This window comes from Dioscorea cayenensis, chromosome 9 (genome assembly GCF_009730915.1).
Source record: "Dioscorea cayenensis subsp. rotundata cultivar TDr96_F1 chromosome 9, TDr96_F1_v2_PseudoChromosome.rev07_lg8_w22 25.fasta, whole genome shotgun sequence".
In the NCBI taxonomy this organism is placed as follows: domain Eukaryota; kingdom Viridiplantae; phylum Streptophyta; class Magnoliopsida; order Dioscoreales; family Dioscoreaceae; genus Dioscorea; species Dioscorea cayenensis.
Window position 1 is genome coordinate 15,711,539 of NC_052479.1, and position 72,089 is coordinate 15,783,627.

The 72,089-nt window shown below is 43.1% G+C and overlaps 1 protein-coding gene, 2 non-coding genes and 1 pseudogene across 3 annotated transcripts; all 4 read left to right on the forward strand.

The window, feature by feature from the left end:
• The first annotated feature begins 9,790 nt into the window (after positions 1-9,790).
• LOC120268513 (protein TIC 214-like) lies at positions 9,791-32,837 on the forward strand. The gene is made up of 3 exons (XM_039275885.1): positions 9,791-9,860; positions 31,249-31,802; positions 32,670-32,837. Exons 1-3 carry the CDS (start codon positions 9,791-9,793, stop codon positions 32,835-32,837), a joined length of 792 nt encoding a protein of 263 aa, XP_039131819.1.
• A 3,297-nt stretch (positions 32,838-36,134) lies between these two features.
• TRNAW-CCA lies at positions 36,135-36,208 on the forward strand. The gene has a single exon. It is a non-coding gene; the product is annotated as a tRNA-Trp (tRNA).
• A 12,413-nt stretch (positions 36,209-48,621) lies between these two features.
• Positions 48,622-48,728, forward strand: LOC120269861. The gene has a single exon (XR_005539492.1). It is a non-coding gene; the product is annotated as a small nucleolar RNA R71 (small nucleolar RNA).
• Positions 48,729-52,583: 3,855 nt separating this feature from the next.
• LOC120268514 lies at positions 52,584-53,778 on the forward strand (annotated as a pseudogene).
• The last annotated feature ends 18,311 nt before the right edge of the window (positions 53,779-72,089 follow it).

Sequence of the window (72,089 nt, forward strand, 5' to 3'; positions counted from 1 at the left end):
GTGAAACTCTTGGTCTATGTGAATAAGTCGGAATGCTCGAGTGTGACTGCCTTTGTGCCCCTCCAAATGGATGTGCCAACTCGAATACGAGGAGGTTGGTACACTCTCTAGCATCTCACATCGACCTATGTCTTCTCATTTCAACCTTAACAAGATTTCCTCCAAAATCGGTGCATTGTGATCCACATTGGCCTATTTCCTTCATACTCGGCCTCACAACCCTACTTGCATAAAAGTAACATAAAAAACACACATATTAGTGTAAAAGACCGAGAAAAGTAATGCTCAACATAAGGAATGAACGCTTCGCATTCCTATCGCACAAGCACTTATCAAACTCACCCACACTTAAGCTTTTGCTTGTCCTCAAGAAAAAAATAAAAACGTTATGTGCATCAATGAAGAAAATATTGGAAGTGCTTGGCCTTATGTTCACCAAAGTATACTAAGAGAGCATTCTACAAGTAAGGGAAATTTCAACACTAAATACGAAAAATCAATGCTCTAGCTAAAAACATGATTCAAAAAGGAAACAAAACCCGAAATCGTGTACGTGTGTGAACTCACTCAAAAGCAACCCAAGGTATACTACTCAAAGTTCTAAGTATAAGGGACTTATTTATCTACAAAAGTGACAACAATTTCAAAGATGGTAGTAGCTTCACACATCCTCTAAGGTGGCCCTTTCCAAAGCGGCCGCTAAGGTGGCTTTCACACTTTCGAGGTGGTAGCTCTTTATACCGGAGTGTTAGCTTTCACTCATCCTATGAGATAGCTCTTTCTCTCATTAGGGCATAGCTAGTATCCGACTTATGAGAGTAGCTTCATACTACATAGGTGGTAGCTCTTTCCACCCTAACAAGCACAAATAAACAATAAAACTTGAGAATTTAGCACAAGAAAATAAACCTAACTAGTCCCTTTAACATTGAACATGAGTTTCCAATAGAGTTCAAAGAGTGAGTAGTGCACTAAGTATAAATCAGGCAAAAATTCCTAGAAATTCAAGCAAGAACTAGAGCATGAAAACATTCAATGTTAGAAATTCAACTAAACTCGAGAATACAATCATTGCAACTAAGGTGAACCGCCATTGGCTATGTGAGCATATAACAATCAAGAGCAATAGAAAAGATGTGTGCACTATGAAACTCCCCCCCACACTTAAGTTGTACATTGTCCCTAATGTACACATGCAAGCTCACTCAAAATATAAATCATTCAAAAGCAAATGTGGGAGAAGCAATCAAAACACTACTCCCCTATCTCCTAGTGTGGTGTTTGATGAAGCTAGTTCGTTGGGAGTAGTGTTCCAATGGGTTGTGAAGCTCACACGGCCAAATACCGCAGTACCTTGGCCATGCCCATGACTAAGTCTCAATTCCCAAGAAGACAAGACCATCTGCACGCATACACGAGGAGGTTCAGTGAAGCTCAATAAAGACAAAATAAATCGAGTGTATATAAAAGATAAAACAATGGATACAACTCGATGATGCAAAATGAAAATAAACTCAGAAGGAGAATCCTTTCTGATTGAAAAAGTCTAAAAACAGGAAAAAAAATAAAATAAGATGCAAGAAAGTAAAGGAAGGGAAAATCAAGTGTCAGTGTCACTCTCAGGCGCTGGTGCTACTGCAGCTGCTGGTGAAGCACATAGTGTGTCTACCGGTGCCGGGGTAGAGGATGGAGGTGCTAGAGGAACTGAGGGGGCCGGAGGAGTCCTCGGCCGCAATACAAATAATGAGGCGACGTCTCACTCTAAAATCTGTTGTAACATGTCGAAAAGCGCCATGAACTCTATATACTGAGTGGCCTGCATAGCCCTAATCTCGACAACCTCAGCTCGGACCACTCCTATAGCATTCTCGAGCCTCTCAAAGCGATCATTGGCTCGAGATGGTGAAAACATACGCACTAGTGGTGGCTCCTCTGCCACTGGAGGTGCCTCGGTCTCCATCTTTGCTGGCTGAGGCTCGGGAGCGGGCTGAGATGCTCCAGCTTCATCACCCTCATCCTCAACTATTTCTGGAGTTGGTAGTACTAAAGCAAAAATCCCTGTCCGAACCCTGCGGACCATGCCCATCATCCGCATCGTCTCCAGACTCAGGGGAATAGGTACACTCGTCTTCTAGGCCCCGAGAATCGAATCCAAGAGACCCATACCTAACACTAATCTCATAATGTAGGGGCCCGAGAAGATCGCTCCCAGTCTAGAATAGTGTCCTTGATGTTGATGTACTTTGCCAGGATGTGCCCTAAATGAATCGGTACGCGCTGTACCATCGAGTACAAGTACAATAGCTCCTGACGGCTCAGGACACCAGTGCTATCACCACGGCCATTCACCGACCTACTCATAATGGCATGCAAGTATCTTTATGCAGGTCGAGAAAGGCACGTGGCCTTGGACACCCCTGGCTCGTACTGACCTTGACCACATAACACTCTGTAAGCTCTCTGCGGGGTCAAGGTTCCGTGGTAATCGACCGGTAACTCACGCTGCACTCCTCAGATCTGCTAATGCCTCCTCGTACAAGCCAAGTAGTACTCGAAAAGCTGCGTGATGCTCGAAGCTATGGTGGTGTCCAAATACTCGAACCGAATGGTGTCCACACTGTCGAAGCTCGCATACGATCTATCAAACTCGAATGATGAAAGCACCTCCAGTGCAAACTCTCGGATGTCTGGCTCTCTAATCATCAGCAACTGCCACCAACCACCTTCCGAACGAGATCCTTGATCTCATCAAGCAAAACTCATCTCCCTCGCCGCAGATCTCGCAATATAGTCGTGTCTAAAAAATCGAGTTCCGCCCTAAAATGGAGCCTCGACAGCGCTCATAGTGAACCCGATGCTCGGAATTGCAAACCGCATGCCCTCGGGCTCGGGGAGATGACTCACGTGGTCTCTTATCAGCTTGCTTCTTTGACCTAGGTGCCATAATCTGCAAGATTTAAATGAAATGGATTAAACAAGTTGATAAACCAATGCTGCAGAAATCCACACGGTCGTGTGGAATTTCCGCACACCCGTGTGGATCCACAGGGCGTGAGAAACGCACGGCCACGCTTCAACAATCCAAAAATACAACTTAATCGTCATTCTAACTTCGTTCTAAACATAAATCATCTTTCCTATTGAAGGAACGAAGCATTATTAACCAGATTCATCGCTAGAAACCATGAATTTGCAAGGAAGATGATAAAAACAAAACTTACAGACGAGATGGAGTGAGAAAATGAAGAATCGGCCAGAAAATTTCACTAAAATCCAACCAAATTAGCACTCTGAACTCAGAGAATACTGTGAGAGTGTTTTCAGGCAAATAGAAGTCGTGAAGAGGGAGAGGAATTATCCTCTTTTAAACAGAACTCATGACTTTTGGCGTTCTGTGCACCCACACGGGCGTGTGGAAATTCCCCACACCCGTGCGCCTCACTTTAAAAACACTACAGGTGCGCACGCACGCCCCTGTGCTCTTTCGGAAAAAACGCTCCTTTGACTCTAACTGCTATCGCACAGGCGTGCAGAAAACATCCATGCCCATGTTCCCGAATCACAAGGGCAGCCACACTCCCCTATGGCTTCTCTGGACATCCGAGAAAAATACTAAGTGTTACACACGCCCGTGCGGAAATTCCCCATGGGCGTGGACATTCACATGCCAAACTCACAGGGGCAGCCACATGCCCCTGTGTCTTCTTGGGATAGAGAGAACTCCTCTGCAGAGTTTCGCACGGGCGTGTGGAAATTACCCACGCCCGTGCGTAGTTCACAAGGTCGCTCACAGGGGCGAGTCCAAGCCCCTTTGTGCTCTTGGGAAATTCTGCCCAACTCTGCAGGAATTCACATGCCCGTGCAGAAATTACCCACGTCCATGTGACAGTTGCATGGTCGTTCACAGGGGCAGCCGTACGCCCCTGTGCCTTCTCTGGATGAGCTCGCAGTAAATACCCACGGGCATGTGGAAATTCCACACGCCCGTGTGTTTTCTCTGGATGACTTAGAAAAATCTGCAGGCTCTGCAGAATATTTTTGAACATGTTTGCACACTCAGAGCCTGTCCTATTATGCAAATTTTACCAGTGAAAAACACGAAATAGAACCCAAATGACCAAACTTTCGCCAATTCCTCAAAAAGCACACGATGACTTTAAAAACCCACAATAAAATTGCAGCACAAGCATCTAAAAATTCAGACATCAACACTTAACGATTTATTTATGCAAACGAGCTAAACTAAAAGATAAGAAAACAGTAAAAACTTGGGTTGCCTCCCAAGAAGTGCTTGTTTAACGTCACTAAGCTTGACGTACCTTTTCTTTACCTTATGGAGGCTTGAAAATAGTATGTTCCTCCCGACTAGACATTGCATAGCTACTTCCCTTAAACCAAAAATTTGCTTGCCGGGGTGGAATATTTGTTGGAGAGTCGTATCTTACCTTTGGCCTCCAAGGAAACAATTTGGGTTGGGAATTGTCCAAGCTTAGCATAGGTGGGTCATTATATGGTTTCAATCTCATACCCACATCTTCTCCCAAACCCAAAATCTTTTTCTTGCAATTTATGAATTGATCAATCCCAAAGAGTGGTGCTTGTTCCATTACCTTAGGATTTACTTCTTCTTGTGTATTTTCAGCTTGAAAGGAACATGACACTAGCAAATCCCCTTGAAAATTTTCTCGCTCACAAGCACAATCTTCATTCACACTGTCCAAAATCTCAAAATGGTATTCAGCTTCTCCCTTTCCATTTTCTACACCAATGTACTCAATTTGCCCAACTTCTTCATTGTCGTTCACTACCACATCATCTCTACAAGGAACTTGAATTGCTTGCTCAAATGATTGTTGTTCCTTGGAGAGTGTGTCAAGTATCCCTCCTAATTGATGCTCAAGGTTTTTATAGGAGGCTTCATGACATCTTAGTGTGGTCTCCATATTTTGGACGCAGACATCGGATGCTTCAATGAAGTTAGCTAATACTCTTTACAACTGAAGCGCATCCTCTGCGAGTATCTCACCCTTTTGACTTTCCTCTTGAGGTGCCTGCCAATGTTGTTCACCATTATCGCATAATACATTTGGGTAGCCCACTTCAATTCGATGATATGCGTTATAACAGGGAATGTTTTGTTGTCGTGAAGTAACAATTCTATCAACTTTTTTACTGAGAGCTTCGACCTGCAAATATAGAGAAACGACTGGGTCAATTATCATTTAAAATCCTTGCAAAAAAAAAGTAAGACATGACAAAATAAACCAAATGAGAATGTGGAAGAATAAGAAAGTTTGAAATAATTTTTTTTTTTTTAGAACAAATCAGAACGGTGATAGAGAAGAGATGTGAAATAGAATGAACGGTAAATAGCTAAGAAAACAAAGTACAAAGTATCTCTAAACGCCTACTCCCAGGCAACGGCGCCAAAAACTTGACAAGGTCCCCTTGCGTATATCCCACAAGTGCACAGGTTTGTCGAAGTAATAATCCCGGGTGAGCGGGTATCGAATCCACAGGGAGTAGGGAATAAAAATACTTAATTCGATTCTTAGCTATGTAAAAGATCAATGATAATGAGTGTGATAATGATTCAATTCTCAATAATAAAACAACAAGAAAGGGAGCAAAAGTAAAGAAGGGGGTAAGGCAATCGATAAAGATGAGGTACCCAGATAATGCTCCACCTAGGATAATTGTTTCAAGTGCAAGAACCCTCTATTATGCTTCCTAATCAATGCAATGGTGAGTCGTGGAAATCCTTAATTACATAGTCCTAAATCTAAGGTCAACTATGCCTAACTCTATACATGTCCCGGAGTAGAAATCGAACAATCTCAACACCTCGCACTCGCATAGAGTTGCAATGAGCTCTAGGTATTCCAAGTGATAAATCTCTTCCTAATTATAGAACTAACCCTTTGGTCCAGGTGGAAGGTCCCTAACCACAATTAAGGCCTAGATACTAAGATCACCTCAACGCTTCACTCCGTTGCACGCACAACTAAGCCCCAGCGGAAGTTCATCCCTTAGACCACTCACTCTATTATAGCCGCAAAGAACTCGAGGAATGGAGGTAGAATCTATCACACCAGAGGGGAAAGGGGACGCTCCTGTACCTCTCGACTCACCCTCTCAACCCTCTCCAACCTAGCTTTGTCTAACGCTCGTGGTGTGTCACTCACTCACAAGGTTACCAACACGAACTCTCAACCTAGTGTCACTCTAGGGGAAATATTCATACAACCAAACATTCAAGGTTGGAACTCACAATAAACATCAATTTATTGAAAGCATAATAAAGAGGTTCAAAGAAACAAATACATCCTAGGGTTCACAATACCCGAGTACCCACTAGGGGTTCAGCTCTCCATGGAGCTAAGTATAATCAAAGAAATAGAATGTAAAAGCAATAAATCCATAAGGAAACCCCCTCGATAGTCGTGTCGATAGTCTTGTGGAAAGTCCTCTACTCGTCATCCAAGGATTCCCTCGTCCGGTACAGGATACGCCTCGACGGAAGCTTCCCTACCAACCTTCTTCCTAAGGAATGATGATGTCGGAGCCATAGAACCTCTCCAAAACCTTGGCCAATACTCCTCAAAACCCTAGCCGAAGCCCTCTCTCAAGTTGGGGAAAATATGGAGAAAAGAATACCAAAATCGGAGCTGAATCGGCTTTAAATAGGTCTGGAATCAGGCGACTACACGGGCGTGGATGATGCACACGCCCGTGCGGAATTTCCACACGGGCGTGGATAATTTCCACACGCCCGTATGGATTCTCTATTTCTCTGGTTTCTCGTCTGGCTGTGAACAGTGCTGCTACAGTACATACTACAATGTTGCTACGGTGCTCTGCTACAGTATTCGACCTGAATAGCGTCCGAATTCCATACTTTTATCGGGGTAACGCAAACGGGAATTCATTCACGTCGTGGATCACTTGCTTCTTCAATGGTGTACACGTTGGTGAAACTCTTGTTCTATGTGAATAAGTCGGAATGCTCGAGTGTGATTGCCTTTGTGCCCCTCCAAATGCATGTGCCAACTCGAATACGAGGAGGTTGGCACACACTCTAGCATCTCACATCGACCTATGTCTTCTCGTTTCAACCTTAACAAGATTTCCTCCAAAATCGGTGCATTGTGATCCACATTGGCCTATTTCCTTCATACTCGGCCTCACAACCCTACCTGCATAAAAGTAACATAAAAAACACACATATTAGTGTAAAAGCCCGAGAAAAGTAATGCTCAACATAAGGAATGAACACTTCGCATTCCTATCGCATAAGCACTTATCACTCACCACCACCACACCAAACCGAAGCTAGAAGTAAGGTTTTGAGTGCATTTCCACGGAGGATTCGACGAGGAGAGCCCGATTTTGGGTGAGATCTACTCCTAGGGCTTGTGTAGAGGAGGTTGAAGATAAGGGAAGCCACCTCTTGTGTGCTATCATTGGAAGCTTCTTCAGCCTTCATTCTTTGAGAGAGTGTTTCTTATGTTTTGTTTGGTTGTTTGCATGGATTTCTTGTTGTATTTGATGACTATGAACAACTAAACCCCAAGGTCACAGGATGTAGGTGAACCTTGGGGGTGAACTTTTGCTTGTATGGATGCTTGGTTCATTCTATTGTATTTTGGCTTGTTTGTGATCCTTGTTTGGTGTAATTGAATGCTTTGGTATGCATGAGAACTCAGTGTATCAATTCTTAGGTAATGCTAGGTTGCATGACCATTGCCCTAGTGTTAGACTCACCAAGCTTGGAAGGGAAACACGTATAAATATGCCATGACCATCGGGTATTTATACCCCTCCAATTCTAGGGTTAAGTATTAGCTTGTATTCTAAACCTAACTTGAGAAAACCACCTTTCCCATTGCAATCGTAGGAGGATTTGGATTTGGGTGGAAGAGATTCCGTATCCAATACTCGTACCAGATTAGGGGTCAATTGCCGTGACCATCGGGTTGACCTAATCTAGGGTTTTCTCGATCCAACTAGCCATTTGCATGTTAGTTCTGGCATCCTGCACACTTTAGTAGCCCCTGAGAGGATCCTCATCCCCGACCGCTTTTTTACCTTGATTATCCTCCGTATCTTGCCTTCATTGTTAGCATTTTATTTGCATTTTACTTGTTTATTTGTTTTATCACTATCAGATTCAAACTTGGAGGTTAAACAACATAGCGAAGAGGAAGTAAGAGTAGCTTCTCGGCCCTTGGGAATACGACCCCTCGTGCTCGCACGAGGGGTATTACTTTCCGATCCCGTACACTTGCGGGGAGCAATCAGACACCTATTTCATGAAGAAAAGGAATACCAAAATGGAATAAAGTAAAGTCATCCATCCGCTGTATCAGAGGACAATGCTTTGTATGTGGTCCTCCATTTACCTCTGATTCCAGGCTTGGTCCATCTTCCTTCCTCGCCCTAGCTATGCTTGAGCCTTTCTTGTTGACTCTTCTCCATTCCATCTAGAGGAAAAAGAAGGATTCTCAGTCGATCTGATTTGCTTCCTACTATCTCGCTGTCACTAGAAAAGCCTAAGAGGACTGCCCCATTATATAGTAAGGGCTCAAATCCATGAACTTCGTACAGAGCATCTCAGAGGAAGATGAGCAATGTTCACAAAAAAAGAACACAGATTTGAAACTGCCTGCACCCATAAGCCCAAGCCTATCAGTCTCGACCCTTGCAAGGACAATAAGACAATATGTCTCATGGGCCAAGCCAGCTATCAGGCAGTGAGTGGGAATCAATCTAGAAAGAGAGAAGGTCTAGTGCTCTCAGCAAAGTACTATATTTCTTCGCTTCAAAATGGGCTTTCGAAGTTCTTACCTTCTTTTGTTCTGCTTTAGTTCTGCTGAGTGGATTGGGTAGAAGGTCTAATGGATGAATCCTACAAGATGGGGGAAGAGCTATCATGCTGTAGTGGATAAACTCGGTTTGTAGGGACTGAAGTGCTAGAGGCTCGAATGTGGCTCAGTCTATTATCCGGATGATGTGGAACTCCTGGGTTCTTGAGGAAAGCTCTTCAAGTCGCTAGTTATTCTACTCTTGAGACAAGTGCTCCTAGCTTCCGATTGTTAGTTTACTCATTCTTTCCTTAGTCCAAAGAATTCCAAGGCTTTGCTTGACTCGCATTCATTCTCTACAGAGTACACTTTTTGAGTTTTTAATCTCTTGCTTGAACTTTCGAATGAAAAACAAAGAAAAACAAGTAGAAGAAGAACAAGGACAGCCTTTCCAAAGAAGTAGTTGTAGCAAAGGTCGTGAGACCCAAAGAATGAAAGCTTAAGTCGAGTAAGTACCCTTGGTGGGGATGTACTTTACAAGCGATACCAAGCTTTGGTGGAGAACTCGGCAGGCCAATGATGCTCAGGCTGGTCGGACTACCTTCGACTTATGGGATGAGTTTCTGAAGGTGTTGCGGGATTGCCCAAAGAGGAAAAAGCTGGCTGCATTGGTTATTGAGGGCGACAGTAACTCGGAGCCGGATCAATCCTCTGCAATTGTTAGGGACTCAACGGGCAGTGAAAGGTATCCCTTCTCATTCTCTTCTTTATGTTCCACTGACCTTGAATGGCAGGGAAGCCCAGGACATAGTGGACACTGGAGCCACTCATAATTTCATTTGATAGGCAACCATTGCACGGTTTGGGTTGAGCGTTGGCGCGCACACCAGCCGTGTCAAGGCAATCAACCCTCGAGCCCAGAGCGGTAGCAGGCGAGTGCCTTGAGAATGAAGGCATTGTTATCTCGGCATAATTATTGGCCCGATATGGGCGAGGACATTGAAGCTTATGTGAAGTTGTGCCAGCAAGACAAGTCTGAGAAAAGACGTGAAGCTGGTCTTCTTCGGCCTTTGCCTATCCCGGAAAGGCCTTGCCTATCTCCGTCATGATGTGTCTGCTTCGCAGAGGAACTGGTTAAGTTAACTTGATGTGGCCCAGTTCTCGTATGGGTAGCCCCCAATTGTCATCATCGCGTAAGGGGTTCGTGGAAGGGTTCAAATCTCACCGCCAAGAGAGGAAGAAAGAAGAGGTGCTTTCAAAATGCTTCTCACAGGATGAAATGAAGAAGTGTGCTTACCAAGGAAGGAGGCCCTTGGAGTTCAAGGTTGGTGACAGGGTTTGGCTGAAGCTAACTCCTCAAGTCAAGTTTGGAAGAAGTTTGACCGTCGGGATGTGGACAATCGTATTCTTAAAGCATTGCGCTATTTTCTTTCTGAATGAACACTACTCTATTGTTCTTTCTTCATTCTTCAGATTGCGCACATTTCTTTCTTAGAACTTCTTTCTTTAATAATATTGTATATTATACTGACTTAAGAGAACTATCTCTTCAAATCATCCTACTCTACTCAATCCTTTACACCGATGTATCTAAAATACTATCCAGAAATTCAGATGCATGGAATACGTGACACCGTTTATTTAACAAGCAAAGCAGACAACGGGGGTAGTTGCTTGGAAAGCCTGCGTCAGCTAAAGAGAAAAATAGAAATAGAAGATAAGGAATAGAGAATAGCAACCAAGAAAATAAAAGATGTAGAAAGTCTCACAGCACAGCACAGAAACAAAGAAGAGGGGGCATAGACAGACAAACCAAGAGCACTACTATAAATGTAACCAAAAGCAGTTAAAATTCTATAACAGATTTTTACCGGGATGGATCAAACTGTCATTGAATATCTTTCTTTCCGCTCAGATGTTTTCTCTTCCATTCGACAATAGTGTCTAGGCTTCATCCGCGAAAGATCAACTCTCTCAGGATAAGCACACTCGTCGGCAATCAAGATAGGAACCATCAGAGAGGAAGGAAAGCCCTGGTCTTTGAGATTCAAAAAAAAAGTCTTCGGGATCGGTTGATAGCAAACAAAGATAAAATAGAGAATAAAGAGAAGGCTATTGTAGAAGGTACGGTGATCGTAGAGGTAGGAGAGAGCAGTAGGCAGGGTGAACTTAAGAAGAAAGACAAAGAGGTGGCAATGCCATAGGCGAGGCCGGCGCTGGAGAAGACAGATGCGGCATCTTTGATGAGAAAGGAGACAGAGAATAAGCCGATTGGTGCTCAGCGCACGAGTTTGTGCGGACCATGGATGGTCATGGAAAACCCTAACAGGAGAAGGAGGATGAAGTTCGGTGGAGGAGGATGTGAGTTCCCTAAATCCACTAGTAGAAAGCCAGTTGCCAGTTAGAGTGAGAGTTGCCAGCCTATCTAATCTATCAAAGCCTAGATAATCGGTGCCTAAAGAGCTAGTTGCAGAAAAAAGGTAATCTATCTACTTGAAGAATTCATTTTATCCCTTGGATGTGGGTCAAATAATGTCCCTTGCCATACAGTAAACAAGAAAGGGCAGGTGACACGTCCGAATATACGTGTAAACTGCAAGTGCAAGGGTGTCGAAGTAATAATTACCCCGGTGAGTGGGTAGTCAAATCCACAGGGAACAGGGCTACTAGTACTAGCTTCTTCTCTACTTTCTAGCCTTATGATAAATGGAGAGGTGTGGTGATCTAATGTGCGAAGAAATGAATACCAAAGACGAATATGCAAGGGTGAAATGGATGGAGATCTCAATCAGTAAAAATGGGGTATTTGGGTAATGCTCCATCGAGGATTCAGGTATTAGGTACCGTATAAGCAAAGTGTTTCTATGAAGAGTAAGTTAAGTCGTGGAAATCCAAATATAATCGGATCCGGCCTCCCGATCACTGATACTAGTCCCCTACGAGGTCCCGGTGGAGAAATCACTCAATCTCAACACCTCACACCACATATGACCGTAAAGCACTCTAGGGATTCCAAGAGGTGTATCCGATTCCTAAAGATGGATCCAACCCTAATTCCCGGCGAAGGATCCTAACCCCCTACAAGGTCCCAGCGGAGAAATCTCTTAATCTCACGCCTCACACCAAATATGGTTGCATAGAGCTTAGGGAACGGAGATAGAATACACCAATCGGAGGAGAAAAGAGATGCTCACTATCTCATTACTTGCCTCTCAACCCTCTTCAATCTTGAGGTTCTAATCCTAATGGAGACCTCTCTCTCACCAAGGTAACAGATCATACAAACCAAATAACCAAAAGATCAATAAGGCAAGCAAGCATTAGACAATCAAGATTAAAACTTAATCAAACTCGGATTAAATAGAAACACTAAGCAAATCCACAAAAGAAGAAGAGAATCGTAGGGTTCACAAGCCCAAATACCCTCTAGGGTTTTATCTCTCCATGGAGCAACATACAAAACACACCATCAATGAATTGATGGCCTTGATGGAGAGCTTCGACGTCTTGAAGGACCGACTCTAAAGCTAGGTTCACCGGTGGCTCCTTGATGCTATGACGGAGGAGGAATCGATCAAAGTTGGTGACGAAGCGTCTCCAAAGCCGTAAAGACCTCCTCTCCAAACCCTAGCCGTCTCACACATCAAGTGCCGTAAAAAAGATGAGAAAGAATAGGGCAAAATGGCTATTTATAGGCCTTAGATCGCGCATGTCATGTGCCCTCACGCGCTCGTGTGGATTTTCCACGTGGCCATGTGGGCTGCAGGAATTGCTACAGTACTACTACAGTGAAATTGCTACAGTATACTATAGTGAAAATGCTACAAAACTTTTCACAAAAACGCGGTCCAAACACGCTTCTCTTGAAGCCACATGTCCGGGCACACGTCCATGTGGTAGGCTATAAAACTTTTCTTCATTGACGTATCTTTAAGAGGTCTTGCAATCTTCACAAGGAGAAGGAACATGAATATGTGACTGCCTTTTTGCCATTCCAACTAGTGAATTAACTTGAATCTTCTTGGAAGTTGGCAGACATCTCCACGTTTATGAACTCCTCTCATGTCTTGGTCTTTGTATTGAACAAGAACTCCCAACATTGTGTCTTTATAGCCTATCTTTGCTTCCTTTTTACTCTTCAAGGCATTCACAACCTATATGAATAAAAGAACACCAAATACACAATATGAGACATAAACCATGGTAAAAATAATGCTCAATGCATGTAAAACATATATAAAAATATGCTTACTCAAGCACTTATCAGCATGGCAACTCTTTGAAAGTCATGAAGTTATGGACTGATTAGAAGGGCATCAAAGCAAGAATCATCTTGAGCAAAAGGCGCTCAGGCCGTTGCTATTATGCATCCGTTTTGAAGTTGGCTAGACCTCAAGTAGTGGTGGTCAATATCTATGCCCTCTCTTCTTCTGAGTCATATACTTACTATTTTAGAATAACTTACCCATCTCGGAGAGAGTCTGTCTCTACTCTAGGCTCATTCCACACCCTCCCTGTCTTATTTCAATGCTTTGAAAGGAAGAGTGCTACTGTCGTCTGTTTTGTTCTCGTGCCTAAGAATGCTAAGACCAGTTACAATAAGTCGAGGGAAGATAGTGATGAGTGTTACCAGTCAAATCGATAAGAGATACCCCTATTCTATTAATGACCAAGAAACCTTTACGGTCTACTATCTTATCTACGACAAGCCTGCATCAATCATCAGTTACCACAGCTTCTATTCGACATTCGAACTAAACTACTGAAAAATGGTGAGATTCTTAGTGAAAGAAGGACCAACGATGATCCTATCGTAAAGGATAAGGATAAGGAGTAAGAGGAGCTTTCATTGAAGTAGGCCTTCTTTGAAGATCGAGGAAAAAAGAAATATGACAACTACGCCATTCAGAAGAAGTCTTCCGTAGAGGGAAACCCTGTTACGAGCTACCTCCTGACGAAAGCAAAGACCTATCTTCGGTCCTGGTCAGCCTTCTTTTGGATCGATTGAACGAAGAAATTTATGCCCCTATCAATCTTCTTCCTATAGGGGAATGTTCCAATGAAAAAAGGCTTTTCCATGGATGTCCTAAGCTAAGCACATCTATCCAAAAGCATGAAAGCATTTCCGGCAGATATAGTGCCATTGCCCGTCTGAGTCCTTCTTTCCTTTAAGTGTGACATTTCGAACAAGAATAGACAAGCTTTGCTCTAATGTAAATCTAGTAGTTTGCTTCCTACCTTACTTCTCAAATCTTGAAGAACGGGAAAAAACCTACTACCCTTTTCAAGCTCGGGCACGGTCCTTCAGTGTACAACCAACATGGTGAATGGTAATTCTATCAGCCCCATAAGCTTCAAAGCCTTGTCCCTAGTTCGGAGAAGATCTTCCTCTTTCACCGATATTCTCCAAAAATCGCTTTTACAACGAGTTGAGAGTCACCTAAAGAGGGATAAGAAGCGAGATTGGCCAAAAGCAAGTCTAGTAGCAGTTCCATCGGCTAGGTTAGGTATACGTAAGTGGGAGGCTAGATCGATTGAGACTGTAGGCATCCCACTTTTATTTTGATAATCTGTCTGTGCCTTTTTAGCCCTTTTCATGTGAAGAGGGATTTGACAATAAGACCAATTGTTTAGCCTAGATTCGCTTACTCCTTTTGGTTAGCAGAATGAGAGAAGATAAGCTCTTTTATTGTTGGCGCATAGCCGAAGATTGTGAATCTGTGCTGGAAAAGTACCTTCCTTATATATATAGATGCGGTCATAGTCTTGGTAACCTAATGGAAAAAGCAAAGCGGGTGAGGCGATCTTGGTATAGTGCGAGATCTTCGCTATACATTGCAAAACTACTTATATTAGAACACGAAAGGTATAGCCAAAAACTTATTATGCAGTGGTGGCGTTACGCGTGTAGAACTCTAGCCCTATGATTACCCTTTTTTTCATTCAATCAACCCGACGATCTTCGATCTTTCTTTGATATATGAGCCTTGCCGTCCGAGCTTCTTTCATCTGGATAGATAGAGAGATTGCTCCCGCCGCTAGAAGAGGTATCGATCGCTCTTTTCTTGTTTCGAGCTCTTCTTTCGACCTTTGCTTCATCCCGGCGCCGACTATCTAGGGGGAGTCCCTTTAGGCCAAGAGGAATAGTCACTAAGGTTTCGACTCTCCCTCCGGTAAGGTAAACACACCTTTGTTGGTTTATAGAACTTTGTCCGAATCAATCAAAAGGCAGCGCCTTGATTGATCAATTGCTACGAGCATGAGCGAGGCGCGAGGAGGAAGGGTCAAGTCAACTTCCTTCCCACCGGTGAGCGAGAAGGGGGTCGAGGAGAAAATCTGATTGCCCAGCGGGTGGTTCAGTCGGATTCGGCGAGTGGAGGGTTTCCTCCCAGGAGGAGGTTTCACGCTTTCCCTTGCTTTACGCCCAACCCTATGAAAGAGTGGTCGATCGATCGGTTAGAGTCTACTAGTAATTAGGGGCTCAATCGATTGATTAATGTTCTATTGTTACGAAACCGATGAGAAGCCCCACTTACAGATGAGGAAGAGTTACGAAGGGGAAGTTGAAGGCGTCGGTTCTTTGGAAGGGCTCTCACGAGAATGAAGAGGTTGGGCGAAGTCTAATCACGGAATCTCGACTTGATCGCGATCGAGATAGAATGGGGCCGTTGACACGTCCGAATATGCGTGAGTGAATCGCAGAGTGTGACAGTGTCGAGTAATAATTACCCGGTGAGTCGGGTGAGTCGAGATCCACGAGGAGCGGAAGTACTAGTAATAACCACTTCTCAATTATCTAGTCGGGAATCGGTTAATATAATGGAGTGAACTAATTGCAAGCAAAAGCAAACAAGTATGCAAGAAATAAAGTAGAAGAGTCTCAATCACTAAGGATGAGGTATTCGGGCAATGATCCCCTAAGATCTTCTTTAAAGCTCAAGATTCACTAAATGCTCTAGAATCGAGTCTAATGAGTCGAGAGTAGTCCAGCGATAACCAATCCTTGTCTCCAAGCAAAAGGCACTAGTCCCCTACGAGGTCCGAGTGGAGAAATCGACCAATCTCAACACTTCACACCCCATATGACCGCAATATGCTCTAAGGAAACCTAAGAGTGAAACCGATTCCTAAATGTAGATCAACCCTAATTCCGGCGAAGGATCCTAACCCTACAAGGTCGGCGGAGAAATCGAGCAATCTCACGCCTCACACCAAATATGGTTGCAAAGAGAATATGGAATACGGAGATAGGAAACACTCAATCGAAAGGGAAAGGGGACATTCCTCCATCTCAAGGCTCACCCTCTCAACCCTCTTTTAATCTTGGAAATCTAACTCTAATGGAGACCTACACATTAAAGTATTAAATCATGCAATGTAAAATCAACCACAAGGATTAACAACACTAGCAAGCAATTAAATCACAAGATTAAAAACTCAAGACAACTCGGATTAACTAGAAACATTAAGAGAATCAATCCAAAAATATAAATCTTAGGGGTTCACATGCCCAAATACCTACTAGGGTTTAGCCCTTCATGGGCCTAGTTACAAAACAATAATGAATACAATGAAAAGCAATAAAACCCATAGAAAACCCCCTCGAATTCGGCGGATTGGCCTTGATTGGTAGTTCTCGTCTTGAAGGATTCCTCTCCGAAGCTAGGTTGCCAATGGCTCCCCCAAAAATGCTATGACGTCGAAGGAATCTATCAAAAGTTGGTGAAGAACTCCCTATCAATCGTGAAGACCTTCTCCTCAAACCCTAGCCGTCTTTCTCTCAATGTCTATGCTCAAAGCTCCGCCAAAAAGTAATTCCGCTTCATGATGAATTTCCGCTTACTGATATTCTGCTTTGCACTGCGATAAACATTCTCCTCTTAAAGGCCACCCGATCGGGCTACATCGATCATATGGTAAGCTATCCGGCTTTTCCTTCATCAATGCGTCTTGAAAGGTCTTGAAATCTTTACAAAGAGGGAGGGATGTGGAGACATGGCTGCCTTTTGTGCCCTTCCATTAATAACAGCTTGCAAAACTATGGAAGTTGGCACACATCTCCTCATAAACGAACTCCTCTTGTGTCTTCCAACTTGATTTGTACAAGAACTCCCAATATTATGCCATAATAGCCTATTTTCGCTCCCTTTTGAATTCCCAATGCCTTCACAACCTACATGCATAAAAGAACACCCAATACACGAAATGAGACATAAACCGTATAAAATATGATGCTCAATGTATGTAAAACATGCATAAAAAAACATATTCACTCAAGCACTTATCAGCCGTATAGGTTGGTGTTGGTATGGCTTTCCCTACCTCTCTCTTTCTTGGATGCAGCACCAAGCCGTCCTTATCCAGTCCCTCCCAATTTCCTCTCCTTAGTGGTCCCCTTAACACTCAATTTTTTTTCTCTACCCAGCTCCGACTATTGGTTGGGAGGGATACATGTTCCTATCCCCATGGAGTGGAATCGAATATATTCGGTTGGGTCGACCTTATATATTACCTAGTTGCACATCTTTCGTCCTTATCCCTCGTCTGGAGCCACTATCCAAAATTAATAGTTGTTCCACTCCCGGTCCGGCTAGAGCAATGAGGGGAGTTAGAGTGGGGTCTTCCCTTGCGCCCAACGCGTATTACTACCATGAGTATGAGGCGGCAGCTAGCGATGACCGAGAAGAACATGTTTTATCCTACCCATCACAACCATATTCATTAGTCGATCCCATCCCGAATCCAGCTGACCCGACTCTCCTCTTTTCATTCCCATCTAAAAACCCCATTCTTTTGAGAATCGGACAGATTCCTAGCCTCGAATGACTGGAATGAAAACTAAGAACAACAAGGTCTGCCGTTCCAAAGAAGTTTAAGGTCCGAAGAAAGAAAGCTTAAGCGACCGGTAGAAAGCATATAAAGCTGAGAATCCGCTAAACAAACAAAGAAATCCCCCTTTAGGAATCCTCCATTCATGCCTAACGGTAGCTTTTATAAAGTACTCTTCACCGATTGGGTGTCGATTCAAAACAAAACCTAGATAAGAAACGGGCCATTAAAGCATTGCTTATTATCTCTCATTTCCGTGTTTGAGGATTCTTACTATGGATTGTTAACCTCGCATAGATAGATTATCTCGTTATACTTTATGTCTTCCAGTTTGAAGTGAAGCCTTGGTGATCTCATTTCACAAGTGTGCTCACGTGGGAATAAGAGTATGGGTAAAGGAAAAATCCCCTACTATTGATGTGAAGCTTGGTGGCTGCCCTTAAGCTGGTGAGCGATCAGAGTATATTAGGGCTCTCACTTCACACTATGACAAGGAGAACCTAAACCTATTTCCAAACTTGCTCGACACACGAAGAAGGGAAGACGATAGTCGGCTCTAGGAAGTCATTTCCCTTTCCTCAGCTGGGTCAACTCAAGAAGTGGAAGGGATATAAGGTTCGTCTTTTTTTAGTAGTTAGAATGAAAAAGGTATCTCAAAGGCAATGCATCAATTCTTTTTTTGCCACCATTGAAATGAAAAAAGAAAAGGAAAGGTGCAAACTCATTTACATTAGGAGAGATAGATTGAAGCCAAATAGCTCTAATTGGAGCACTGTGGTTTACTAGAGCCATCAACATCTTCTTCTATTCTAGCTCGGCGTAAATAATTTCATTGCCTCAGAATTCGGCGAGTAGAAATAGGGAACGAAGTAAGCAGACAGATTGGGTAGAATCCCACTCTTCTAGAGGGATCATAACGAAAGCGAGTTGCTTTGGATGCATTTAGACAGAAAAGGCGGACATTATTATAGATGAGATATAAACCTACCAGCTTCATGGTGGTGCCCCTGGATGACTTCTAGGTCATTCTCAGAATGGAGTTTCTGAATGCAGCACGGGCCCTTGCCATTCTTTTTGACACTATGCATCCAGGTAAATAAATGAAATTTCCTAGCGGTCAATGCGGGCGCGGAGAAGACGGAGACCATCTCAACGCAATAATTCAAGCTTGGACGCGTTATACGCAGACGACATACTAATGCTATCAAGTCTGCCAATCTAGCTGAAAGATTGATAGCAGAAATCCCATGAAATTGTTTGCTCTGAGGGAAGCCCTTTCTCACTCATATGTTAGAGACAGATGATTATTACATATTTAATATGTAGTATATACTACCTTCTTTTTAGTAGGTCTCATAGTCTTAGCGAAATTCTCTTTCTTTTCTACACGATATGTTTTGGGTATATATATGGCCAATAGCGACTGTTACTCCTTAGCTTGAGGGGCCAGATCTGTCTTAACTGAGATGGGGTCCGGGGATCACATTCATTCTATTCGATGAGTATAGCTACTAGTGGGTGAAAGGCAAGTAGGCGATTAAAGACTTGTGGTTGGTGATTGAAGTTAGGGGTCCGGAACGATATGCGGAGGCCTCCGCGGCGATTGAGTAAAGCGATTCTTCATTTCCATTGAAAACAAAGTATGGTGAGTCAAGTTGAGATCTTTCGTCGCAGCAAGGCAGGGGAATGTGATCTTTCTTTCGTGTGCCATGCCATTGATATGCCGCGTTTTACGATTTTAGCTTTGTAGCTAGCCGTGTTGATATGCCGTGTTGTTTGCAGTCCAGTCAGTCTTTGAGGTAGTAGTAGCTACTGAGTACGTTAACAAAGGAGTTGGGTAGTGAATGAATGGTTTCTTCGCTAGCTTTTGTTTACTTTTCCTAGTAATGCCATCCCGTTTTATAGTGTAATGACATGAGCTTGACTTCCTTCTTGTGTTTATGTTGTGCTGTTTTTCCTTGCTTTCTAAGCTATCGACCTGCCGGGCTGACTTGCTGAGCTGTAGAGAAGGTAGAATTGCTGCTCCCTCCCCTACTCCCGACGAACTTGATGCCCGTTACTCCTCCGTAAGCCGAGAGCTAGCCTCCCTCAAGGCCCTTTTTTAATTTTTAAGAAAGGCACTGAGCTGAGTCTTCTAAACTCTTCATCCTCCATTGTCTTGAACAATGGGGAAAAAGGCTAGATTTTCCCTGCAAAGTTGGAGATGAACCGCCAGGGAAATTGATCTGTCTGATCAAGCGCTGCAACTCCTTTTTGCTGATTTAGGTTTTAAATCCTTGATTGCCCTGGGTTTCTTCTTGTCAATTTCAACACCTCTATTGTGCACTAAGAACTTCAGGAAGTTTCCCGCTATTACGCGCACATTTTTATGTGTTCATCAAACACTGTCTTGAAATTAGACAAATGACCCTCTACAGGGAAAGACTTAACAACTACACGTAGCGCTGATCTTCTCGCAAGCCTTTTTTTTTAAGTGGACTTAGAAACTTTATCTAACTGTCTTTACTAGCTGGGAAGAATTACCTATACAGGCCAATGAATTTCACTTTTTGTTTTATACTAAAGAACCTATGGCTCATGGATGGTAACAATGTTCTAGCTTTTTATGTGACTATTCACTATTTTTTCACCTATTGCTGGGTTTGTTTACTAGTTGGTGTTCAAGTGGTGTTATATGAGGCATTTTTCATTATGATTGCCTAGTTTAGTTCCGGGTGACCGAGTGTGCTACATAATTTATTCTGACCCGTTAGTCACGGAGACCTTCCTTCTGTGACCCCGATATCAGATATGGTACAGTCGATGGTCCAATACTGGCTGCTATCCTTGATCCCGGACTGGTGCTCTGGCCATGATATCTTTCTTAACGGTTACCTTATTGATTATCGCTCTTCTCTTCCCATCTCCATCGGTCAGATCTTCAAGTTCTAGTGGTCAAAGAAAATCTCAAGTCGGTAGAAGAATTCCATCAATTTTTCCTCGTAGCCCGAGCGGTATAAAAAGCAGTCAGCAAAGAAAGAGGAAGCGGTTAGCAGTGAACGGGGTAGTGAATCAGCAATAACCGAAGAGCGGCAGTGAGACCAGCTAGCAACGGGCTGAAGCGGTACGGATGGTGACAGTTGTTGTCAGTAAGCTGTAAGGCTGTGAGTATTTGTAAGTCTCTACAAAGCGAGCCTTCACTCGGGAGATAGCAACCTCTTCAACTCAATTACAACTACTACTACCTGTACTCAATTACAAGTAATAAAATACACTATAAATACAAGAAATGAGGTATTTTATTATTTGAAGCGAAGCGACCTAGTCGAGCTATTGTCAAGTTAAGTAGTTCCTCTTGTCGAGCTAAACAAGACTCTACTCGTGCTATAGTCAGCGAAAGCTCGTACGCTATTCATGTTAAGCTATCGAGTTAACTAGACTCGATGAACTAATCCTTTAGGCAACTCCTCCTCTCTGAGAATAGGACACAACCTTAGTTCAGTGCAACAACAAAAGAAAGGACCCTTATCCCCCTATATCCCTTTTTGCGGAAGATCCAACTCTTTAACTCAATCTACTACTACCGTTCTCACTCATTGACATAAGTAACAGCTACCAGTTCCTTACTAAAATAACTCATACTGGTACTCTTTAGTTCACAACTCCCTTAGATTAGGGTAGCAACTCGATCCTACTAATTACGTAGAACCATCGATCGAGCGAGTGGTAATCTCCGCTTGCAGTTCAAAGTGTCTAAGTTGCCATACTAGTGTGTTCCAATTCCGATGCTGGCTAAGCCAGGTGCATAATGGAAGTCATGGGTAAATGATTCGGGTAGCTCGCCCGAAGTCAAACGAGAAATGAGCAGCGCTCGACCAATGTGAATGAAAAGGGCTTTCACAAGAGTCTCCTAAATACTTGGAAATTTGGTTCACGTGAAGGGGTCGAAGTAAGTGAAGCTAACCCACGTACCTATCTATTACCTCAAAACAAAACCGAATGAATTGATCAGTTGGTAGGTGGTCTCAAAGTTGATCAGTTCAAGGAACTAGGGGGACCTGGTCGCAGCACTGAATCATCTTTAATTGCCTTCGCGTGCCTATGCTTGGTCTTCTATTCTGCGTGAGCGAGTATTAAAGGAAATGGATGGAAGTTCCTCCACATTTGATGATCGTATACATTCACACGCTAATTGCTTTTGATATATGTGCTGTGCGATCCCGTTGTTCGCTTACGTATTGAAACCTACGAGGGCTAGATCTTCCGACTCTCGCTTAAAGATGGATTAGCGGGTTTCGAAGAAGACTGGCTTTCTAGGCTAAGGAAGGAACTTCCCTTCATGCAAGAGTACCTTGAAATCTTCGCTTAGACAATGGAAGGTAATGTATGTACAGCTGATGAGAGTGAGGGGACTTCCTACTGGACGTGGAAATTCTTGCTTTCGTTGTTGCCTGACGGCTTTAGGGAAAAGGTGAATCAAGTCCATTCTCTCTGTCCCGATTATCGCGTGAGCTGAGGGGGGGAACTAGGCAGAAGATCGATCTGCAAGAAAGGCCTTCTTATCCACTCCATAGGTTCATTTGCTTAAGACGGCTGTACAGGGCAATCGGGTGCAGTAAGTACCACCTCTCAAGCTGTTTAGCTCTTCTCTTCTTTTTCCGATTGGTTCTGTATCAGGTGAGCGGCAGAACTTCTTCCTGTCAGGCACAGCAATGCCAAGGCGTATTTTCCTACATGTGATCGGTCCGGAGTGAAACAAGGGATCAAAGCTTGATGTGTGAAGTCTGACAGATCGGATGTAATTCTGAATCTAGTACATGCTGGACTGGTCCATATTCCTGACAGGCCTAGCATCCCTTTGCATATTTTATACAATCGGACAAAATGATTAGCAAGTAATGGCCATGCCTTCTGATCAGCCAACGCATTTTATGCACTGCTTGATTTTATCCACATACTCCAGCATGGACTTGAAACAACATTTTTTATGCTTCTTGCTCACTCACACACATGAGGATCAGTCCGTCCAAGGCTGGTCTCCCTAATGAGAAAGACAATAAAGAAAAAGGTCTTAAAAGTATCAAAACATGTATTTGACGGGCCTACAGATGGCTTCGTGAACCTTATACGAGTGATCGCATGCTGAGGACCTAGCTTAAAGAGAGTAATGAATGCCTGATGATCCGAACTACTAATCGCCTTCACGGGCTCTTTCTTAATGACCGAACTTCGCCGATGAGAAGCTTAGCGCCCTTTCCTAGCCCGGTCCTGGGGTTGGGTAGAACCTCTATGCCATTTTGCTTCTTGAGTCTTTTCCTTTTCCCATATCAAGACAAGAGGGGATTATCTAGCCCACTATGGGATTGATTGTCCACTAGGGGATTCTAGGGAGGAATTGACCGATAGCTCACCGAGCATCCACTATGGATTTCTAGGGTCGATACGAATCATCCCATTGCCGAAGTTTGAGACTTGTGGCAAATCGCGATCTTTTCAGCACATTTGAACTAAGGGGCAGATTTTTCCAGATTTATGTATGTCGACATCGGGATATTGACGATTATGGATATTGTTTTCCTCTTTGTCTAAGTTTGGGAAGATAATTGCCACTTTGATGTGGACGTGGACCTCTTGATAGCGATGAAGTGATCGCGAGACCTGGAATCTGGTACAGAAGGGCGCTAAGCATAGGCGGTATGCCTAAAGTTCCTAACTCAATCCTTTTTTATAGACTTTTGAATGAACCGCCCATGCTAATGAATTCAAAGTCCTTCGGGCCAATCTTTCTAATTCAAAACGATCAGTAACGTCCCCCCATCTGGCCCGTTGAAGATCCAAAGGTGAGAGGTGCTCAAATATGCCATTGATTACCTTGATTTATGAGCTTGAGCATTACAACAATTGATAAGCTACTTTGGCGCTGTAATCTCATTGAAGGATTCCAACATGAGAATAACTAGCTTGTTGGCCTTCCATGTGCAATGCTATGAAGAACTTCTGTCTTATAGATATTGAATTGAAAGCCTTCCTCCTATTCCGCCTAAGCCTGTTAATCGAGCAATTGAAAGAGATGCTCTATTCAAGATCGCAAGGAGTTGTAAAAAGGTGCTCAATGAATAGGTGCAGGGTTATCTTTGCTGGAACAGAAAGTCACAATCCACTAAAAGGGAGGGTCCTTCCTTCCAATCCATGTCCGGAGGAGCGGTCATTTCCTGTCCCTATTGTTCTTCGTCGCCTTCTGTGAGACTTTTTGGTTCTTTAGTGGAGGAGATTCATTCACATCCGATTAAGGCCACAGAATGGAATGGACCTACGATCAACAGTACTGGTTCACCAGGCCAAGCGGGAGCTCTGTTCTGTTACGTAAGCGATATCCCCTAGAATCACCTAGTTGGAATCCGTCTTGATAAAAAAAGAGTAAAACCAACGGAACATGGTAGGGCAGTCATCCGCTAGATTCATCCGAAAGAGAGGCTTCTTCATTTGGCTTCTCCTTCCTTGATACAGTACAGCTAATAGCAATTTCAAAAAAAGTCAAGACATACCTTATATAATGAATGGCATGCTTGGAAGTCCATCTAATTGCCAAGCGTATCCGATATGCCTTTCTTGCCATTACCAGCCTTGGTTGAATAGATGACCAATACTGCCTACTCGACCAAGCCTAGCCAAAGACGTTGCCTAGCTAAGGACCTTTCGGATGGTGTTGGCAAAGCAGCTGCCTATTGTTTGTTATTGGTAAATGTAGATGACCCAAAAGAAGAGCTATCATCGTGGACAGATAGACAACTTACAATAAGAAAAATAGAATTCTTATGATAAAAATCATAGGGAAATCACCAATAGGCGTACCAAAAGACGAATAATAGCACTTAAAATTGCTCTCTCGATAGAAAGAAGGATTTCGGAAGAAGGCATTTGGATCATTATCAGTAGGCGCCTTACCAATGAACAACTTGCCTAGACTACAGGGAGACTAAAGACATCTTTCTTACTTTAAGAGAATATGTAGGATGCTTTTTCCACCTTTCCCGAAGCAAGTAATTCATCTTGGGTAGCTCTCTCAGTTGGTTAGCTAGTGTCATTGGCCTTCGGCTTCTACCTTTCAGACAAGTAGCTAAGTCATCTTAATCCAGTGATGAAAAATCCTGAACTGCGCTAGGAGAAGCGCTCAATCCCGTTGCTTCATCGCTCAGTTCGTTGCTTCTTCCCTAGGAACCTGTTTTGGCTTGAGCTTAAGATTCGGCTACTTTAAATGCCCCTCTTTCCCTTGCTTTGGAATTGAATCATCAGTCCTTCCCCGCAATTGAGAAGGGGGTTATCTTCGTGGAGTATGCAAGCTCTTATTAATTACGCTTTTGTTCATCCTTACGAATGAACCGATCAACCTATGAATAACGTCAACCATAGCGGAGGAGAAATGGTTAGCCTATCCCTCGGTATTAGGTCAAGATGCGAAACTTGGAAGAGTAGTGGTCAACCTTAGTTTAATGCTCAGAGTGGAACCTTATATACAACTAACTGAATCAATCTAAAGTGAAATCCTCACCTTCCGAGCGAGAGAGCTTCGAATCAGCCTTAGTTTAGTAGAGAGCAATGGCAGAGATATAGTAGAAGTTCAGACTTAGACATTTGTTGGTATGAAAATCTTCATCGTACCCAGCTGGGCTCACAGGTCTTTCGCTAAACTACCTAAGGCAGCGACGAGGACGCAACAGTTGGTCGCCTGATGAGCCTCACTCTCTTTGAGAAATGATGTGCACTATAACGCTAGCCTTATTCCATACATCCATTGGAATATCTGCTTACCAATTCAAATGCCCCTTTCTTCTTTTAAGTTTAATAACATTCGGGATTTTGAACTAAAGCGGAGACTTCAGAACTTTGGATTTTAATAAAAAACTATGTCCCCATCGTCTTTATGCCTTAGCTCCAAGATCTCAGTTTGCATCATGATTTCAGTTCTCACCAGGATCTACTTATTTAGCCTCATACCACATCAAAATATGGTGTGATAAAGAGAAGAGAGTGGTGGCTTTACCGCTTTCTACAACTAGCCATTGGTCTACTATAAGCTCTTTACATGAACTACTGAGGAAGGACCACCCTTTCCATATGGATTCTACCGTTGGACTTCTTCCATAGGTTCACGGTCGACAATAGCCTATTATCTTTGACGGTGATCAAAGATCATTATGGACCCAGGCATGTCCAGCACGGACCTGCCCGCTAACCTACTTCTCATATAGGGTTCCAAGGTTAACAAGATAAGGAGATAGATCATCGGAAGAGGGAAAAGAAAGATGTCAATGATAAATGGATTCATTCATTCGTAGGCGGGATCTACATGAATCGAATCTTTTTACATAATAAATGATGTTCTTTGATAAACGCCTAAATGTATGTATTTTATATGTATTAATCGTGTATTATTTGTGAACATGTTAACGAATTGATGCCCGCTTTTTATGTCTAAATTGGTTATTTCGGTGTTGCGGTCTTAAATGAGTCAAACAATGCTCAAAAAAATGCAAATCGGATGAATTCGACATCAAAAACGGCATTTTTGGGGTCCCGCATCGTATGGCAGACTCGTAGCGGGAACTCGTAGCGTGTCATTATTCTTCTTTGCGCCATTTGGTCGGGAGTTTTCACGGGTTCCATGCGCCCGCATGGATGCCCGTGAGGTTTGCTGGGAATTCTCATGACTCGATTCTGTAGCTAAAAAACACTGTAGCAAAAACACCGTAGTCGAGCATCGTAGCACCGGCGTGTTTTTGGGCATTTGGTCCGTGAGCTTCACGGGCTCCATGCGCCCGCATGGAGCCCGCATGGACCCGACGGGGTATAAAAAAGCTGATTTCTTCTAGGGCAAGGGGGAGGAGTTTTGGAGCAGTTCTTCAAGCCGATTTTCACCAGTCTTTGAGAGGCAAGTTTACACGTTTTGGAGAAGGGGAAATCTAAGGGAGAAGCTCGGATTTGGCTAGATCTTCATCGATCTCTTCTTTGGGAGTTTGTAGAGCGACGAGGGAAGCCGCCCCCATTGCGGGCGTCCGTGGAAGCCTTTCCACCCTAGCTTGGCTTGTCTTCCTTCTTCCATTGTTTGAGGGAGTTTTTATTATGTCATTTGTAGTTGTTTGCATGGATTTGTTGTTTGGATTTGTTTGTATGGGATGAGTAGACCCCAAAGGTCACCGGATCTGCGGTGAACCTTGGGGTGAACTTGTGTATTTGGATGATTTAAGTTTGTTTATTGCAATTGTTGAGTTTTGAGATTCATTCTTGGTGCATTTGATGTGTTGCTTACATGAGAACTCTGTAAAACCAACCGCTAGGTTGTACTTGGTAGCGTGACCATCGCCCTTGTACTAGACACACCAAGTTTGGAAGGGATTCATGTATGCGAATCGCCCGTGACCATCGGGTATTCATGCACCCCTCCACCATTAGGGCTAGACCAAGTCGTGTTCCGGCTCTAATCGGGGATTTCCCCACTTGTTAATGCAATCGTATGAGGATTTGATCGGAAGAAATTTCCGTGTCAATACTTATACCGGATTAGGGGTCAATGGCCGTGACCATCGGGTTGACCTAATCTAGGAAATCTCTAGGGTCCAAACCTTCAATTGCATGACATTCTTAGCATCCTGTGCACTTTAGTAGCCCCTAGGGAATCCGCATCCGTGACCGTTCCTTTCCCCGATTTTTATACCCCTCTCCGTATTTTTAGTCTCCACTTGTAGTTATCTTATTTAAATTAATAGATTAGAGAAACCTTTCGAATCGTCGTCTAGACAATAAGCGAAGAGGAAGTAAGGGTAGATCCTTGGGCCCTGGGGAATCTGACCCTCTCGTGCTCGCGACGAGAGGTATTACTTGACGACTCCGTGCACTTGCGGATCTCTCATCATTCTTCGATGCGCAGCAAGTATACATAGACCCAGTCTCTTTTCGGGTCTCTCTTTCATGGTATGCTCTTAGAGTAGGATAATTTTTTGCTCTATTTATTTATAGGATTATCTGTAACAAAGCCTGACTTATTTTTCTATTATGCTATTCGATCGATTTTGGCTGCTGGATGTCTGTAGATGGGCAAGTCTTTTGGATTCAGTTCTTACTTATTGGGTTAGAATCTTCCTGATAGCATGCCTTTCTACCAGGGTGTTGGATTCATTTCAGGGTCAGCTAAAATAGTAGTCTATGATAGTAGTGATCGTCTCGAGCCAATTCTTTAATTGGATGAGAGTGCGTGTAAACTCCGGATTCAAAGCAGCTTCTGGTCCCTCAATCTGAGCAGCATCTCTTTATCGTCAAAGGGTAAAATAGCTTTGAATCCCAAGTGAGATATAGTTATCTATCTTACCGCAATTGGTAAATGTTGAAAAAGAAAATCAAGAAGACCTTCAGCCTACCTCAAAAGGATGCTTCTTTTGAGCGAGCTTGTTCTTGGTCCCAAGGGGTGATGAAAAGGAGCAGCTGTTGCTTCACCACCTTGCGTGGGTTAGTCTTATAGTGCTAGCTCCTGCTCCTTAGCTAATATCTAGAAGTGGAGATCCCTCCCATGCAAACAACGAGGTAGTTTCTTTTTTGTCACACCATAGGAGTGTAGATTAGCAGTGCAATAAGTTCTAGTTGAGGTATTCTAGCATTCGCGAGACAAAGAATTGGTTGAATTTTATCTAATCATTCACTTGGGAATCTCTTCGGCCCCAAAGGAAAAATGAGATCAAAGAACTACTGCTTCTTCACGCTTGGGATGGGCTCTTCGAATGGTCAATAATGTCGAATAACAGTTGTGGTAACTGATGATTGATGCTGGCTTGTCATAGATAAGAGAGTAGAATAGGGGTATCTCTTATCGATTTGACTGGTAACACTCATCACTACCTTCCCTCGACTTGCTTGTAACTGGGCTTAGCATTCTTAGGCACGAGAACAAAATAGACGACAGTAGCTCTCTTCCTTACCCATTCACAGCTCATGGTTTTAAAGCATTGAAATAAGACAGGGAGGGTGTGGAGCGAGCCTAGAGTAGAGACAGACTCTCTCCAAGATGGGTAAGTTATTCTGAAATATTAAGTATATGACTCTGCAGAAGAGAGGGCCTAGATATTGACCACCACTACTTGAGGTCTGGCAAGCTTCAAAACGGATGCATAATAGCAATGGCTTGAGCACCCTTTGCTCAAGATAATTCTTGCTTTGATGCCGTAGATTGCTCGTTCAATTCCAGTTCTAGTTATCCAATGGCAGCTCTTTCCATCTATCGTCTGGCTCTCCTCTATTTAGAACCCCGATTCAAGAGCAGGACTCTATCAAGTATCAAACGTGATTAGGAGGGGACAGGATTCGAACCTGTAGTCTTCAGGTCATGAGGCTGATGAGTCGACCATTTCTTCTACCCCGCTTCTTCCCCTGATCTTTCTTTCCCTCTTCCCACTGGGGTTCCCCGGCTTTGCTTGGCTGGGATAAAACAAGCGTTTAGGTTACAGCTAGGCGCGGAGCTTGGAGCTCTGATCTTCCCCTCTCCTGTCCTTCCTGCATGAGCAAAGCCGCCCTCTTCGAGGCCGCTTGGAAAAAAAAATGCAAGGAAGAGTAGCGCGCCAAAGCAACTAAGTATACGAGCGCCCCACCCTAGTGTTCGGACTTCTGAAGAAAGTACTTTTATTTCAGCACAACCTAACTTCATGAATTTTTTCCTGGTTTTATTTGACTGAGCTCACTTTTTCATTAGTGTACTTAATTTCCATTCTTCGACACTTTCCTCCCTGTTTTTTTGCTTGATCCTACCCTCATTCTTCTTTTGCCTTTGAAGTTAGAGCTGTCTTAGGCAGTCTGTCTTCTTTCTCTATTCTATTAGACAAACGAAATTTCAAATGAGCGTGTGAGTAGCAAAACTATATTGCTTGTGGGATTTTAGGTTTTTTGAATGAGAATACTATCTCTTTGGGACTAGGAAAGATTTCCTGTGAGTCCTATATGAACCGGTCCGTCTGTAAGGCCTCCTTTCTCTTTTCTTGACTTTCATGTACGTTCCTCGGGAGTAACAACGTAGACGGGGAAGGTGACCAAACCTCCTCTAGTTCTCAAAAGAAGTCTCTCCGCCACCGAAAAAATAGAAATCGCGCCGATCAATCTCACCGCAAGTAATGACGGTTGAAGAATATTATGACTCGAATCCTCACTATGAACGAGGATATTCCTCAAGGGAGTCGCCCTCATCACAAGTCGATTGAGATCTGATTGTGCCCATCCAAGCGCACTTCCTCGAGGGGGAAGGAAAAGTTGCATGTCTGTGAGGCATGTGACGATTCTAACCCGATCGACGCCTCAGAAGATTGGTCAAAGCAAGCCATTATGCATCGACATCAAGCCATCCAAAGAGCATATTCGAGAAGTTGAGTACATCGACCGTTGCTTCGCGAGTCACCCGAAGCGAGCCATTAGCAGAAGAAGTTACAAAAGACCCCTCATCTTCCAAAAAAAGGGTGATTGAGGTCACCGACGCACCTACAGAGAAGACTAGGCCGACCGAGGTTCTAGCTACTCGAACAGGAAAAGACTATGCAAGGGCTTCTCAACTTGAGAGCTAAGAAGAAGCTACTCCAGATCAAAGCAATAAGGTAGTTCCACAGTCTGAATATGACCTCCTTGGTCATCTCAGCAAGCTACCAGCTCAGATCTCTATTTTTTAGTTGTTGAACACTTCTCCAAAACATAACATAAGGAGTTGTTCTTCAATTTCAACCAAACAAAAAAAGCACAGGTTCCCGCAATCCTGACGCCAGAAGAGCTGCAAGATGTGGTCGAACAGATTATGACTATGTTTGTGCTACCCTTTAGAGGATATACCAAAGGGAATGGATATATCACAATAAGCGGCCTACGTATCCAGGCGAGACACAGGTCAGCAAGCAAGCATAGCTAGATCTAATGTATCTGGATCAGAAGTTATATCCTATTCCCAACCCACCATCCTTCTTTCTCGGAAGAAAATGGTACCATCGATCATCCCATTCCGTTCTTTGGTTCTTCCCTCCGCGTGTGCCAGCAAATCATATAAGAAAGAAGCTCGTGTGGTGCATTCCCCATAGGGGGCCCGGGGCAGGTTCACTCATCATCAAATGACCAGTTCATCTACTTTGTTGATAATTACATGCATACTCGCTGAACATTCCCTTCGTGGATGACAAACAAGATCTATGAGCAAATAGATGAATTCAAGCGATAGAAATAAGGCATTCAAGCTCTTCTCTGTGAACCGATCATAAGGTGGATTTACTATGATGAATTGTGATCCGCGTTAACCAACTGCCCTGCGATCTCAATTTTCAGTCTTCTTATTGTCATTACACATTTTGACTAGACGTGTGTATACAGTGAAGGAAGCAAACCGATATCGGATGTGTGAATAAGAGCCTTGTCTACACTTTATTGCATGCTCATTGAGACAATGCCTCTTCTTTGGTTATGCGACTAGGAAAAGTGATCCATAAAGAGATTGATGTGATGTTGTTGTTTCGCTTGGCCCAACTCAGCGACACCCCACCGCCGATGCTCTTCTCTGTGAACCTTTCCTTTATATCTCGCATCGAATTCGATTTCTATTAAGCTATTCTTTCTGGCTTGATCACAGACATTGGTAATCTATTATCCTTATGCATAAAGATAATAAATTCGGTCGTTGTGGTCGGACTCTATTATGGATTTCTGACCACATTCTCCATAGGGCCCTCTTATCTCTTCCTTCTCCGAGCTCGGGTTATGGAAGAAGGAACCGAGAAGGAGGTATCAGCAACAACTGGTTTTATTACGGGACAGCTCATGATGTTCATATCGATCTATTATGCGCCTCTGCATCTAGCATTGGGTAGACCTCATACAATGACTGTCTTAGTTCTACCATATCTTTTGTTTCATTTCTTCTGGAAAAATCAAAAAAGCTTTAACAGTATTAGAAATACCAGTACCAGAAACTCAATGCGTAATCTCCGCAATCTCAACATTCAATGTGTATTCTTGAATAATCTAATCTTTCAATTATTGAACCATTTTATTTTACCAAGTTCAACGTTAATCAGATTAGTCAACATTTATATGTTTCGATGCAACAACAAGATCTTATTTGTAACAAGTAGTTTTGTTGGTTGGTTAATTGGTCACTTTTTATTCATGAAATGGCTTGGATTGGTATTTATTATTCGGATCCGGACAAAATAGATGAATCGGAAGAGATCCGAGCAAATGGAAAAAGAAAAAAACGAAAGGGACTAATTCGACTTTTCACTTTATAAAAGACATGCTAGAATGATAGCCCTGGTTACGATCTTATCTCCCTAATTGGCAATTGGGAAGACTTAACAAAGATAAAAACGAAAAGACTTAAGAGTTCCGTGCAGCGAGCCACTCCCCGAGGCCAAGGACGGGGTCGAACCGTCATTCCAAGATTTGCAGTCCGATACATTTCCATTATGTTACCTAGCCTCATGGCCGAACCTTCCACTTGGACCAAAGGGTTAGGTCTATAATTAGGAAGAGATTTATCACTTGGAATCCCTAGAGCTCATTGCAACTCTATTCCAGTGCGAGGTGGAGAGGTTATCTAATCTCTCCTCCGGGACATGTATAGAGTTAGGCATAGTTGACCTTAGATTTGGGACTATGTATTTAAGGATTTTCATGACTCACCATTGCATTGATTAGGAAGCATAATAGAGGGTTCTTGCACTTGAAATGATTGTCCTAGGCGGAGCATTATCCGAGTACCTCATCTTTATCGATTGCCTTACCTCCTCCTTTACTCGTGCTTTCTTACTTGTTGTTTTTACTTTTGAGAATTAAATCATTGTCACACTTATCACTACTGATCTTTTACATAGCTAAGAAGTGGATTAAGTGTTTTTATTCCCTGCTCCCTGTGGATTCGATACCCGCTCATCCGGGATTATTACTTCGACAAACCCGTGCACTTGCGGGATATACGCAAGGGGACCTTTTCAATCCCCTAACCTAAGGAAAGCCCCTGTGCTATTTCTCAATCTTCCTCCTTCCCCGCAGGTCCTGGGTTCCCCCTTTAAGAGAAGAGCCATCGGACAAACATCCAACTGGGGCCACTGGAGTTTTCTTTCTGGTCTTCTAGACTTGGTTTCATCAACGATGTTGGTGTTGGGGCGAAGGGGAATGCTAAGAATGGAATTGCCAGATTTTCGAGAAGAAGAACTCTAGTCTAGCTGCTCTGGAGTCTTTCTTTTTTTCATAAATTAATTTTTCCTTCCTTATCAGAGAGGGGCCCTTTGTGAGCGGGTCTTAAAAACACAAAAACAGAATGAGGGCTCTAAAAAAAAAAACTAACTATCCAATCTTTCTTGACGTGGTTTCAAAACATAACGCTTCCTGAACAATTTTCTTTTCCCATCTACAAAGGGAAAGTGCTAGGTTGATCAACTGAAGCATGAAAGGGGATGCCAAGAACAGAGACAAGCTTAGAAAGAGAGGTCCTCTGAAGTTCATAAGGCTCTTCTACCATACTCATATCGAAAGCCGTAAGTCAATTAAAAGTCACTCTGACTTACAGCTCCACTTTACACTTTTTGATCCTTGTTTTATGGTCCACCTGTTGAAGTAGCTTGGCTGGCTTGAACACAACGCTTGGATAATTTGGCTTGTTAGCTTGGATAGACTAACTGCTCGATTGGATTGGCTTAGCTTGCCGATCGTGTAGTGTTGGACTTCAACAACTGGAATTTCAAGCTTGACTTGTTAGCTAGTAGCCCGAATGCTTAGTAGCTTACTTTCAGATCATTCCGGTACGAGCTACTGTCGCTCATGGAGACTTGTTCTTGTACACTAAGAAAGGAAGGCGAGATTGCCGGGACTTACTCTGATCCATCCAAATAGCGCGGGCTAGCTAGGTTGGATTGAGTAGTTCATTTCTTACTCTACATTGTGTATTGGATGGCGCACAAAAGGTTAAGGCAAAGTGTGATTGCTCACTTCTCTGCGCTAAGAGAGTTTAGCCTATGAGAAAGACTGCCTAAGTGAATGAGAGCAGAGGTAATGAAAAGCGTTAATCGTCATATCCGAAATCACCTATGCTCATCTCCTGGACATGGCCTTTTCTGGTAACCTCTGAATGAATGTAGTCCTATTGGGCTAGTCTGATCCTATCCCAATCCTTTGGCTTAGTCTATCTTAGGCCATCCACCACCTTAGCTCGAGAAGCCTACGCTCCAGAAAGGGGAGTCAATCTTCGAAATAAGATGAATAGCTATTCATTGGGATGCTGAGTTCTAAGCTTGTCGTCTCTTGTCTTCCAACTTCCTTGTGCGGTTGGTAACCATTCGTTAGCTTTCTTTATTTACCCAGGGCCGACATTTGCTAACCTAGCTGGACAGTCGGTCTTTAGCTTAGTTATGAGATGGCCATTGACGACCTCTCTGAGATATACAGTTTATGCCAGAAAGGTATGAAGTTGGACTAATTTGTTTGGAAAAGAAAGGAAGTTGCTTTGTTGGAAAGATTAGACCATTGACTTTACGCTTTTTGTATCAAATCAATGGTAGGGTAGGTCAGTCGTAGGGGACCCCGATGGTTAGAGTAACTCACCGAGAATGTGAGCGAGGTTCCTACTTTTGTGAAATGATAGGTATGTTTAAACAAAGTAGGAGAGGGCACGTGGAGGCGAGCGGAGCAAAAGCAAAACAAGCTCTTAGTGGTGGGGTACCTTCCTTCCTAGTCCCACTTTAGTCTTTTTCATCGACATAGTGTCTATATCAATGAATCTTGCAAAAGCACAAGCGAAGGACCTTAGTCAGCAGAAGTCAAGTAGTACATATAACAAGTTTTTGGTTAAACGAGCTGAGTTTTCTCTAAAACTTCTTTCTTAGTACCTTGGTCTAAGGTATGCAAGCGTAGGCTTGGGTACTCAAGATGGAAGTAATAATATACATATATTATTGCTTTTTTGATGTTCATTATTACATACAGCATAACGCAAGGATGTGATCCTAGTCTAATGAAAGAAAGATCTATCCTAACTCTCATTCAACCATCTATCTAATGACATGAGGGTTGCCGGTTTCACAGAGAGAATCAGTCCCAGTCTTCTCCACTGTGAAAGACAACGGATCCTCAGCCATTCGCACAAAGTCATACAACTTTCATAACACACCGTATAGAAAGATCATTATTTTCTTTCAAGAACGGCTATACACAAGGGTACGACTGGTGGTTTCAGTAAAGACTCATCTGTGACTATAATCAAACTGCATAGAATCTACACTGGCATACCCGCCAAAAAGCCCATTGCAAGAAGTACGAAGGGGCACAAAAGCAATCGACACTCGCGAGTATAGTTATAGGAGTGAGCATGAGCTCTTGAGTTGGCTTGGCTTTCGAAGGCAAGGCTCAGGAGAGGAGGTTAGGCATTAAAATAAGAAATAGAAGGTGCAGGAGATGGAAATGGAAGCTCAAAAAAGAAATAAACAAATGGTAAGGATGTAAATAATCCAAGACTCATCGGTCGGGAAAAAGATCGACGTAATTCAGCGACTTAGCGCTCCGCAAAATAAGATAATGCCATGATAACTATCGCCAAGATACCAACCCTTGATCCTAACCCATATATTCGCAAAGGAATTGGGTTTGGGACATCAGCAGGAGATGATCTAGCGCATTAGCTTGGGGGAATAAATGAATTAGGTTATCAATTCCTATGCTTGCAAGCTACCTATGATTTTCTTCGTCACCAACCATTTCCGGTGACTCAAGCATAGCATCTTTACCCAAGCCCTTGTCATTTCCAGGATCGGTGTTCCATCCCCTACATCTGGTTCTTCTTCGTATCCCATCGATACATCAGGCAGGCATAGGAGAGCAATCGATTAGCCCAATCATCAGAGCGGGAGCAAACATAGCTGGGTCGGATTACTCCTATCTCTCCCTGTATATATAACGAATAAAGTAATTATTAAACACTCGGATCAGGACCTTCTTGAATGGGTGAAAACTGGCGGCAGGGCTTGCTTAACTGGATACATGGAATTGGGATCTCTCTCGCAAGCAAATCTTTCTATCGGGAAACCCTCGAAACTTCTATCTTCCTTGGTAGGAGCGGTGGGATCGGGATGATGAGTGTTCATTGATTATAGAATATGAATATAAAAAAAATATATATATATTGATACAATAAAGAAAAAATAGCAAGAAAATTATATATAATATAGATGGAGGATAAAATAACGATGTGGAAAACAAGACAGGGATTTTGTACAATGACACTGTACAATAATTTTTTTTAAAAAGGAATGTAGCGCAGCTTGGTAGCTCCTTTGATTGGGGTCAAAAATAGAACTAAGGTTAAAATCATGTCATCCCTACCCATTACTTATCCTATGGGTAGTAACGAGGGATCAATTAAGATCGATTCAAATTGGACAAAATTTCTTGTTTTCTTATACAACAATATGCATGCCGTACAAAAATCATCCTTTTCTTTACAGTTTGATCTCCTATTGTAAGAAAGTGCTCTTAGTTCAGTTCGGTAGAATGTGGGTCTCCAAACCCCGATGTCGTAGGTTCAAATCCTACAGAGCATGATTCCGTTTATGTTATGTCGAATCACAATAAAAAAAACTTAACTTAACAAAGTTAAATTACAATTAAAATTTTACCTACGATACGAGGTCAATTCAATAAAAAAATGAAAGATTACTCAATAAAATAAAAAGGTCCAACTCGATCACCGCGTCTCAGTATTGTAAATATGCGATACTGAATAATCCTACCAAAGTAATAGGAATTAGACCTAAGACGATTCAAAAATATAAAAAAACTCAAATTTTTTTACTTTTTTTAATACTGAACTACTTGACTTTAGTATTATATTATAGTATGACCAACCAATTACTTGAATTGAAATAAAAGGATTCAAACAAAAAACTTTTAACCCTAAATTAAAGGGCTTTTATTATTTAACATTATATAGTTATTTATAATAAAAATAATTATTTGCGTATAATATATAATGAATTATTTTTCCCATTGATTCACACTTCACCATAATCTTTTTTTTTCTATTACGAAGCCAATAATGGAACCCTTTTGAGGTTTGGAATTTTCTATTGGTCTATTGAATAATATTGACAAGGTCCCCTTGCGTATATCCCGCAAGTGCACGGGTTTGTCGAAGTAATAATCCCGGATGAGCGGGTATCGAATCCACAGGGAATAGGGAATAAAAACACTTAATCCACTTCTTAGCTATGTGAAAGATCAGTAGTGATAAGTGTGACAATGATTTAATTCTCAAAAGTAAAAACAACAAGTAAGAAAGTACGAGTAAAGAGTGAGGAAAGGCAATTGATAAAAATGGGGTACTCGGATAATGCTCCACCTAGGACAATCGTTTCAAGTGCAAGAACCCTCTATTATGCTTCCTAATCAATGCAATGGTGAGTCGTGGAAATCCTTAAATACATAGTCCCAAATCTAAGGTCAACTATGCCTAACTCTATAATTAGGAGGAGAGATTAGATAACCTCTCAACCTCGCACTCGCATAGAGTTGCAATGAGCTCTAGGGATTCCAAGTGATAAATCTCCTCCTAATTATAGATCTAACCCTTTGGTCCAGGTGGAAGGTCCCTAACCACAATTAAGCCCTAGATACTAAGATCATCTCAACACTTCACTCTCGTTGCACGCGCAACTAAGCCCCAGCGGAGGGTCATTTCTTAGACCATTCACTCTATTATAGCCCCAAAGAACTCGAGGAACGGAGGTAGAATCTATCATGTCGGATGGGAAAGGGGACGCTCCTGTACCTCTCGACTCACCCTCTCAACAATCTCCAACCTAGCTTTGTCTAACGCTCGTTGTGTGTCACTCACTCACAAGGTTACCATCAAGAACTCTCAACCCTAGTGTCACTCTAAGGGAAATGTTCATACAATCAAGCATTCAAGGTTGGAACTCACAATAAACATCAATTAATTGAAAGCATAATAAAGAGATTCAATGAAACAAATACATCCTAGGGTTCACAAATACCTAAGTACCCACTAGGGGTTTAGCTCTCCATGGACCTAAGTACACTCAAAGAAATAGAATGTAAAAGCAATGAATCCGTAGAGAAACCACCTCGATAGTCATGTTGATGGTCTTGCGGAAAGTTCTCTACTTGTCGTCCAAAGATTCCTGATGAGAGATCCGTAAGTGCACGGAGTCGTCAAGTAATACCTCTCGTGCGAGCACGAGAGGGTCGTATTCCCTGGGCCCAAGGAGCTACTATTACTTCCCTTTCGCTCTATTTCCTAGCCTAACACTCCGAAAGATGAATAGTAATTATAAAAAGAGAAAGAATTAACTACAATGAAACCGAGGGTACTACTACACACAATACGAACTCAAGGGAGAATCAAACAGTTAAAGGGAGTGATTTGGACAACGAATCCCCCTAGGGTTGTCATTAGGTCCCTGAATTTAGGATGAAATGCGAGATGGTAGTTGGGGCCAAGAGAATCCTAAATTAGCTCAACCCGATGGTCACGGCAATTGAACCCTAATCCCATACAAGTATTGGGTCGAATCGCCTCGCCCAAATCCTCGTATGATTGCATTACACTCGTGGAAATCTCTAATCGTGGTCGATACTCAAACTAGGTCCAACCCTAATTGCTCGGAGGGGTACAAAAATACCCGATGGTCACGGTGTATTTGTACATGGATCCCTTCCAAGCCAAGTGTGTCTAGTACAAGGGCGATGGTCACGCAACCAAGTACAACCTAGAAGTTGAAATACGTAGTTCTCATGCAAATCAACACATCAAAGTACACAAGACTTGAACCACAAACTACAAGATTTCCATAAAAAGAAATACAACATCCAACAATACATCAATAAAGATGATCATCCAAATTACAAAACAATCAACCCTAGAGTTCATCATATCCAAATCACAAATAAGTTAGTGCCTCATGAAAGAGGACCACTCATACAAATCCAAGGAACAAATAAAGAAGAAAAAGAAGTAAGAACTACTCCCTCTAGCTTTAGATCCCCTTAGATGGTGAAGATCTTGAAGATTTGAAGAGATCTCCCTCAAATGATGCCTTGATGCCAAGGATCTTCACCCAATCTTCTCCTCCAAAGCTTGCCTCCCTCTTGGTGATGTTTTGCGTAGTAGATCGCCGGCGGGAAGAGTGGTGCGGCGGCCTAAGAGGCCCAAGAGAAAACTGCACACCAAAAGCTCTCCAAAAACATCCCTCTTTTGCCCTAGAAAAATCGGTTTTATTTATATCCCGTCAGTCCATGCGGGCGCATGGAGCCCGTGAAGCTCACAGCCAAATGCCCAGAAAACATGCCGGTGCTACAGTATTCAGCTACAGTGCTTTTCGCTACAGTGTTTGCGCTACAGTAGCCGAGTGTTGTGAAATTCCAGCAAACCTCACGGGCACCCATGCGGGCGCATGGAGCCCGTGAAGCTCACAACCAAATGACGCAGCATGAATAGTGATCGGCTACAGTACGCTACAGTGCTAGGACCCCAAAAATGCCGTTTTCGGTGTCGAATTCATCCAATTTGCATTTTTGAGCTACATTCGGCACATTTATGATCTGCAACACCAAAAGAACAAATTTATACTCAAACGGGCATCAATTCATCAAGATATACACAAATAATACAAGATCAATACGTATAAAATACGTACATTTAGGCGTTTATCAATTCCCTTGTCCGGTATAGGATAAGCCTCGACAGAAGCTGCCCTACTAACCTTCTTCCTAAGGAATGACGATGTCGGAGCCATAGAACCTCTCCAAAACCATAGCCAATACCTCTCAAAATCCTAGCCGAAACCCTCTCTCAAGTTGGGGAAAAGATGGAGAAAAGAATGCTGAAATCAGGGTTGAATCGGCTTTAAATAGAGCTGGAATCGGGCGACCACACGGGGCTGTGGATTTTACACATGCCCATGTGAAATTTCCACACGGCCGTGTATAATTTCCACACGCCCCTGTGGATTCTCTGAATTCCTTTTTTCTCGGCCGGCTGTGAACAGTGCTGCTACACTACTTTCGCTATAGTGTTCTGCTACAGTAGCTGGCCTAAAATACTTCCTGAGTCCATACTTTCATCGAGGTGACACAAACAGGCACACGTTCACGTCGTTGATCAGTTTGCTTCTTTAATGACAGACAAGTTGGTGGAGATCTTGTTCTATGTGCATAAGTCGGAATGCTTCAGTGTGACTGCCCTTATGCCCCTCCAAATGGTTGTGCTAACTCAAATACGAGGAGGTTGGCACACACTCTAGCATCTCGCAGCCGACCTATGTCTTCGCGTTTGAACCTTAGCAAGATTTCCTCCAAAAATCGGTGCATTATGATCCACATTGGCTTCTTTCTTTCGTACTCGGCCTCACAACCCTATCTGCACAAAAGTAACATAAAAAAACACATATTTGTGTAAAAACCCGAGAAGAGTAATGCTCAACATAAGAAAAGAATGTTTCGCATTAATATCACACAAGCACTTATCAAACATACAGCTATGCATAGACAAGAAAGAAAAAAAAAAGAGTATAAAGGAATTATATAGCGTTTCGGGATACTACCTTGCTGTGCCGGAGGAAAGATAGCTATACTGATTCAGTATACTCTAAATACACCCCTTTAGTATAGTAAGAAATTTTTTATCTCACAAACAAAGATGAAATATCAGTAGTTTTCTATTTACTGATCCCATCTTTCACTTAATCGATTCTGCTTTTTTTACTGTAAAAGAATTTTTTGAGCTCAGCATGTCTGGAAGCATGGGAGAACGTTCTTTTGCTGATATTATCACCAGTATTCGATACTGGGTCATTCCGGCATTCAATCTTTCATCCTCCGCTCTAGGTGGCAAAAAAAATGTCTTCCAAAATACATACCATACTCTCTGATTTGCTCTATGCCCCAGATTCCCTCCAGTGCATCTTTGCTCTTGGCTATGATTTCCTTCATTTATGAATGTTTAGCGTATCATATTAGGGTATTTTTGCATATTTCCTAGTGAGGTTACTAGATAGCTTATTGCTTAAATATCATTTGTACCAAGAAGATTTTTCTATGGCGGTCCATACAAGGCGAGGGCTCTCTTTGTTTATGGCAAAGGAAATATGTTTCCATAAAGCCTTTTTAAGTTAAGAAAGTTTTTCATATGAAAGGGAATTTAAAAGCCATCTCTTAAAAGAGAGTTCGTTTTAACACCTTTCTTTACAGTAGAAACGGGAAAGCAAGCGAGGAATAAAGTAGAGATACAGCTTTTCAAAGGCTAAATAAAGCTTTCGATGGCATGCCTGTGATGTGTGCTAAGTTTATGTCAGTGCATAGTATAGAATACAACATTGGAGGCCTTTTTCCTTTGAGTGTGAGCAATCAAAATTTACTATTTCAATTTAAGTAGGTAGTGGGGAATAGGGCACAATCTATCCTGTGAGAAAGCCTTTGATTTGAAGAAAGCCAGTTAGATATGTATTTATAGTTAGCTCTTATCAAGCTTTTTAAAATACCTATAGCAAGCCTAGTTTGAAGAAGTCTTTCAAAGGGGCAGGAGTATCTCCAGCTCTATCGAATAAAGTAGTAGTAGGGAGAGCAGGTTCTAGGTCAACAGATTATAGGGCTAGTCCGTGAGTAAGCAATTTTGAGCCTGTTCCCATGGATCCAATTTCTTTACCAGTTATTATCCATTCAGTTGGTAGCATTGAGACTCTCAGTGCCCCTACAGCCTATTCAGTTCCAGAAACAATATGTATCAAAACCTGTTGAAAGCTCGACGTTAAAACAAAACCAATCGCCTACTACTTCAAAAAATCTATAAACGGCCTTAGTGTCGCACTCATCCACTTTTCTCCTCCAGATTAATTTTTTTCATAACTTGCACCGTGTCAGAATTTCAGCCTTCGAATCGCAAGCTAGTACGACTGATCACTCTATCGAACTCTGAATTTTCATGCGATAGAAGTAGCAAGTTGCTTCAACCTCGGTGACCGGCCTAAGAAGGCGCTACTGGGCGAGATCTACTTTGTTATCTTGGCTACCTTATTCGCATGGCCGAGAAAGTGAAGCAACTTGGGATCATAAATGGATTCGGGTACCATTCTAATCATTTCTTTCATGATCTTATCTACACGACGTGTAAACACTCATGATTGGTGTGGAGGGGAGGATCTGCTTATGAAATAGTTCAAGAGAGAGCCGTATCATTTCCTTAGTTCTTCGTTCTTTCAAATTCATTCACTTCAAACGGTTGGTTCTGAACGCCTCGTAACGTCATCTTCTTCAACCAACTTCCACCACCATTTACACTCGAGGGGCTGCCTGCGGCCACTAAAGAATTGCTTATACACTAAACAGCTGCTTATATATGCTTACTTGCTCCCCGTGATGTGACTTTCAATTTCGAGTGACTAAACGGACCATAGAAGAGACGAGAGAGCAATGATTTCAGTTCCTTAATAGTATGAATCGGGAATGCAATTCATTTCTCTCCTACTGCCCTTGCTATTTTTCTGCCAGCTTTCTGCTTTGCCTATGTGTTGCCGAATGAGAAGAGAAGTGTGGACTTTGCGCTGCTTAATAATATGGACTTTAGCTTTTGCTGAAAAATCTTTCAATGGACAGTTGAAGCACTCATTGGAACCTATTGACCTATCCTTCCCTTTCCAACCAGTAGTAAGCCATTTCTGTTATCTTTACTATAATATTAAATATTCTAGTTTAGGCCCTCACTGATGAGCACCATACACACCGGCGTCTACCTCTTCCATGACTTACGAGCTTCTTTATGTTTATGCGAGAGGCAGATTAGGAAGAGCTGATCAATGGATCTCTGGTAGAGGGTATTGCTGATGTAAGCATATCGAACAGTACGCCTCTTTATCTCTACCCTATTGGGAGCTTCATTGGGAAACCTCCCGTTTCCAAGATATTCTATAATATAAAAGGCTCTCGCCAGTACGCATCTTTTTCAGGATCGTGTGGACCCTCAATTTCATTTACCGCCTCGACGGGGTTCATCGAGTAAACACGGGTCCCTCAGCTCGGAAACAAAATCTAACATTATTATCTTAAAAAATGGACAGAGGCGACCAGCTTCGTAGACGAGAAAGAAAAGAATCAAGGGCATGCCCGACCCGAGCTACTAGGCCAGGGCCAGAGGAGAGGAACTCTTTCAAGCAAGGATGCCATGACCTGAGACCTTAGACCGATTGAAAGATATAGGAATGAATGAATCCAATGTAATCTATACCTTGTTTTTGGCTGTAATAATGTGACAGTTTCGACTTCCATCGGTTGACTTCTATCATTTCTGTCTATTCCGTAAGGGAATGGACTATTTCATTCTGATTTCTGTAAATATTTTTTTTGTAAACCCCCATCCTCGGTCTAAAAAGCTCCTACCCTTCTTGCCGGCTCTCAGTGATCAAATCTAGTTTTTTGAGTTGCCATTGCGAATATCTTTTCTTTGCTTTGTTGAATAATTAGCTCATGCCTTGTTTCTTGCTGTGCCCGCTGCGAATCCTGTTCCTTCCTCCAAGATGGAAGTTTCGCTCCGAAAAGGGATTTGATCTTTAGGAAAACCCATTGGAACCATCTTTTTGGCCATAATAATAGGACCAAGAGTGTCTCTTTCTCGGAGTGGTCTCATCACTCTCTTCATAAGGTGTGGTGATCGACATGAAATGTGTATACCCGCAAGCGCACGGGGTCGTCAAGTAATAAACCACTCGCGCACGCGCGAATGGGTCGTATTCCCAAGGGGCCTGAGGAGCTACCATACTCACTTCTTAACTTGTTTAGCTCACCGATTCCATGATAAGAGAAAAGAAGAAAAGAAAGAAAAACGGAAAAAGAAATGAAATCTTAAGAAGTACGAAAAAAGTAAAATACGGGAGATGCCCAAGGTTGGAAAACGGTCACGGATGCGGATTCCCAAGGGGGCTACTATATTGAGTAGGAAATTGAGTAATAAGCACGTGGCTAGTTGGACCGAGAAAACCAAGACCTAGGTCAACCCGATGGTCACGGCAATTGACCCCTAACCCGGTGCAAGTATTGAGCGCAGAATCTCTTCCGCCTAACTTCCCACACGGTTGCAAGGAGAATGTCAGTTTTCACAAGTTAGGGTGGAAACACAAGTAGTTTTCAACCCTAGGATTGGAGGGGTACAAATACCCGATGGTCACGGCATATTTATACAATGAACCCTTCCTAGTTTGGTGGAGTCTAGCACTAAGGCAATGGTCATGCTACAAAGTGCTACCAAGAATTTGATACATCACTCAATCAAATATGCCAAAACAAGCAAGAACATAAAACAAGGATCACAACAAGCCAAACATGCATAAACTACTCAAACAATCCAAAAACATCACAAGTTCGCCCCTCTAGGTTCACCTACATCCGGTGACCTAGGGGATTAGTTGTTCATGTTCAACAAGAAAACAAAATAATCCATACAAACAACTAAATTAAACATGAGGAACACTCCCTCAAATGATGAAGGTCGAATGACGCAAGAATTCCCGGAGAAAGCCTTCCGAAGATGGCACTCGAAGGGGTGGCTTCCCGTTGTCTTCAACCTCCAAGCAATGATGCCCTAAAAGTAGATCCTCCTCGTTATTGCTCTCCCCGCCGAGAAAATGCTCGGATTTCCTGCCTTTTTTCCCTCCTAAAGCTTGGGTTCAAGTGATGTAGAAGTGTTCTCCAAACCCTAGCTGGCCTTGTCCCCAAAGAAGAAGAAAAATCAAGAAGAAGATGCCCAAAAAATGCCCTTCAAGACCTTATAAGTGCCCAGATCCCGACCGGTAAACGGGTTAGTATACCGGCCGTATACCGATCCCTCTGGAATTTCAGTTTTCTGCTGAGAAGCCCGTGATGAGCTACAGTGGCAGCTACAATGAAACTGCTACAGTAACCCACTTACTCAATTACAGTCTACATAGACGCATTCATGCTTATAAATTTATAAAGCAGAGGAATACTGACATAGACCCTTTTTAACCTCTCATGATCCCCGATAAACAACCCTGCTACAAACAAGTTCGAGTGGAGGAACTCGGAAGCTTTTAAAAGTGCATTGAAGACCGAATTTAACAAATTAATGCTAATGTCATCATGATGGGTTGGTTAGAGCGTACAAGGTGGAAGTGATCGTGAACATGTATACATGTGCACTAAAGATGAAACAGAGCTACATTCAAGCACATGCAATGTACAGCTCACACCTATCATTCTACCAAGCCAGGAAGTCCCTAACTAAACAATCATAGCTATCATAGGTAGTAAGCATGCAAAAAGGATAAAATACTCCAAGCAAGAAAAACATCCCCACAACTAAAGTCGTACATTGCCCTCAATGTACCTAAGTCAGCAGAGAAAAATGGGGAATGAAAAACAATAAGCACAGAAATGGAGTAAAGAAACTTCCTTGATTCCCTGGTGTGATTCCAAATTGCTCCACATGGATCAGGGGCATACCACATAATAAGGGCGATAAGTACAAGCTTCGAAAAATTAATGATCCTAAAAAGAACAAGAAGCCTAACATCATTCATAATTTTTTTTAAAGGGGGAAATGGAAATAAAATACGGGGCAGAGAGTGCCAACATAAACAAAATAGGAGCATAGTAGGGGAAAGGCCCTAGCTAGCTCAAAAGTACAAGTCTGAACAACACACAACAAACAAAGATAGAATAGAAGAACAAATACAGAATACACAAAAGTATGTCATGGGACTATGAAGCCGGAGGAAATCCTCAATGGAAAATAATTTATCCCAACCATCATGTGAAATGAGCTCCAACACCTTGCCATCTAAACCCAAGGTGCTCAAAGCTTCCCAATCGATTTTTCTCACCGTGTCGAACACCTTGCGTGATAAGAGTGCATAACGTGTTTTGTGTTCTTCTTTAGAAAACCTTGGTTCTTGCACGGGAGGAGTAGGTTCCCTCCTAGCCCTCTTGGAAGAAAATCTCTTGATGGGCATGCTGCACAAGCAAAGTGGAGATCATTCAACCAACTTACAAGCAAAGAAAGCACCAAAAGAATGAAAAAATTCAAGACAATGCCAGTGCTACAGTAAATTCGAAAAAAATTCATGAACTTTGCTTGTGAAAGTAGCCAAAAATTCTACAAATCAAGGAAAAATTCTTGATAATCATTAAGCATTCATTAAACAACAAAAATCCAAGAAACTTCACCCACAAAAGCATGAAAAGCTCAAAGTTTTGAGTGAAAGAACAAACCATCAACCAAGAGTAAGATGAGCAAATATAATGGTTGTATCCGTCCAAAAGCTTGCTCAAACTCCAATTTTATGTCACTAAAATGGAGAAGAGGGGGAGAAGAGCAAACTAGAGCAAAAAAAATGAAGGAAAACGGTGTAGAAATGAGGCAGAAAAGGGTAGAAGAGTGGAGAAGATGAATGAATAGCGTGCTGCCCTAAGTCCTTAAGTATACCCTTCACTCGGGTGGTCTTGCCGACCATCCTTGCGGCCGCAAGGATGGTCCTCAAGACTCACTGGATGAGTCCCGAGGGGCATCCTTGCGGCCGCAAGGATGGTCCTCGGGATTTTCCTGACGCACGTCGATTCTCCACGAGTTGCAAACTTTGTTTATGATTAAAACCATGAAAAATAAAGCTGGTAACATCGACAAAACACTCAAAATATCATCAAGATTACATCAAAAACAAGAATTACTCAAAGACCACATGACAAATATGAGAATATGAAGGCTATTAGCTAAGAAAAAAGATGAAAACACATATACAACCAAACCACACTAAAAGTACAAGTTAAACACACGAACACAAATGAGAAAAATAATACGAGGAATGAAATGAACTTGGGTTGCCTCCCAAGAAGTGCTTGTTTAACGTCGTTAGCTTGACGTGCATTACCTCAAACGATCATGGTGGAACAAATGGATGGAAGTTACCTCGAGCCCTTGGAGTTGTGTTGCCACTTGGAAAATTCAATGAAAGGCATGAGAAAACTTTAAATTTACCCTGGTTTCCAAAGAATAAATGATCAACTTCATCCGGGTGTAATGTGGACAACTTTTTCTCCACCTTTTGTTTCTCGTTCGATTTTCTCCAAATCTTCTTAACACCCTTAATTTTCTTGCCATTGAGTGGTGAATTACCCTCGACTTGATTAATTTGTTGTGTTGGTAGAGGGGGAAGTTCTTCCTCGGCATCTTGGCACGGGAACTCATCCAAGTACTCATCCAAAGGGTTTAAGTCAAGCACCTCCTCCACACAATCAGAAATAATCTCATCAGTAGTATCAGTGAAGTACAGTTTGTCATCATGATCAAGTGTGTGCTTCATTGGTTCAGGGAGAGTGAAGACCACTTGCTCATCTCCGACCCTCAAGGTCATCTTGCCCTCTTTAACATCAATTAGAGCACCTGAAGTGTTAAGGAGTGGACGTCCAAGGATCAGGGGAACCTCAACATCATCATCCACATCTAGAATCATGAAATCTACAGGAATGATGAGTTTGTCAACTCTAACAAGGACATCTTTGACTACCCCTCGAGGCCTTCGCACTGATCTATCAGCAAGCTGCAATGTCATTCTTGTAGAACTTAGGTCTTCTAATCCTAGTTTCAAGAACAAGTTGTATGGCATTACATTTATGCTAGCCCCAGAATCGGGTAGAGCATGCTCCGTCATTCCTTCACCAAGTACATAAGGAATTACAAAACTACCCGGATCCTTTAACTTTTGTGGCAGCTTTTTATCTAGAATAGCCGAGCAGTTCCCAGTAAGTGCAACTGTGCCTTGATCCTCTAACTTTCAATTATTAGTGAGCAGCTCCTTCAAAAACTTGGCATACTTTGGCGTTTGAGCTAGTGCCTCAATGATTGGAATATTTATGTGAAGTTGTTTGAAGATATTGAGGAATTTCTTGAATTGGGCCTCATCCTTATCTTGTTTGAGTCTCGAGGGGCACGGTATCACTGGCTTGTATTCGTACCCCCTTGAAATGTTAGGATTGGGGGAGTCTTCAACAAGTTTCCTCCCGTTGTCCTTGCTTGCATGTTCATCCAAATTAGGGTCTTCCCGGACGGTTACCCCATCATTGGGAGCACTTGGGATCTCTTTTTCCTTTGCTTCCAACTGCCTCCCACTTCTCAAAGTAACAGCTTGTAATTGTTCCCTTGGGTTGCATTCGGTGTTGCTCGGCAAACTCCCCGAGGATTGTTCAGCTTGTCCACGAGCAAGCTGTCCCACTTGGTTCTCTAGATATTGGATGGACTCTTGAACATTTTTCAGTATGGCACTGAATTCATCAAGTTTCTTTTTATTCTGCGCGAAACGTGCCTCCGTACCAAGCATGAATCTTGCCAATATATCCTCCGTGGAGAGTTTCTTCTCTTGTGGAGGAGGGGCATGGTATTGGTTTCCTTGAAATGGTGGAGGCTTGTACTGAGATTGGCCTTGATTCCAAGAGGGATTTGACGAGCCTCTCCAACCATAATTGTAAGTGTTACCAAATTGGTTCCCTGGTCCTCGTGGTCCATCCCCAACATAATCAATTGTTTCTACAAGAGGTGATGGGGCAACAAAAATAGGACATTGTGATGTTGCATGCCCAGCCCCACAAGTGTCACATAACAAAACGGCCTTGGAACCCGAACTGGACCCCAACCTGAGCTGGTCAACTATTCATGCTAGGGCATCATGCTTTGAATTCTGCTCAGTGATATGCTTTGTCAAGTCATCAATCTTCGCAGCCAATGCTGTGGATTCGTTCACCTCATACAGCCCTACAGCCCTTGGAGGCTTCTGTCAAGTGCTCCAATGACACTCGTTGCTGGACATATTCTCAATTAATTCCTCGGCCTCTTCAGGAAGCTTGTTGCTTAAAGAACCACCTGCCGTTGCATCAATAAGCTGCCTAGTAGTATAGTTTCAACCCGTTACATAACATCTGTACTCTCATCCATGCAGGGAAGCCGTGATGAGGACAGTTACAAAGAAGGTCCTTAAATCATTCATGGGCTTCAAATAGTGTCTCACTATCACCTTGCCTGAAAGACGATATCTCCTGTCTCAATCTTGTAGCCTTGCTTGGAGGAAAATATCGGGCTAGGAACTTCTCGACCATTTCCTTCCAAGTGGTGATGGACCCCAGAGCTAAGGATGTGAGCCATCTGTATGTTGTACCTCTCAAGCTGAACGGGAACAACCTAAGTGTGATGGCATCATCTGACACTGAATTGATCTTGAAAGTGGAGCAAATTTGAAGGAACTGAGCAAGATGGGCATGGGGATCCTCATCCGCTAGACCATCAAATTGTACTGAATTTTGAATCATCCCTATGGTACTCGCCTTGATTTCAAAGTTATTAGCCGGAACGGTTGGTACTTGGACACTAAATTCTTCTCCCGTGAACTATGGCCTTTCATATTCTGATAGGGTCTTCCTAGGCTCCTCCATGACAGACGGTTCACTTGACACAACCCGAACCTCTTGTTGTGTAGAACTTTCTGCTGCTTCTCTCAATCTTTGATGCAAAGTTCTTTCTATCTCGTTATCGGGTTCAGTCAAGTTTGCTTGACTTACTTGTGTCATAAGATGTGCACCTACACGAATTGAGGAGTCAAGATGTTAGTTAATATTAAAAACACAAAGATAGGAAATTACAAAAGATCATCAACCAAAAACACAAAAGACAAACAAAACAAAAGTGCAAAAACAAATGAAAAAGAAAAGGCTAAATCAACAAGTGTAAAGCTTTCCAAATATTCCTCAGTGATTGGTCCCTGGCAACGGCGCCAAAAACTTGATCGACACGAAGTGTATACACCCGCAAGCGCACGGGGTCGTCAAGTAATAAACCACTCATGCACGCACGAATGGGTCATATTCCCAAGGGGCCTGAGGAGCTATCCCTACTCACTTCTTACCTGTTGTTTAGCTCACCGATTCCAAGATAAGAGAAAAGAAGAAAAGAAAGAAAAACAAAAAAAGAAATGAAATCTTAAGAAGTACGAAAAAAGTAAAATACGGGAGATGCCCAAGGTTGGAAAACGGTCACGGATGCGGATTCCCAAGGGGGCTACTATATTGAGTAGGAAATTGAGTAATAAGCACGTGGCTAGTTGGACCGAGAAAACCAAGACCTAGGTCAACCCGATGGTCACGGCAATTGACCCCTAACCCGGTGCAAGTATTGAGCGCAGAATCTCTTCCGCCCAACTTCCCACACGGTTGCAAGGAGAATGTCAGTTTTCACAAGTTAGGGTGGAAACACAAGTAGTTTTCAACCCTAGGATTGGAGGGGTACAAATACCCGATGGTCACGGCATATTTATACAATGAACCCTTCCTAGTTTGGTGGAGTCTAGCACTAAGGCAATGGTCATGCTACAAAGTGCTACCAAGAATTTGATACATCACTCAATCAAATATGCCAAAACAAGCAAGAACATAAAACAAGGATCACAACAAGCCAAACATGCATAAACTACTCAAACAATCCAAAACATCACAAGTTCGCCCCCTAGGTTCACCTACATCCGGTGACCTAGGGGATTAGTTGTTCATGTTCAACAAGAAAACAAAATAATCCATACAAACAACTAAATTAAACATGAGGAACACTCCCTCAAATGATGAAGGTCGAATGACGCAAGAATTCCCGGAGAAAGCCTTCCGAAGATGGCACTCGAAGGGGTGGCTTCCCGTTGTCTTCAACCTCCAAGCAATGATGCCCTAAAAGTAGATCCTCCTCGTTCTTGCTCTCCCCGCCGAGAAAATGCTCAGATTTCCTGCCTTTTTTCCCTCCTAAAGCTTGTGTTCAAGTGATGTAGAAGTGTTCTCCAAACCCTAGCTGGCCTTGTCCCCAAAGAAGAAGAAAAATCAAGAAGAAGATGCCCAAAAAATGCCCTTCAAGATCTTATAAGTGCCCAGATCCCGACAGGTAAACGGGTTAGTATACCAGCCGTATAGCGACCCCTCGGGAATTTCAGTTTTCTGGCGAGAAGCCCACAATGAGCTACAGTGACTGCTACAGTAAAACTACTACAGTACACCACTACATCACTGGGCTACAGTAATCCCAGCCCCCTGGAAACGCCATTTTGATGTCGAATTCATCCCCAATCGCGTCGCCGAGCTACTAGGGCTTCTAAAGGGCCTGAAATGCAAAAATACTACAATTTAGACCAAAAAGGCATCGATTCAACAAATAAATATAAAGAATAATACAGAACAAATACATGCAAAATACATACTTTTAGACGTTTATCATGTGGTTCTCTCCCCTTAATCTTCTTTAAGAGAATGATAGGCCCACTAGCATGGTTTAGTCAATTCGATGTCCAGTGACATCAGATCTCAATCACTAAACCCCATGGATGCACAAGCCTTACACATACAATTCACCTATACTATCTAAGATGGCACCTATACGATCATCAACATGATAGCCCAAAAGAGGTAGAGTATTTTTCTTTAGATTTCTTTCTTTATAAGTCTTTGAGGATTAAACTTCCTTTTCCAGTTCTATACTATTTTCTACTTGAGGAATTTCCCATTGCTGTAGTAGTATGCTCTGGCTAGTGTCAAAATGTTTGATTGTGAATGAGCGAGTCATTCTGGTACTATGATTCTCCTACTTCATATGTGGGCTTACCGGGCTAAGCTTATCATTGGATGCTCCAAACTAAGCCACTTTTTCGTTATCGGGAAATCGACACACATTGATATAGGATGTTGAGCTTGCCTATCCCTGGACGATACCTATTTGTATCATCCTTTGTTTAACCAACTATGCAACATTCTCACTTCTGATATCTCCAGGTGTTGTCACCAAAAACCTTCCCCGATTGACAGAAAGTCCCGCTAATGACACTTGAAAAAGCAGCTTTCAATGTCTTGTCGCTTCGGTGAATCACTTGAGCCCTAAGACAATTTCGGTGCCATGGAGCTAGACCAGTGAGCTATTACGCTTTCTTCAAAGGATTGCTGCTTCCAAGCCCACCTCCTGGTTGTCATCACTCGATCACTTTCTTTTCTACTAAGTTCTTACTTAGGGACCTTAGCGTACGATCTGGGCTGTTTCACTCTTGACTTTGGATCTTAGCACCCAATCAGTCTGTCTATACAAACAAAGATGGCCTGTATTCAGAGTATCCTTGGGGTTGGTCAAGCGAAATGGGGGCCACCCTTGTCCATTGAGTGCTCTACCTCGGGCCATCAACATCATACGCTCTACTGAAATTGATTTCATGGAAAACAAGCTATATCCGAGCTTGGTTGCCCTTTCACCCCGAGCCACAAGTCATCCCCGTATTTTGCCACATACGTGGGTTCGGTCCTCCAAGGCCTGTTAGAGCTCTCTTCAACATGCTCATGGCTAGATTGATCGGTTTTGTGTCAAATAGGAAGAACTAGAATCTTCCACCTCTGGAAAGCTCCTACAGCTAATGGCTTAAGCTGCTGTTCCCATTTCCTCGCTAACCCATCATGCGAAAGGTACATAATTAGAGTGAGTGCGCCTGTGCTCTGCTCCTTCGACTAATTGTTCACATCAGATCTCAGGATCTCTATTTTACTCCCCGATGGGGGTTCTTTTCACCTTTCCCTCACGGTACTACTTCGCTATCGGTCATTGAGAAATTCTTAGGCTTAGAGGGTGGTCCCCCTTTCTCACGTAAAAGCGATCATCATTCGAACACGCCGTGTTTTGAGGGAAGGATCGAACCATGGGAACGAATTCACAGGGCTATCACCTTCTTTGGTCTTGATAAAGATGTTTACGATAAGTCATACGCCTTGGGTCATAGAGGTGCTGAATGTTGAAAGAGAGATCCTCCTTCTGCCCCTTCTTCCATATCATAACCTAATTCATGTACATGATTTTGGTTCTGGATAAGCCATGGTAGTTCTTCATAACCTTCCTCTTCAATGGGATATTCATCTTGCTTCATTGGAGCCCTCTACGCCTTTGCCGGCTTGAGTCTTAGATCGTGTCTCTCTGACCTGATAACTAGTATCGCCTCCTCGCCCAGCTCTATCTGCGGGCCCCTTCTTTTGCAATATTTAATAAGGTCTCTCCTGGCCAAATTCTTATTAAAGCCTTCTTTACCATAGAATTCGGCCTTCGGGGTCAACCCGGCGGCTTCTATGAGCAAGGCGGCGGAAAGGAGGCTCGAGGGCTTGTTAAGGAAAACGGTAAGGGCCGCTGAAGGGGGGAAAACAAAAGGCCTTTTCTGGTTCTCCCTTCGCGCGGGGTGGTGCTTGTGGGGGTGTGTGCCGTAAAGCTTCTCATAGAAATACAAAAATGTATCACCCACTTCCAAACAATCCGGCCTGAACCTTTGGGTAGGCTCTGTAAAATCAACAACCATAGCTGCACGGAGTACGGTAGAATTCCCCGGTATGGTCATTCGGGAAGCCCTTCTGGGGACGACCCCCATACAATTCTTGTGAGAGCTGGAGAAGCATCTACGGGTAAAGCACCATATCCATATAACTGCTTGCCATCTACTCTCCGCCATCCATTCCAAGTTTAGGCACCCAGGTTATAGTATCCCGATAAAAGAGCTGACAAAGGGGATGAGCGGAAGAGGTCGTCTACTGGACGCTGTTCAACTAGCGGAGACTCTTGGAACATCTGGAGTAAGAAATCCCCAAGTTAGCGTATTATGGGGGTCCGTCAAGCACATCCGGCAAGAAACAAAGGGGATCTCATTCTTGCATAGCTCAGGTCGGAGCAACGTCCCATTGGACGTTCAACAGGCAATCTCACGGTCTGGCATGAGCAAGGTTTCATTGTATAATCCCGTGGGTCAGAAGGTGACGGGGGAAGGAGGCGGACATCGCGATAAGTCCTCTGTCATACTACAGGTGCCGCGACAACCTTTGCCAAGTCCGAATGATTGTCGACCACCAGATTCGCTGGTCTGCTATATTCACCCCATCCCACAAGCACAAATCTTCAGCGTTGAATATAATCCCAAAGTACCCCAAAGACTCAAATTCAAATATAGTAAATCAAGAAGGTGGTAAGACCCTTGCGGAGTTCCCAAATAGCATAGAGCATGGGAAGCTCGGACCCGGTCAAGACCCGAACAAGGACGGAGCACTCAACTACATTTAATTTCATAAGTAGTTGTCTTTTTCTATTAGTTTAGTTGCGAACAGGCATTTATATGAGATTATTTGAGTGGGCTTGCATTAGTTGTTTGCTATAGGATAGCTAGTTGTAGGGCTTTCAAAAACTGAAGGCTTGGCTTTGCTATCGCTCATTACTTGTATTGTAGTCCTAGTCTTGTAGTCGGCCTTCCATGCCTCTTTAGTATTTTTAATCTGGAGGCCTTCTTCCTTCATTCATTTTGCGGTAGCTTCCACGCCAGAAAAAAGGCCTTCTTCCTGGCCCGAAAGATCGCTTCGCTTCTGGCGACTAGCTTCTACCGCTTCAATTAATGGCTAAAGCTACCTTGAATCAATGAATTCATTCATTCTTTTTAGGTTTGAGGACCCGTTGGTCAAAGGAAAGGGGGGTCTAGATTCCGGGACGGAGTCGTATGATGCGAGAGTCTCACGTACGGTTCCTTTGAGAAGGGTGTGACACCACCAACTATCGAGCCCGACGAGCGGTCCACAGAGCTGCATCCCTACTCACCCGTTCAATACACATCGCTATCTCTAGGAGGTTGGCCGCTTATCCTAGATCTTGCCATTTCCAAGAAGATCCCAAGCTCTATCAGGTTTAGTATCAAGGTGATTCCTTTTCTATTCCTATATATATGGGTCTGTGCAGCATTTCCACGATATCGTTATGATCAATTAATGGGACCTGGCCGGAAAGTGTTCTTGCATCTATCATTAGCTCGGGCTAGTCCCCTGTTTCTGGTGTTTCAGTCACCTTTCGATGGCTCCCTTTAATCTATGTGTCAGGAAGTTTCTGAAGAAGCGAGCTACTCCCCGAAAAATGGCCCCGCCCCTTTGTCGTTGGGGATTCATTGCTAGTTCTGCGGTTATTAGTAAGATGGCTAGCCTAATTTAATTTTTTTAATTTAATTGAAATTTCTAATTTATAGAAGAGGGCTTTGTTTATGCAATCTTTGCTCGCAAGACCCTCTCCTCTGGCGAACCCTGCGATCGCCGTCTCTAACTGAATGCTCAACTGAGGTCGTGTACAACAACCTTAAGCGCACAAGCCTGGGCTGGGCCTACCCCCATCCCTAGAGGACCCGTATGAGGCGGAAGCTCCACGTACGGTTTTTAAGCCGAGCCTTTCCAGCAATGGGGCCTAGGGACCGATATGATGATTGCTTTAGGTAGGGCGGCCGGCCTACTATGGGCACCTATAGCCATTAGTGCGCGAGACCGATATCCATAGCAAACTGACGCATGGGACTCACCCTTGACATGGGAATGGAGAAGGGAAACATAGTATGTCACAAGAGCGAGGCGAGGGGGAGATTCCCTACAGCGAGAGGGACACCTCGCGAGCCGGGCTTTGGAGATGAGGCCTTTTGGCGAAGCCAAGTCAATTTCGGGCTACCAAACCCTGCAACTGATGAGAAGATCGGGGAAGCGTGTACATTGTCACACTCCCTGCCTTCCAAAGGTGCCTAAAGGACGGGCCAGACGCAGCAGAGCGATGACCCGGGAGCGGATTACCCACCAGCAGGGGGACAGGAGACGGCCATCTCGAGGCACATCACGACCTACAGGCAAGACCGGTGAGACCTGGGAAGGCAACCCGATTGGGAGTTGGAGCATCCATAGTACCTGCAGCCTCATATTCATCATTTTTTTAAGCGGGGGTAAGGGATCTCTTTTCTACAACGGAAAAATATAAGCGGAGCAGATTTGACTCGGCACAACCTAACAATACATCCAATACCAATGATCTGTGCCTACCGATACTCGACTCCTTTCAGATATCATACTCTTACTAGATAAAGAGCTAGTATAAACAGGCTAATTACAAAAAAGAGTGAATCTCATTTCCCCCTAGAAGGAAGTATGTATATATATGGTTCCCTTTCAACCATTTTAGGAAAGGAAAGACCTAAAGAATGAACATCCAAAGGCAAGATCAAAAAAATCTTAATTAGGGCTCGAGCCTCTATCAAGGAGGTCTTATACCAGACATCTAGTCTATGGCCTGAGTCAGTGATTCGAAAACTTCCTTCACTTAATCTTGATTCATGTAGAAATAAATGAATTCTTATACCGGCGAAACTGGAGAGACCCGAATTCCCACGGCACGGATATCACCTAATATAGTTTATTAGTTTAGATACCGTATGAGTAGGCCCGACAAAACCCCTATACGGTTCTAGATAAAAGAAATATGACCAATGGTGGTTCGAATGTATGGCCTTCTGTTTCAATGTTATGAGAAAGAGAGATCAAGGCATTGCATAAAAGCATCTTGATCAAGATGCCATGGAGACGGAATCTAAGACTCAAGCCGACAAAGGCCTAGAGGGCTCCAATCAAGCAAGATGAATATCTTGTTTAAGAGGAAGGTTATGAAGAACTAGCGGGGCTTATCCAGAACCAGAATCATGTAGATAAATTAGGTTATGATATGGAAGAAGGGGCAGAAGGAGGATCTCTCTTTCAACATTCAACACCTCTGTTACCCAAGGCGTATGACTTATCGTATGGCCATAGCAAGAAGGTCAGAAAGTGCCCTTCGTCTAAGGAATAAGTTTGAAATTAGCCACCGTTGGATCGATGATTTCACTGCTCAGGTTGAAAGATTGTTTATAGCAGCACAACAACCGATCTCTGTCTCACCCTCTCCAGTTCAGAATGAGGTCTCTGGCCTCAGGCTCCGTTCGTCCCTCCACCCATTGCTAATCTTGGGGACATAATTATACCTTTGTATATATAGCAGTTGCTTTCTAAAATTCTCTGGAATCTCAACACAGGTAGCACCAGCTCTATTATGAGGTACGAGAGACCATACCCTGCATATCATGATGCTGGCCCTTTCCTCTAGGATTCATTAATGTCTGACTCTCCTAAGCCTGAGAAGCTATTTCTGTCTTGAACCTCATACATAATACATATAAGTAAGGCTGTCGGGTTGAAGGGGGCAGTCAGCTGGCTGCTTCTTGGCCACGCCCCCCTGCTTATAGATACGAGATACCTGATCTACATTCTCAAGTAGGAAATTGCATACCATTAGAAAATATACGTATGGGAACATGGGTACATGATATTGAATGTCATCCAGGTCAAGGCACAAAGCTAGCTCGAGCCGCAGGAACTTATCCAAAAATAATTAAGGAGCCAACCCAACAATGTCTTTTGCAGCTACCTTCGGGTCTTGAAAAACTCATAGATTCCCGATGCCGAGCTACTATTGGTATAGTTTCCAATCCCAACCATGGTGCACGTAAGCTTGGAAAAGCAGGACAAAGCCGGTGGTTTGGAAGACACCCCATTTTTCGTGGTGTTGCAATGAATCCAGTGGATCATCTTCATAGAGGAGGTAAGGGGCGCACTAAAGGAGGTAGACCTTCGGTGTCACCTTGGGGGAAGCCCACCAAAGCAGGATTTCGGGCAGTAGTGGGGGTGGGGAAAGGCAAAATTTAGTTCATGCCAAGATGATCTATATGGAAGGGAAGTTTTGTTGATGCTTTCCTATTTAGAATGAAGAAGAACGGAGAAAGTCTTTTTAGCAGGAAAATTTGGTCACGTAGATCTTCTATTTCATCGGAATTTGTTGATTGCTCCGTACTCATTTACAATGGAAAAACTCCGGTTCATTGTAATTTCACTGAAGGAAAGGTTGGTCATAAATTTGGAGAGTTTGCTTTTACACGGAGACGAAGACCTTCGAGAACAAATAAAGGAAAAAGAAAGGGGAAAAGGGGATAAAGTAAAGTCGAAGCGCCATATGGCACGAAAAGAAAATCTGATTTTGGAAAGACTTGATCTGAATCGTAGATCAGATCCAAGTTGGTTCAATGAGGGCGACCGCAAAAGTCACCGAAAGGGCCCGGTCCGTCTTTTCCTGATCTTTGTCCCATATTTCTTAAAATAAAAGGCATGGGAGGACGTTGCAGATGTTCAGGACGCACACAACTTCTTCTAACGCTAGAAGACCACATGAAAATACCCGGGACCAGTGCATGTCGTGAAAGACACATACTAGGTGGGCGTGCTTCGACCGTGTCTCCGGGGCAGAGTTGAATGTAGGTATCATGAACGCGAGGTGCAAGATACCAGACCGAGAAACCCGGGCAAGCACTCCCCTAATGTGCCGATCGCTAGCGCATCCAGGGCCCCGGTGCCCTAGCTCCGCTGAAGAGGCCAGGCCGTCATTGATCTGAGAAATGAGTGCATCTTCGGTTTGGATAGACTTATTCTGCGAGCGCCTAGCCCTAAGAAAACAAGTGCTATGTTCATTTCAGATCAATGAATAAACCGAAAGAAGAGACGTTTCTCGCTCGGCGCTGCACTATGCTCTGCTTCAACAAATGAGAGTTTTCGGTTGAACCGGTGAACCACGCGAGTTGGTTAGATGCATGGGATAGAGGGCTCGTAGTACCTGATAGCACAGCTATGCACTGGAAGGGAAGTAGCCTAAATCGACCACCTTTCTTTTTTTATCCAAAGACACAAAAGCACAGTACAAAGAGATTGGCCTCTCGGATGAGACCTTGCAGCTACCGTTCTGATGCGCCCCTGACCCTATCTTGATTAAGACCGAAAACCCTATCCAAAGTAGAGCCTAGTTGAAGATATCATTTAAATCACAGAATAGAAAAAAAAAAGAAACTTTTAGGGATATAGATAGAGTCTCGCTCAGTAAAGAGAGTTGTAGTTTTGTAGAAGAGAATCAGAGTATGCGCGCAACAAAATGCAGCCAGCCAGTTCAAGTTAGTGGAAAGAATATAGTACTTGAGTACTGACCCCTCCCGGGCCCCCGGTTGCTTTGGCGAGCCCCATCCCGTCAGTCCTATGTTGCCTACACTTGCTGCTTGCAGCATGGATTCTTTAGATCTAAAGAATCCATGCTTTCCTCGTAACGAGACTCTATCCAGATCTCAAAGAATAACGAGCTAGGTGGCCGGCGGGCTAAGAAAAGGGGCCGGACGGCCGATCAGGGCCTTGGCAATACGTTCTTCTTTCAAAGCATTTTGCCAATAGAGCGAGGCCGTCCATCTGGGGTGGGACCTTGACTTTCAAATAACAACCGCTCTGTTCTGCAGCGAGGGGCCTTTCACGAAACCAAACCACCCCCCCTCGATTAAGTACCAGTTTCTTTGTAGGTAGGGCCATTTAGGTTAGGGGAGCATTGTCCCTTAGTTCTTACCAACCTCAAGTATGTAATCGACATCTAGCTTATTATCAGTGAAGTTTCATGCAAGCCTGACTCAGTTGTCCATTTCTTATTCATTTATGGCTCCCCTAGTTGACTTGGCGGTGCTCCTTTCTCAAACCAGAACAACTCTGAACGTTAGGGAAGAGCACCTGGTCGAACCGACCGAAGTCACTTTCTTCTTACTTATTAGAACCGAACGTTAACGGCTTCAACTAAGAGCAGTGTCGCTGCTTGATCGGCGGGGAGGAGCATCTCAAAGTATGGGCCAAAGGATCAAGCGCTTTTACTTTGCCCCCCAGGATCCACCACTGGTTGGGTTTGAGAGCCGTGTGATGGGTGACTATCCAGCACGGTTCGGAGAGCACCTATATGTAGTCTGCGCTGGTGAATGGAAGCCTCCGCCGCAAGAAAAAAACGGCTCTTTCCACGGCTCCGTCACCATTGACTCTCTTTATTATTATGGTAAATCCATCTATCAAGATGTTAATCTGAGATCTTATTTCGGTTCGATATGTTCACCTACGATACTCACCTTTGGCTTTCATCTCTGTAGGTGTATTATTCTACATTTTCCAAAAAGGACATTTATTCATTCATTTCTTTCTTCCCCGTCGACCACTACAACTGAAACGATGTGACAAATCAAGACCCGAAAAAGAGAAGGGCCGATGGTGGGCATTTGGGAATGTCGTGCCGATCGGGTATCTTCATTTAAGTTATGGTACAGAGGAAGAACAAAATGAAGTGAGAGGCCAGGGGGCAAGGAAAAGAGTCGAGTCGATCAAGCTCAATGACCTAGAAAAGCAAAACGAAAGAAGGATTTGGCCGAAAAAGATGCAACGCTACACCAGTCCATGACTACCATTTATGTCACTTACCTTCTCTGATCCCTGTCTACTTCGTCAACTTTTCAGACTTCAGGAGCATTGAGAAAAAGGTGGATTGTTTGGTAATCACTTTGGTGAAACTTGGAAAGGAAAGCCAGTTTTTTTCTTCACTCTGGGTTTACTCAAACAAAAATTGGACCATATATAAAAGAAAGTCAAGTCTGGATGGAATTGAGAATGATAAAAAAGGGTTTTTAATTGGCTTATTCTACCTTAGAAAAAAACATTCTTTTCTATATGCTATTCTTCGTAATTCGAGAAAGGAATCTAAAAAGGCTGAAGGTCTGGATGGATAGCCTTCCTTTTCCATTCGGATAAGGAATCATTTTAATCCTATTTCGTAGTGATGTATATCAATAAAGAAAACAATAAATAACATAGAAAATTCTTTCTTGAAGAAGATAGCAGAGGTTACATCACTCTTGAATACACCCTGGTGAATGATTAAACAAAGACGATGCTCCACAAAAGAAATGGCAAAAGAACTCAGTATTGGCCTACAAAAAAGGTATGGTATAAGGTTGGATGGAATTTTTCATTTTTTTAACTCCTTTACCTTTACCTTGTAGTAAAAGAAAAGAGACATGAAATGGGAAATGACCTATACCTAATGAATATCTATTCATCTAGATTCAATGGTTTAAGATCTATTTTGGTGCTTTTTTGATGTTCGTTATTACATACAACATAACGCAAGAATATGATCCTAGTCTATTGAAAGAAAGATCCATCCTAACTCTCAGTCAACCATCTATCTAATGACATGAGGGTCGCCGGCATCACGAGAGAATCGGGTCCCAGTCCCTCCCCACTGGGAAAGACAACGGATCCTCGACCATTCGCACCAAGTCATACAACTTTCATAACACACCGTATCGAAAAAAATCATTATTTTCTTTCGAGAACGATTATACCCAAGGAGTACGATCGGGGATTTCGAGTAAAGACTCATCTCGCGACTATAATCGAACTCGCACGGAATCTACACCGGCACACCCGCCGGAATGCCCATCGCAAGAAGCACGAAGGGGAACGAAGCAATAGGCACTCGCGAGTATAGTTGTAGGAGCGAGCGGGGAGCTCTTGAGTTGGCTTGGCTTTCGAAGGCAAGGCTCGGGAGAGGAGGTTAGGCATTAAAAATAAGAAATAGAAGGTGCGGGAGATGGAAAGGGAAGCTCAAAAAAAGAAAGAAGCAAACGGTAAGGATGTAAATAATCCAAGACTCATCGGTTCGGAAAAAAAGATCGATGTAATTCACGACTTAGCGCTCCATAAAAATAAGATAATCTTGGCTAGAAAAGGAGTTGGGACATCGTGAGGAGATGATCTAGCACATTGGCTGGGGGGAATAAATGAATTAGGTTATCAATTCCTATGCTTGCAAACTACCTATGATTTTCTTCGTCAACAATCATTTCCGATGACTCAAGCATAGCATCTTTCCACAAGCCCTTGTCATTTACAGGATCGGTGTTCCATCCCCTACATCCAGTTCTTCTTCGTATCCCATCGATACCTCAGGCAGGCATAGGAGAGCAATTGATTAGCCCAATCATCGGAGTGGGAGCAAACATAGCTGGGTCGGATTACTCCTATCTCTCCCTGTATATATATAACACATGAAATAATTATTCAACACTCCGATCAGGACCTCTTGAATGGATGGAAGCTGGCGGCAGGGCTTGCTTAACCGGATACATGGAATTGGGATCTCTCTTGCATGCAAATCTTTCTATCGGGAAACCCTCAAAACTTCTATCTTCCTTGGTAAGAGCGGCGGGATTGGGATGATGAGTATTCATTGATTATAGAATATGAATATAAAGATATATATATATATATATATTGATACCAAAAAGAAAAAATGGCAAGAAAATTATATATAATATAGATGGAGGATAAAATAACGATGTGGAAAACAAGACAGGGATTTTGTACAATGACACTGTACAACAATTTTTTAAAAAAGGTATGTTGCGTAGCTTGGTAGCGTCTTTGATTGGGGTCAAAAATAGAACTAAGGTTAAAATCTTGTCATCCCTACCCATCACTCTATCTAGCTGTTTGATCAGACTAGGTTCTCTTCCTAAACCCTTCCTTGACCTGGGGATGGGGATAGGAGAGTTCCCCATTTCACAATTCTCGTTAGGATGAGCAGAGGGGCTCGAATGAAGCTACTAGCGCCAATCCCAAGCCCTCCTTGGGTTATATCCCGCAAGGAAGTGGTACCACGAAGAAAAGACTCAGTAAAAGAAGGCTGACCAGGAGGAAGATGTCATCTGATGAAGCGAAGCACAGAGCAGAGTTATGGAAGGTCCAAAGGAGGAAGAAGGACTAAAAAAGGGAACGGGTTGGCTACATAGAGCCGTGATACGGGGTTCCTTATGATAGGTTACGGGATTCCTCTTTTGGGATATGGGACGGTCTTGTCTGCGTACCTACAACACTTTCGCGAAGTACTAGCAATCAATGTGATGGCGGCGATATCTCCTACTCAAATAGAATAGACTAAAAAAGTCTTCCTCATCGTCATAACTTCTAGGGCACTCGGTTGGCTCATACGAGGAACTAAAAGGGGACTGACTCTTCAATGACAAAGTTCACAGGCTCCCTATAGAAAGTGGTACTATCGTCCGTAGATGAGAGGTGCATATGAGGGTCAGCACATGTAGATTCCTAGGAAAGAAAGACGGGTACACCCATACCCCCCAAAAGTGAGAATTGGGATGATAGTTCGGGGCACGAAAGGAGGTGCACGTAGGGAAGGGCTCGACCTCCGTCTTCTTTCCCCTTACCAAGTCAAGCCTCCGGAGGCCTCCCAGCCGTGGTCAAAAGGGAAGCCGGCCAAGTGCTAAGGACCTACACCCGGTCTTGTCTACCCGGCGCCCGGAGCCATCCACCCCAAGACCTACAAAAAATTCATAACCAACAAAGGGAGCTGAAGCTCCTAAAAATAAAAAGAGAAATGTAAGGAACTCTTTCATTTTTTTGGATCGGACCGCCATCAAATCCTTTTCAAATCTCTCGGAGATGGAATGTTCCCGTCACCTTGAAGATCGGTGACCAGGTGATTCACCTCACTGCATGCGTCGACTCCGGTTCAGACCTCTGGCAAGATTGTTTCTCCCCAAAAAGATGGACAAATTACACCGAAAAGGCATTCATTCGCATTGAATAGATCACCACTCTAGATTCCTGATATGGTGCGGGTACATGTGCAAGAAAAGGATCTGCCAACAGCTTGACTTTATCCTGATTAGAAACCTTTAGAATGAGTGCCTCTTGGGGACTCTGTTCCTATAAGCATTAGACAGAATGGAAGTAATAAGAGGAGAGAAGGGTGGAATCAAGGGGCTTCCATGAGAGGAGTGTCTTATTCCCATTCCCTGATCCTCCTCGTGTAGTGAGGATACAACTCAAGGAAGAAGCCAAGAATGAGGTGTTGGCCCGAATGAGGGAGAGCCAAGCCAGAGGATAAGCTACATCTTTTAAAGATGGATGGAGGGGTGGGATCCTGTGTGACCATGAAAATAGTTGTCATTCAAATACATAGAAAGATAATGGGAGTCATTCATAGGTGAGTTTCTTTCTCCCATTATGTCAATGCCTCATTAGAACATCTAAGCCTGCCTCGTTATTCTATTCGGATATATTCTCAAGTCTGCACGTCACCTTTACCCTTTTCCATTTAAGGAAATGAATGGGAGGGAGTCTGGGAGCTATGATTCGACAAGAAGATTCTATTCCTTCTGTGTCCCAATATCTTCCACTTCCCTTTGAAAGTAAATGCTAATGCCAACTAGACTTTCTAGCTAATGTAGCTGAATGATAAAGATCAACTTTTTTTTGTCTCTTCCGGCCTCTGGCCTGGCTTGCCTATTAAGTAAGTTAGTTCGAGATTGAAAGAGTCCCTGAGAGAGACTAGACTTCTAGTAATGATGAGGTGCGCCTTTACATTGAGGAGAGCTGTTCACAAGCAGTGGTTATGAGCTCTTTCTTGTTCCGATTTAGAATAGGTCATTCCTTCACTTCAGTTGCACTAATGGATTGAATTGAATAACCTTTTCTTTAGTGACAACAAAGTGCATGTGTTGTTGGTTAATAAAAACACGAGTAAAGATAAGCTAGAAGATGGAGACTATAAATAAGTAGGAAAAACAAACAAAGGACTTCAAAGAGATTAGCTTATCTAAGGAATTTCTTTGAAGGCATTTGTTCAAGATTACTTCCCAACCTACCGCCTTGGTTCTAGGTTCAGATGAGTCTTTGGATGCTCCTTCTCCGTCCGCTCAAACGTATCTTTCTTTGGGTGAACATAACATGTATTCTTTTACGATACTGAGTATAGTAGACTGAACACCAACCGGAGCGTAAAAGCGCGAGTACATTAAGTCGATCAAATAAGACTCAAAAACTAATCACTAAGCAAATCGAAGCTACTAAATCCTCATATCATAAGCTTGACTATGAGTGTCCTACTCTTCCAAGTCGGGTTTCGAATCTTGACCCACGGTTGTAGTTTATATTACAATTTGGATCGGTTGGTTCATGCCGAACAAGAGAAATCCTTTTCTGAAGTTTTGTTGCTATTTGATTGATCGGTGCAGAGCTAGCCGATCGGTGCAGAGCTAGCTGCATGAAATTGCCGCTGAGATCTCGGTGCTCTTGACACTGCCATAGAGCATTGAGACTATCACGAGGCTAGCGATAGAAGTTGAACCTCATGTTTTTCAATCACTGCTACCTATAAAATATAGACTCCGATCGCTCACAAACTTGCCGCCCTCCCCACTAGCTTTTTTCTTTGTTCTTTGCTATTTTGTCCCCTCGAAGGGTGACCGGGTTGGCTCAATGGTTCGTCTATCGGTAGTTTCTGAGATTGTTTCAGCTTAAGATTGTGATTGATCATGTGATATGTAATGTTTTAAGGGTACCACGACTTAAGAAAGGTTGGAGGAACTCTTGTCCCAGTGAATTTCTTCCTACTCTGTTTCCTTCTCTATCAATGGCAGTGGGTCTCATAGCAAACCAGTCGTTCATCTCGCTTGAGTTGGTGTTAAGTGTCTGGTGTTGGTTCCGAGAATGCAAAGAAATCAATGCTTTGAAACATCAATCTTTGAGCAAGGTGGGTTGGTTCGGGTGGGGAAGGAAAAAGGAAATAGCTATAGAAATAGCTTTAGAAAAGCGTTAAGAGAATAGTGTGAACTAAACTATATGTAGAAAGACCCAAATGCGAAACTCTATAATCAAACATCCCTAGCCTCTCTCTCCCTACCCCTCGACCGCTTCGTTGCGAGTGATTCTAGTGTATGCTCAGCTCCTACCAAGCACTAAGCACAAAAGGATGCTGCACTACCTGGATCAGCCCTATTCTAGGTTACCTTCTATCCTCTTCCTCTGCTCTGAGTTTCCAATGGAAAGGAAGTGAGTGGGAATGTACTATTCAATTACCTACCCATCTCAGAACTCACTACATCGAGGTCGAACTCGTGCTTTCGATCTCCTGCTATGCGAAAAACAAGAAAATGTTATATTATAGAAGGAAGCGCGATATAGGAGCATCTAACGCACATTGAGGGAGTTGTTTAGGTCACAGTCGTAGAGACTTTGTTCCATCAGTTTATCCTTATTAGATAGAAAGAAGTTACTAGACTAGAAAAAAAAACATAGATCTTCAAGCTGGGTCTAGAGAGATTGATTCCAAATCTGAAGAGAAAGAAGAAGCGATAATGAATAACAAGGTCAGGCAAGCCTATTTCCATGTAAGGAAGGTCCCAGACCTCTCTGACCTACTGTGAGCTTAGTAACGAAGTATGCCCAGTATAATGATAGGTGGCATAGCGATCCCTCATCGAAGTGATTTGACACCACATCTTGACCAAATCATCCCTACAGAGCATCTTTTCTTTGGAGCGAATTGCTTTTCAGTAGTTAGTGTTAATTGAGCCGTGTATCATGAGTCTTACAGATCTGGCTCTTCACGAGACCTTGTTGGTATGGCTACCATAAGACTGACAATGCGAAGTCATAGGTTGACCTCCTGAGGATTTTTCTTTGACTCCGTCCTTAGAACTTGAAGCTAGCTTTGAAACAAGGGCGGTGGGCTTGGAAGGAAGGACGATAACGACGATATCTACTATTGAAGGAGCGAATGAAAGAGCGGCATGCAAGCATTTTGAATAGAGTGACACTAAAAAGAAGTCAACAAGCAAGAGCGCACCGTTGCGCGCAAGCACGGCATTAAGCCGCCAATGTCACCAAAGCTACTAATATTGGGATCTATACTAATCCAATGCCAAAACATCAAAGGGGACAAGTCACCACTAAGAGACCTATACCGGTACAAACTAATCCAGGACCTTATGCCAGCGTATACACCATCCGAGCTTGCACTGCCACTCGAAGAGAGATGCCTATGAGACCCATAAAATCAAAGAAATAGGTAATTTTAATTCAACACTCCATAGTCACTTTCTTTGTCCCCAGGAATTGAAGTTCCAAAAGCAGATGAAATCACTATTAAACCGGACCTCCTCGCTGCCGCTCAATTCAATACCAGGAAGAGGAAAATTCGGTAGGTTGAAAAGGGTAAGAAGGAAGAATGCATCCGAACGAATGCATCGAAAGATGAAAATGACCCTTTTTTAAATCCCTTCATCACCTACTAGTGAGCCGGAAAGCTTAGGGACACCTCTCCTTCCTCTCTCCCTTATCTTATATAGATAGAGTTGCTTTGCTTTCTAGCAGCCTTTAGCGCTTCTTCTTATTTCCTACTTTCTCTGTCTGCTGCTTTCCCTTCCTCAAATCTTCTTTCTATTGGCACTTCAATCATGCCATAAGATCAATCCCTTACATACCCACTTCACTTAGACTAATGTTTTCATACAAACAAATTAGCATATTCAATCTAAAGCTAAAGGGATTCAAATGAAATCATCATATGATATTTACATCACATTCATCTTTTCATCCAGTTTTTAAAAGCAGAGAGTAGGTTAGCATAGCTTAGTCAAGAATGTCTTCTTTGTACTTGTCATTTTTTTTTCATTCAAGTGATTATAATATCTAAGGTACCCTACACTTGTTTGTGTTGCTTAGAAGAAAAAGAGAAGACAACCCTAAAAACATCTTTAGAAAGTGAACTCTATGCCTTCTGCCACAGCCGGCCATGTGTAAGAAGGGGAAAAGCTCGCAGGTCCATTATTATGCCAGACTTCCCCCAAGAAGGGGTTAAGGCAATCGATAAAGATGGGGTACCCGGATAATGCTCCGCCTACGATAATTGTTTCAAGTGTAAGAACCCTCTATTATGCTTCCTAATCAATAAAGTGGTGAGTCATGGAAATCCTTAATTACATAGTCCCAAATCTAATGTCAACTATGCCTAACTCTATACATGTCCGGGATTCTAAGTGATAAATCTCTTCCTTATAATAGATCTAAACCTTTGGTCTAGGTAGAAGGTCCCTAACCACAATTGAGCCCTAGGTACTAAGATCACCTCAACGCTTCACTCCGTTGCACGCGCAACTAAGCCCCAGCGGAAGTTCATCCCTTAGACCATTCACTCTATTATGACCGCAAAGAACTCGAGGAACGGAGGTAGAATCTATCACGCCGGAGAGGAAAGGGGACGCTCCTGTACCTCTCGACTCACCCTCTCAACCCTCTCCAACCTAGCTTTGTCTAACGCTCGTGGTGTGTCACTCACTCACAAGGTTACCAACAAGAACACTCAACCCTAGTGTCACTCTAGGGGAAATGTTCATACAATCAAGCATTCAAGGTTAGAACTCACAATAAACATCAATTTATTGAAAGCATAATAAAGAGGTTAAAAGAAACAAATACATCCTAGGGTTCACAATACCCGAGTACCCACTAAAGGTTTAGCTCTCCATGGAGCTAAGTACAATAAAAGAAATAGAATGTAAAAGCAATGAATCCATAAAGAAACTCCCTCGATAGTCATGTCAATGGTCTTGTGGAAAGTCCTCAACTCGTTGTCCAAGGATTCCCTCGTCCGGTATAGGATACGCCTCCACGGAAGCTCCCCTACCAGCCTTCCTAAAGAATGACGATGTCGGAGCCGTAGAACCTCTCCAAAATCTTGGCCAATACCTCTCGAAACCCTAGCCGAAGCCCTCTCTCAAGTTGGGGAAAAGATGGAGAAAAGAATACTAAAATCGGGGCTGATTCGGCTTTTAAATAGGGCTAGAATCGGGCGACTACATGGGCGTGGATGCTTCACACGCCTGTGGGGAATTTCCACACGGGCGTGGATAATTTCCACACGCACGTGTGGATCCTCTAAACCTCTTATTTTCTCGGCCGGCTGTGAACAGTGCTGCTATAGTACTTTTTACCGTGTTGCTACAGTACCTTTCTATAGTATCCGACCTGAATAGCTTCCCGAATCCATACTTTCATCGGAGTAGCGCAAACAGGCACACGTTCACGTCGTGGATCACTTGCATCTTCAATGATAGGCACATTGGTGAAGCTCTTGTTCTATGTGCATAAGTCGCAATGCTCGAGTATGGCTACCTTTGTGCCCCTCCAAATGGATGTGCCAACTCGAATACGAGGAGGTTGGCACACACTCTAGCATCACACGTTGACCTATGTCTTCGCGTTTGAACCTTAGCAAGATTTCCTCCAAAATCGGTGTATTGTAATCCACATTGGGTTCTTTCCTTCATACTTGGGCTCACAACCCTACCTGCATAAAAGTAACATAAAAACACACATATTAGTGTAAAAACCTGAGAAAAGTAATGCTCAACATAAAGAATGAACTCTTCGCATTCATATCGCACAAGCACTTATCAAACTCCCCCACAGTTAATCTTTTGCTTGTCCTCAAGCAAAAATTAAAATGTTATGTGCATCAATGAAGAAAATATTGGAAGTGCTTGGCCCTAGGTTCACCAAAGTATACAAAGAGAGCATTCTACAAGTGAGGGAAATTTCAACACTAAATATTAAAAATCGAAACTCTAGATAAAAACTTGAATAAAAAAGGACAACAAACCCGAAATTTTGAAAGTGTGTGGACTCAGTCAAGTCAATCCAAGGTATACTCCTCAAAGCTCTAAGTATAAGAGACATATTTATCCACACAAGTGACAACAATTTCAAAGATGGTAGTAGCTTCACACATCCTCTAAGGTAGCCCTTTCCAAAGCGACCGCTAAGGTGGCTTTCATACTTTCGAGGTGGTAGCTCTTTCTACCATAGTGGTAGCTTTCACTCATCCTATGAGATAGCTCTTTCTCTCATTAGGGCATAGCTAGTATCCGACTTATGAGAGTAGCTTCATACTTCATAGGTGGTAGCTCTTTCCACCCAACAAGCACAAATAAACAATAAAACTATTTTGTTCTTTTTTTTTCGTTTTCCATTTTTTTATTTTTTTTAGAATTTAACACAAGAAACAACTATAACTAGTTCCTTTAACATCGAACTTGAGTTTCCAAAAGAGTTTAAAAAGTGAGTAGTGCACTAAGTGTAAATCGGGCAAAAATTCCTAGAAATTCAAGCAAGAACTAGAGCATGAAAACATTCAATGTTAGAAATTCTCCTAAACTCAAGAATACAATCCTTGCAACTAAGGTGAACCGCCATTGGCTATGTGAGCATATAACAATCAAGAACAATAGAAAAAATGTGTGCACTATGAAACTCCCCCCCCCACACTTAAGTTGTACATTGTCCTCAATGTACACATGCAAGATCACTCAAGATATAAATCAGTCAAAAGCAAATGTGGGAGAAGCAATCAAAATAATACTCCCCTGACTCCTAGTGTTGCATTTGATGAAGCTAATTCCATGGGAGTAGTGTTCCGACGGGTTGAGAGGCTCACACGGCCAAGTGCCTCAGCACCTTGGCCGTGCCCATGACTAAGTCTCAATTCCCAAGAAGACAAGACCATCTGCATGCATACACGAGGGGGTTCAGTGAAACTCAATAATAAAAAAGAACAAAATAACTCGAGTGTATATAAAAATAAAGCAGTGAATACAACTTGATGATGAAAAATAAACATAAACTCAGAAAGAGAATCCTTTCTGAGTAAACAAGTCTCAAATAAAATGCAAGAAAGTAAAAGAAAATGCGGGAAAAACAAAATCAAATGTCAATGTCGCGCTCGGGCGCCAGTGCTGCTACTGCTGCTGGTGAAGCACATGGTGGGTCTACCGGTGCCGGGGAAGGGGATGAGGGTGCCGTGGATGTCGAGGGAGCCTGAGGAGTCCTCGGCCGTAAGACAAATAATGAAGCGACGTCTCGCTCTAAGATCTGCTGTAAGACGTCGAAACGTGCCATGAATTCTATGTACTGAGCGTCTTGCACGGCCCTGATCTCAGAAACCTCTGCCCGTACCGCTCCTAAAGCATTTTCAAGCCTCCCAAAATGATCATGTGTTTGAGATGGTGTAACTGCACGTATGTGGGGGATATGTTCTCCGCCGCTGGAGGCGCCTCAGTCTCTATTGGTGCTGACTGAGGCTCATCACCATTATCCTCGAATGGTATATTCAGCACATAAACACCATTTGGATATTTACGGATCAAACCCATGAGCCTCATTGTCTTTAACCCCAGTGGTGCTGGTATAATTGTCTTCTCGGCTCTGCTGATTGCGTCTCGTAGACCCATCCCCATAATGAGTCTAGTAATGTATGGACCAGAGAAAATGACACCTAGTCTGGGATACTATCCTTGATGCTTCAAATACTCCGCTAAAATGTGCCCCAGATGGACCGGCTCGTTCCCCACCATGGAGTATAAGTACAGAAGTTATTGCTTGTTTATGACGCCCGTGCTATCACCGGGACCATTCACTGACCTGCTTATGATTGCGTGAAGATATCTATAACTAGGTCGAGATAAACATGAGGCCTTAGACACTCCTGGTTCATATCGCCCCTTACCACATAATATTCTGTATGCCTCCGTGGGCGATAAACCCTACATGTCAATTAGAATACTCTCATACTCCTCAGTCTCAGTATACTCCTCATCCTATAAACCAAGTTTAGTAGAAAACTATGTGACGCTCATACTATGATGTTGCCCAAAAGCTCTGAATTGAATAGCGCCGACACTATCAAAATTAGCATAACAATAGTCAAACTCAAATGAAGCAAGCACCTCCAAAGTGAGTGAACGGATAGCAGGGTCATGAATATTTAATATTTTGTGACAACTTCCGACCGATAATAGTTTCTCGACCTCATCAGCCATGCCATCTGCTAGTTGCACCTTTCTGAGTGACCCAACATCCGGGATTCGCGTCTGACCGAACTTAAGTTTCGTTAACCGCTCAAACCGGGCTCGATGCTCAGGAAGTGTGAATTCCATGACTTCCGGCTCAGGGGCAGGCCCTCTAGGACTTTTAGCAACTGCCTTCTTCGATCTCGTGGCCATACCTGCATGTATTAGAAAAGAAAGTCAATTAATTTCTGCAGGAAAATAACAACGCACGGCCGTGTGAAATTCCACACGCCCGTGTACTTTCATGTGGGTTTGAAAAATGCAAGGCCTTTACAGCCGTTCTCCCAGCTATACCCCCATCTCACTCCCAGATCTTCTCAAAAACAAATCATAACCATTTTAGCAAGAAACCGATGTGTATTTTCCATTTAAATCGCATGTAATCAGCTAGACTCAATGGAAGTCAAAGACGAGAAGAAATAAGGTCTTACCGATGAGTTAAAGCAAAACTGCTCTACAATCCGCACAATGCACAATCAATCGACTCAACAATAGCAAGAGGAGGTCAAAAGAATATCAGAAAATGTTCTGTGAGCGACCAAGGATCAGCTGAGGAACAAAGCGTAACTATTGTATTGGGAGAGCAGAGAGTCTTTTAATTCCTGGAGATCCACACGAGCGTGCGGCATAGCCCATGGCCGTGTGCCCTCAAACGAAGATCTCATAGGGGCGGACGCACGCCCCTGTGGTTTCGTTGGATATCCGAGAAAAAATACCAAGTGTTATACACGCCCGTGTAGGAATTCCACACGGGCGTGGACATTCACATGCCCAATTCACAGGGGTAACTGCACGCCCTGTGGAAATACTCTGCAGAGTTTCACACGGGCGTGTGGAAATTACCCACGCCCGTGCATGGTTCATAAGGTCGCCCACAGGGGCGAGTCCACGCCCCTGTGTGCTCTCGGGAAAAACCGCCTAACTCTTCAAAAATTCACATGCCCGT

Excerpts from the sequence above, each read along its gene's own strand:
- LOC120268513 (XM_039275885.1), top strand. The coding sequence starts at position 9,791 with ATGGGCGAGGACATTGAAGCTTATGTGAAGTTGTGCCAGCAAGACAAG. Across the intron at positions 9,861-31,248 it reads TGAGAAAAGACGTGAAGCTG|ACATTGGTAATCTATTATCC; the intron begins GTCTTCTTCGGC and ends GCTTGATCACAG. Across the intron at positions 31,803-32,669 it reads TCATGAAATGGCTTGGATTG|GTCCTGGGTTCCCCCTTTAA; the intron begins GTATTTATTATT and ends CCTTCCCCGCAG.